At 40.5% G+C, this 60,948-nt stretch overlaps 1 protein-coding gene and 1 non-coding gene across 2 annotated transcripts; both read left to right on the forward strand.

The window, feature by feature from the left end:
* Positions 1 to 16,432: 16,432 nt before the first annotated feature.
* Positions 16,433 to 25,547, forward strand: CCL20 (C-C motif chemokine ligand 20). Its single transcript, XM_056121391.1, has 4 exons — positions 16,433 to 16,556; positions 17,762 to 17,876; positions 18,208 to 18,285; positions 25,541 to 25,547. The coding sequence occupies exons 1-4, from the start codon at positions 16,481 to 16,483 to the stop codon at positions 25,545 to 25,547; spliced, it is 276 nt and encodes a 91-aa protein (XP_055977366.1). The 5' UTR covers positions 16,433 to 16,480.
* Positions 25,548 to 55,007: 29,460 nt separating this feature from the next.
* LOC130030964 (U8 small nucleolar RNA) lies at positions 55,008 to 55,140 on the forward strand. The gene has a single exon (XR_008793596.1). It is a non-coding gene; the product is annotated as a U8 small nucleolar RNA (small nucleolar RNA).
* The last annotated feature ends 5,808 nt before the right edge of the window (positions 55,141 to 60,948 follow it).

Raw genomic sequence — 60,948 nt, forward strand, 5'->3', positions numbered from 1 at the left:
CAAAAGGGAATGCCCTGGTGGGATGGGGGAGATGGGGGGTGGGAGGGATACTGGGACCCGTGGTGGTGGAAAATGGGAAAATGGGCACTGGTGAAGGGATGGGTACTTGATCATTGTATAATTGAAACCCAAGCACAAAAATTTGTAAGTCTACAACTGTACCTCATGGTGTTTCACTAATCAAAAATTTAATAAAACATTTTACAACAACAAAAAATTTAACAACAACAAAATAAAAATTAAAAAAAAAACAACTGGAGCTGGAGCTATGGTGCAAGGGGTAGGGTGTTTGTCTTGTGCTTGGCTGACTGGGGTTTGATCCCGGGTCTACTTCGTATGGTTCCTGAGCCCTGCCAGGAGTGATTCCTGATCACAGAGCCAGGAGTAGGCACTGAGCACTGCCAAATACCACCCTAAATCCCTTTTCACATGCACAAAAATCATATATTTTTTTCTTTCCAATTTTTATTTAGGCATCATGATTTACAGTACTATTCATACCAAAGCTTTAGGTATACAGTATTCCAAGTCTACACCTACTTACCATCAGTACCAGTATCCCTCCCCAATGTCTCTAGCTTAAGTTAGTATTTAACTACTTAATAGTTTCTTTTTCATTTGGTTGTTGTGTCATACCTGGTGATGTTCAGGGCTTACTGCTGACTCTGTGCTCAGGGATCACTCCTGGGAGCTTCCAAGGAACATGGAATGCCAGGGATCAAATCTGATTCAGCCAGTGATCTACCTGTTATACTATCTCTCTGACCCCAGGAGTATCTTTCTCTGTTCTACTTTTTAACAAAAGTTTTCCATTTCTGAGTCTGAACACATCTGTTACTCAATGGACGCTAATCAGTCCTACATAAATCAGCTGAGGGCACTTTTAAAAATCTTTTAAATGACAAATATGAAAAGACAGTATTTACAAAACTAAGCACAGAGAAACAAAATTTTGACTACTATTAAAAGGTATGAAGGTACCGGCAGAGGAACAAAGTCATGCGGGTCCCAGGGCTGAGATCTCCAAGCCTGCTTGGATCGGGGCTGAGCATCCTTCACCCAGATCCTCCTCATTCCAGTAGGCAGGGGTCATACCCACCAACTGGCCGCCCAGGCCGTGTAATCCCATCAACAGCCAAGACCCAGAAACTATAAAACCCAGATCCCGGACATTCTTATTATCTCTTCCTTACTTTGGACAAACTGGCAGGCTACTGAATGTAACCTGCCCACACGGCAGAGTCTGGCAAACTCCCCGTGGCAAACCCAATATGCCAAATACCAGTAACAATGATGGGTCTCATTCTCCTAACCCTGAAAGAGCCTTGAATATGGCACTTTAAAAAAAAAAATCTCAGGACTAGGACGAAAGAGACATTACTGGGGCCTGCTCGAGGCAATCGACGAACAACAGGATGGTCGTGATTATTGTGATTAAAAGGTATCAAAAACCTGTTATCTTTTAAGGTTATTAAATGGACTACAAAGAAAGATACGATAAAAAGATAAAGGAGAGGAAGGCGAAGAGACAATAAAAAGGAAGAAAAAGGGTAAAGAAAACAAGGGTAGTCATAGAAGAAGAAAGAATTTTCTGGGCTGGGTTAAATGGTAAATGCAGGTAAGTTTTTTAGATGAAATTTATTGTGGTATTATTCACATAATATATAATCTTAAAAATTACCCTTTTAAAGTGTACATTCCAATGTGCTTTGTATCCATAAACAGCTTTATTTTCAGATTAAAACAATAAAAACAAGCCACAAACCCAATAACATTCTCCATTACTCGCCCTGACATCTGACACCCCAGTCTAGATTGAAACAAAAATGATAATCAATTACTATTGATTATCATAGTAATTAATAGATAATCAATTTCTATTTTACTTCAAGTTTCTACAGTTTTCCTTCAAGTATAGGGTCAGAATTTTCCAATTTTCAACATTTTGTATTAATGTAATATTAAAACATCTGTGATTTTTGTTGTGATTTTTTCTTTTTCACTTAGTTTGTTTTAAAGTTTCATCTAACAATACTTCATTTTTATTGCTGAGTTATAATCTATCATGTGAATATCACATTTTATTTATCTGTTAATCTATTAATGATATTTGCATTGTTTTTACTTTGAGATTATTATAAAAATACTGTCATGAATTCTTAAATACACATTTTTTGGTAAATATGTGTTTTCGTTTCTCTTGACAAATACATTGGGAATGAAGTTTCTGGGTCATGTGCTAATTATGTAATTGATATTTGAGAACCTTTTCCAGAGTGACCGCACCATTTTTCATTTTCAACAACAAAGTGGCATTCCAATTTCTCTACATCATCAACAACACTTATCAGTTATCTCTTTGATTATAGCTTCCTACTGGGTAAGAAGTGAATTATGATTGTGGTGCTGATTTACATTACCAAATGCCATGATGAATGCTCTTGAAGATCTTTCAGTTGCTTTTTGACTATTTCTATATCTTTGATGAATTTGGAATTTTAATCTATTTTTAAATCATTTGCAATAATTCTTCATATATTCTAACAAAAATATGTACTCCCTCTTAGTTATTTGGCTTGTATAAGTCAACTACATTTTTATTCATGTAATGATAAAGTAAGGTAAAGGCCCTCCCGTTGATTGTCGATTTGCTCGAGCGGGCCCAGTAACGTCTCCATTGGAGACTTTGTTGTTACTGTGTCTGGCATATCGAATACTCTCGGTAGCTTGCCGGGCTCTCCGAGAGGGGCGGAGGAATCGAACTCGGGTTGGCCATGTTGGCCGCTTGTAAGGCCAACGCCCTACCCGTTGTGCTATCGCTCCAGCCTTGCACGTGGCCAACATGGCCGACCCGAGTTCGATTCCTCCGCCCCTCTCGGAGAGCCCGGCAAGCTACCGAGAGTATTTGATATGCCAGACACAGTAACAACAAAGTCTCCAATGGAGACGTTACTGGGCCCGCTCGAGCAAATCGACGATCAACGGGAGGGCCTTATTTATTTATTTATAATGATAAAGTATTCTTTGAAACATAAAGGTAGTTTTGGTACAGTGCAGTTTTATATTTTTAATTTTGTTGCTGAACTTGTGATGTGCTCATGCTTAATCTAAGGTCCTGAAGGTTTACTCTTACTTTTTATCTAAGAGTTTTATACTTTAAGAATATACACTTATGTATATTGATATGTAAGCTATGACTCAAATTTTAAGCTAATGATTCATTTTTGTTTCAATTATTGGATATCCAAATGTCCCAGAACTACTTATTGAAAAGACTATTCTTTACCTATTAAGGGATCTTGACACTATAATAAAATAAAATCAGTCTGTTATTGACATGGGGTTATCTCTGGACTTTCAGTTTTATTACATGTCTAAAACTTACTCCCGTAATTATTGGTGTAATTTTGCTTTGGAACCAGGAAGTATAAGTCATCCAACTTTATTCTTCCTTCTTGAGGTTGTCTTGATTATTATTTAAGAGCCTTGTAGACCCACATGAATTTAAGTATTGTCTTTTCAATTTCTGTAAATAAGCCTTTGGCATTTCGAATTGGAGTTGTGTAGAATCTATAGTTTTGTAGAATAATGCAATTTTAGTAGTGTTAAATCTTCTAATTTCTAGATATAGAATGCCTTTCCACTTATTTAAAAGTCATCTTTCATAATACTTATTGTTTTCACTTTTTTATTGTTGTTGTTGTCGTCGTCGTTTAATACCTGTCTTTCATTCTTTGTTCTGCTATTGTTATTGTTCTGTTATTGTTTCTCCCCTGGATGTATGGACAGTTAATCCACAGTCAAAAGGACTAAGTGCATGAAGTGGAGCAAGGAAAGTTTTTCAACTAATGGGGTGGGCATACTTTGTTAGTTTCATAAAAATATGAAAGTAGACCCTTTTTTTCAGACCACACAAAAAAGTTTATTCAAATATATATTAAAGGTCTTGATATTAGACGTGTAACTATTAGTCAGAACATAGAACTTTTTATAGTATTTATCTCAGAGCTGTGTTTAACGAGATGGCCACACTGACAGAGAAAACAAAAGCAGAAAATAAATAAATGAGACCATGTCAGACAAAAATTGTCTGCTGATGAAATAACTAATGCCCCAAATAAATAGATACCTCTTGGATGGGAAAGAATATTCAGACATTATATATTAAGCAAAGGGCTAATTTTCAACACACATAAGGCTTAGACAAGGGTCAGTAACAACAACAACAACAAAAATACTAGAAACTCCATCAAAGGAGTTTGGAAGTGAGTTGAGGAGCTGAACAGACACTTCCTCGAAGACATAAAGATGACCAATAGGAATATAACAAGGTATTCAAGGTATTCACTATCATTATTAGACAAGTGCAGATCAGAATGAAAATAAGGTATCACTTCACACCAGTGAGAATTGCTTATGTCAAAAAAACCCAGAAATAATCAGAAAATTCGTGTTAAAAACGTTTCTCTCATTAATGATTGGTGGGAATGTTGTATTATTCATTCTTTATGGAAAAATATTCAGTTATGAAAAAATATTTTTATCATTCCTAGTTTTAAAGGTTTTTATTATTATAGTATGATATCACAATCACAACCATCCTGTTGTTTGTCGATTGCCTCGAGCAGGCCCCAGTAACGTCTCCTTCGTCCTAGCCCTGAGATTTTTTTTTAAAAAGTGCCATATTCAAGGCTCTTTAAGGGTTAGGAGAATGAGACCCATCATTGTTACTGGTATTTGGCATATTGGGTATGCCACAGGGAGTTTGCCAGACTCTGCTGTGTGGGCAGGTTACATTCAGTAGCCAGCCAGTTTGTCCAAAGTAAGAATGAGAGAATAAGATGTCAGTGCGGCTGCAAATGCAGCCGCACTCTTCCGGGGAGCTGGATTTTATAGTCTCTGGGTCTTGGCCATTGATGGGATTACATGGCGCGCGAGGGGCTGGGCAGGGGCGGGGGAGTGGGGGACAATTGGTGGGTGTGACCCCTGCCTACTGGAATATGGAGGATCTGGGTGGAGGATGCTCAGCCCTGATTCGAGTAGGCTTGGAGATCTCAGCCCTGGGACCCGCATGCCTTTGTTCCTCTGCTGGTACCTTCATGCATGTGGAGAGTTGTCTCAGCATGGTGGTGGCTGGTTCTGGAGGTCTTCGGCTGCACTCCTGGTAGGCTGCACTCCTGGTTGGGGTAGGGAGGGAAACTCAACCCGCTCCCCTCCAAGGGGCCCCGGTGAGGACAGCCAGGCGTGGGGGCAGGACGGTCATGGTCACGGTCCTCCTGTTGTTCACTGATTTGCTCGAGTGGGCCCAATAACGTCTCCATCATGAGACTTGTTGTTACTGTGTTTGGCATATCGTATACGTCACGGGGAGCTTGCCAGGCTCTGCCATGCAGGCGAGATACTCTTGGTAGCTTGCCAGGCTCTCCAAGAGGGGCGGAGGAATCGAACTCGGATGGGCCATGTTGGCCACTTGTAAGGCAAACGCCCTACCGCTGTGCTATCGCTCCAGCCCTAGGGGCAGGACAATTTTGTCAAATTGTTTTTACATGCATTTAAAATATTGCTAATATTGTTTATTATATTTACCAGAATAGATTACACTTGATTATTATAATGTGTTATTCTTTCATATGTAGCCTGATAAAATTTATGAGTATTTTTCCTGAAGATTTTATCTTATTTTGATATGAAACTAATACCATCTTCACAGAACACATTGGGAATTGTAATTTTCTTTTCTACTTTTTGAGGAATGGTTGTGTTTGATTTTTCTTTGACTGTCAACTGTCTGTGTGGTTTTTCCTTTGTGGAAAATATTTGGTCTCCAATTTAGCATTTTTATCACCAAAGAACTAGTTAAACTTCATACGTCTATTTATGTCATTGGTAGAATGTTTATTTTGAGTAATATTTTTCATGTCATCCATACTACAGAATTCATCAATATACTGTTTATATAACCTCTTAGAATTATTTTTCTCTTAAGGTTGGCACCAATATCCTCCTTCTTTGGCTAATTAAACATCTTGTCTCTGAAAGAATCCATATTAGGGCATCAAATTTTTGTGTACTTCAGCTAACTTGCAACATTGCTTTCTGTAAAACTGCTTGGCTGCTTTGCACCTGGGGGAGAGGGGACTTGGAAAGTGAACAGGGCATAACTTCTTTCTAAACCAAGTGTGACAGGATTCAGGTGTATTTACTGTTCCTGAAATGTATTGTCTCAGTAAAGCACCCTGCAGATTTGGGTAAAGGATAACTCAGGATGCCGGTGGTTGGGGGAAATTGCCCTTTCCTGGAATGTATTGTCTCACTAAAGCACCCTGCAGACTTGGGTAACTCAAGAGGATGGTCAAGGGAGATTACCTAAGGCTTAATGATTCCAGCTATAACCTTGCTTGTGCTGACAATCGATCTATGTAAATGCTGATCTTTGAACCTATAGGCTAAGGAGTGAGGTACTTTTAAATGGATTGGTTAAGAAAGTATATGTTGTTACAAATCTATTGGCTATGAAATGCGCGGGCTTTGCTGTAACGGCCAGTGAAGGCCTATATAAGATCCCCTTTGAGGAAGTTCGGGGCTCTCTCAGCCACTGCCCATTTTTGGGGTATGCTGCGGAGCCCCAGCATGCTGGTCTAAATAAACCCCGTTTTTACTCCTGCAGGAATTGTGTCTATCTGGTCTCTCCGCGCCTCCCAGGGCTAGGGAACTCCCGATCCCAACATTTGGAGGTCCCACCGAGATCACCGAGGACCCTGCCCCAGGGACGCCAGATTGAGCCGCGGGGTAAGTTAAGGCGCCTCTTTCTCTCTCTTTGTTTCTCCGGTACCGTTTTACTGTACTAACCGGTGGCACAAGCACAGTGGTGTGCAGCACAGTGGTACAGTGGTGTGCAGCACACTGGTGTGTGTGTGAGCCTTGTGTCTGACAGACGTGTTGGGAATAGACACGGGCCGCAGCCCTGGGGGACGCCCCGGAGGTGGATGAGGGCCAGGGATGCCTGGAGGCCTCTTTTGTGGTAGCCTCGGAGAGGCTACATCTGGTGTGTCAGGAATCATCGGCCGCTCTATTACTTCTCTATTCTTCTTTCCTCTCCAAAAGGCCTTGCGCTTGCATCATTCTTTTTTGTAGGTTGGATCACGCTCATCCTTTTTCTCTACTGAGACACCGTCTTTGGAACCATGGGACAATCTCCGTCCACTCCTCTCACTCACTCTCTCCCACTGGTCAGAGGTCTGCTCTCGTGCTCAGAATCTTTTTCTGATTGTTAAAAAGCCTAAATGGCAGACCTTTTGCTCTGCAGGATGGCCGACGTTCCAGATTGGTTGCCCCTCCCCCCCCCCCCAGGGATCGTTCCACTCGCCGCTTATCTTCCAGGTCAAGGGAGTCATCTACCAGCCTGCTCCCGGGGGGTACCCAGACCAGGAGCCTTAGGCAGGAGTCCCGGGCAGGGGGGAAAAGGGGCCCCCACTTACTCTGCTCCTCCTCTGCCCCTGAACCCCGAACTCTCTATTGCCACTCCCAGGCCAGCACTGGCCTTTCCCTACTTCTGATCTCTTCACTTGGAAGAACTAAACCCTCTGGAGGTGAAAAAATCATGTGCATGCCCTTTGGGCATATTTGGGAGTCCCAGGGTGACTGGTGAGTGTGGTGCACACCCGTGTGAAAGAGTGGACTGGTCTGAGCGAGTGCCTAAGTGTGATCTGTGCGTGTATCCATAGTGTGTGTATATTATCTTTCTCCTAATTCTGTTTATTAAGATTGTTTAATACGGGTCAGAATTGATCACTTCTCTGAGATCCACAGGAAAGCTCAGGATCTGGGCTTGATGATCAAGAAAGGTAAATTTGACACTTATTGTTCATCAGAATGACCTTCCTTCAGTGTGGATTGGCCCCCACGAGGTTCCTTCTCTCCAAACCTTGTGGCTCAGATAAAGGAGGTAATCTGTGGAAGATCTGCTGTGAAGGTATGCTCCCTTGGAAAGCTCTAGGGGGACTGGGGGAGGAATGTGATAACCTCTGTGTGAATCCTTGTGTGTATGAGCACCGTGATAGGTCCTCCTATCGGGCGTCACAATGTAAACCACTAAGGCTAAGTTCTCCGCCAGGAAAATTTGAATGGTCTCTGCAAAGAGGCACCCCTCCTTTGTCTGTCTTGGGTCACCATCCACTATGGGGGGGGGGACGGGAGGAAAGCCCACTAGTGAGAAGATTCTGGGAAACTAAGGCAGATCAATTTACAGGCAGAAAATTCTTTTCCCTACCCAGTCTCAGCTAGAGGTCAATTCAAATGCTAATGAAGGCAGTCCAGATGTAAGGCAGAAAGAAAAAAAAAGGGGGTAAGTCAGGTAAGAAGCCTAAGAAAAGAAGCAAGCCAGCAAAAGCAGGGAAGATGTAGCAAGCTGAGAGAAGGCAGAATTTTTTTTCAAGGAGAGAGTTTTAAGACCACAGCACTAGGTTAGGCTCGGGCACACAGCTGTGGGTCTGCCCGATGCCAGGTCCGCCCAGGGCCCCTGGATAGACCTGAAGAAAAGTTTTGCCAAGGAACCATCTTTTTCATAGATTATTGCTTGCAATTAGGAAAGCATCTGAGGAGCTTCCAACTAGGTAGTTTTAGATAAGGTAAAAGGTAAAGGCCCTCCCGTTGATCGTCGATTTGCTCGAGCGGGCCCAGTAACGTCTCCATTGGAGACTTTGTTGTTACTGTGTCTGGCATATCGAATACTCTCTGTAGCTTGCCGGGCTCTCCGAGAGGGGCGGAGGAATCGAACTCGGGTCGGCCATGTTGGCCGCTTGTAAGGCGAACGCCCTACCCACTGTGATAAGGAGATCTTATTGACCTCTGTAACACCATGTGGCCTGATTATAGTGGGGAAGGATATACAGTGAATGGCAGTTTGCATTACCAGATCATTTTGCAGTCAGATCTTTGCAGGTAACAAAAGAAATAGGATTATCAAAGCAGAAGAGGCAGGAAAAATGCAAGATTATGATACTAGCTCCCTGCCTCAGAACTAGCCTTGGCCAAAATATGGTAACATCTTTGTCATAGTTTATTTTGCCGGCTTATATCAATAAAAGCGCTTTCTTGACCCATTTTTAACAAGTGGGAGACTGGCTGATTAGACTGGGAAATGAGGAGCAGAGTTCCCAATCAGCCGCCCTGGGAGCTGTCCCTTCCTTTCTCAGTCCATCAGTTTCTCCCTGCCATTTTTTTGAAGGGTCAGATTGATGGATCTGACCCTTCAAAAAAATGCACATGTACGTGTGGTGTTTTTGTCAGTTCACTGTCTGTCTGTCTGTGTCCGTCTGTCTGACTGTGTCTGACTGTCTGTGTGTCTGTGTGGAACACTTGAGTGCTGGAACCAGGCTGAAATCAGAAGTAGAAATTTCAGCGAAGTTAGTGACATGCAACCCAGTGATTTAAGAAATGCAGTTGTTTTAGGAACCTGTCAGACAAGGGTTAATCCTTATCAGAAGGTTGAGTCTACAGAGAAAGCAGAATTCTCAATCTAAATTTCTTGTTAGAAGAACATTGATGATTATATTACTAACAGTTGAAATCCTTTTTGAACTTAAGAATCTTGTACTATCTAGAAGAGCTATGGAACTAGAGCCTGAAACTAAAGTGAAATAAGAGTTCAGAGAAAGCAAGAACTTATCTTACAAGCCTCAGCTAACTTTTATGAAAAATTTGTAAGAGGCAGTTCCCCTTTTCTCACAGAACCTAGCAGGTCTTAGATACGGAGATCTCAGGTGCTAGCCAGGCCTGATCTTTGGGTTGTAGATTCCCAGCTCTAGGCAGGCTAGTCTTTGGTACGAGAGTGGAGAGAGGATTGGAATAAACTGCAACTAAGATCAAGCAGCCTGGCCATAAGGTTTCCTTCCTTTTCCTGCCCATCTCCATCTACCTCCCTGGAGTGGGGGAAACTACAGAACGCTGGCGGTGGGAAAGATAGATTGTTGCCATCCTTTTTGTGCTCACACAACAATTCAAATATTTTCTTATGCTGATATCAAAGTTTGGTTAAAAAAAAATCCAAAGGGCTTTTTCTGTGTCTGAAAGCATGTTTGTATTTTTGTGGAATTGTTAAAAAAAGTATCTGGTGTAGAAAGCTCATGATTTTAAATAATTAAGGTACAAGAACTATTGAAATTAAGCCAAAGAAGGTTTTATCATGTTTTATAAAAATTGATTGTTTATAGGTCTTATGCTGTTATGTTAATGTACATATTTATATCTGCATTGGATTAGAATATTTGACCTAAAGGAGTTAAAATAACTATGACACATGAAAACTGGTTCAAAAGTAATGGTTTAGTTTAATCATGAGTTTCTAAAGTTAAAATTTCTAGGGCTACTTAGCAATAAGTTGTATTGAATTAGTCTCAGATGTCAGCCTGACAATTAGAAGCCATAGCATTGCTTGTCTAGTGCTTGAAAGTACATGCTATTATTTTGATAATTTTATTTTATGCCAAGCTTTGTCTCCAGGTATCAACCTAGTCCTGACCTGAGAACCTTGTACCTAAGTGTGAAATGCTTTCTGATAATCTATGAGTGTTTTAATCTTTTTGTATTTGTGTTTTCCTGTAAATCAGAATTTTAAGATGTCTCCTGGTTAGTTTCTAATGTAAAGTGATCTTTTGCCCTGTGGATATACCTTGTAAAAGCTTTAATTGTGAGCATTTTTGAGACTTTTTGGATATCTATGGAACTGATCTAATGCTTTTGAAATAGTACTGCAGAGTACAGTTTTGTCATGTTTAGTGAGATGGTTGGTAATTTGTGTCTAAATTTGGGAGATCACATTGTACATTGTACTACTATAGATGTATGTCATAAGTCAGAAAGATAATGGATGGAGATATCATCAGTGGGAAGAAAGGAAAGGAATTCTGTTAAAGTGAAGTTGATTTTTAAATGAATGAAAGTTACAGAATGTATGTAAAGGAATGTGTAGAAGGTTTGAGGTTCTAAAGAAAAGGAATTGGTCAAACTGTTATAAGAAACGCTTTAAATCACATGCAGCATTCTTCTAGCACCTTTGTGGTAAGATTTATGGAAAAGATGATTGATGGATTATCTGGACTCCTGTTACAGTGCTCTTAAGATCATTGAATTTTTCAAAAGTTGCAGGAAATCAAGGGTTTTGACATGGGATTAAAAACATGTTAAACGGTATGCTTTATCTCTACAGATTTTTGCTTCTCTGACTAGGACCCACAGCAAACAGGTGTATTACATCTCTGTGAGTAAAGTGAAATGCTTGCTTTTCTCTTCTTTTTTACCTTCAGATGTTTTTGATGCATCATGGCATTACGTTGGTTTGCGTAAATACAGATAAGTCTTTCCTCTCTGTAGTAGGGTCTACCCCTCATGCAGACAGGAAGAACCAGCCATGGGATCCCAAAGTCCTCTTCCAGGGAAACAGTCAGGGGATCTGTCTAAATGACAGGAGCAGGGATTTAACAGGTACTGTTTCAAGTACCCTACAAACCTCAGGGCGACCCTAGAGGCAGGCTGGCTCGAGAAAAGACTGGAAACCATCACTGCTATGGAGAATGAGGAATCTAGGACTCTGCAATGACTAACTCAGTCTGGGCCTACTCTCAGCATCAAGGAAAAACCTGGAAACCAGGATTTCTTCCAGCCCTGAAGAAGGGATGGGATGGATTCCGTTCTGCCAGGACATCTCTGTGGAAAACGAGGACCAAAGCCACAACCCGAAGGCTCGAGGCCATCCATACAGTTCATCTCGGGACATCTTCTGGCCAGGCCTGGGTAGCTCTGACGTGCCAGATAAGATTAATGCCACTATTGTTGTGTCTCCTGTCTTTAGCTGATCCCCAGGACTTCTCAGTAAATAATTGGGTATCCCAAATGGAGAGTTCTCTAATCTTACTGTGTTTATGCAAAAGAACAAGCCAGGTTTGTTAAACTATCTTGCAACATTTTAAAATGAAGGTGGAGAGAAAACCATGTTTCTGTAACTTGCTTTTTGTAAGAATCAGATTCTAATTCTACAGAGGTGATTGAATAAATGTATCCTAATCTTGATCTAAAAGGTACCCCCTTTGGGGAAATTTAGATAAAACTTAGTTTACTGTCTGTAGGTAAAACAGCCTAATCTGTGAAGGAACTCAATGTTATACATGCTGTCACTAGTCTGATCTGAGCATTGAAAGCCAGAGCTTTACTAGGGTGAAGCTCATCTCAAAGTGCAGAATTCCTTTCCCCCAGTCTGAATTGGCCAAAGTGTCGAGAAAGGCATCTAAACTGGTTAAATTAGAGTAGATTAATATCTAGTTCTAAAATACTGTGAATTTTCTTTCTATACTTTATTGCATCTCATTTTCTGTGAACAGTCATTTGGAGAGAACAAGAATATTATCAGCTCTTAATTTCTGTTGCATCATGGGATTAACAACTCCTGGACCAATGCAATGGAATATTATTAAAGGGTTATGTTTTAACACTAGTGAGAACCATCTTCCATGGGGAGGAACTGAACAGCAAGTAAGGTAGAAGTAATTCAGAACTGTGCTTTCTGTGCCATTAATGAACCTAGTGGAAATTCTGAGCCTCCTTTCCTAACACCTGTTCAGCATCAAGGAACTTAGAGGTGAATCGGCAGCTTGACCTTATACAAATGATCAAACGTTCATATATTCAAGGTATAAATATCTGTTGGTTCTCATTGATAGCTTCAGTGTATGGGCAGAAGCTTTTCCAATCTGCACTGAGAAAGCCAGAGAATGGCTTGGTGTTTCTGTGTCCATTAGAAAAATCTGAACACAGGAAGTCATATTATCAACCAAACCTGTTTGTAGAGTTAATCCTTTTCATTGTTTTAATGATAGAGATGGGTATGGCATTATGTTGCTTTGGTTTCTGTTGTTTTAACTCTTTTTAAGACCTCATCGAGAAATCTCTCACATCCCTGTCCGAGATAGTCTCCCAAAACCTGAGAGGACTTGGCCTTCGACCTGTTGTTCCTCAAGAACAGAGGGCTCTGCTCTGATCTGGTGGAGGGATGCTGTTTCTACGCAGACCACACTGAGGTTGTCAGAGACTCTATAGCCAAGCTACGGGAAGGCCTTGAACGACGTTGGAGAAGCCTGGGAGAATTGGTTTGAGTCTTGAAGATCCTCCTAATTCTGGGCAACAATACCGGACTCTACCCACTGAGGAAAGCTACTCTTAACCACGGGTCCTTGAATTCTGCCCCGACCCCCCCACGATCTCTAGGATTAGAGATGCTCATGAAAAGAAGTGGGGAATGAAAGAATCCATATTAGGGCATCAAATTTTTGTGTACTTCAGCTAACTTGCAACATTGCTTTCTGTAAAACTGCTTGGCTGCTTTGCACCTGGGGGAGAGGGGACTTGGAAAGTGAACAGGGCATAACTTCTTTCTAAACCAAGTGTGACAGGATTCAGGTGTATTTACTGTTCCTGAAATGTATTGTCTCAGTAAAGTACCCTGCAGATTTGGGTAAAGGATAACTCAGGATGCAGGTGGTTGGGGGAAATTGCCCTTTCCTGGAATGTATTGTCTCACTAAAGCACCCTGCAGACTTGGGTAACTCAAGAGGATGGTCAAGGGAGATTACCTAAGGCTTAATGATTCCAGCTATAACTTTGCTTGTGCTGACAATCGATGTACGTAAATGCTGATCTTTGAATCTATAGGCTAAGGAGTGAGGTACTTTTAAATGGATTGGTTAAGAAAGCATATGTTGTTACAAATCTATTGGCTATGAAATGCGCGGGCTTTGCTGTAACGGCCAGTGAAGGCCTATATAAGATCCCCTTTGAGGAAGTTCGGGGCTCTCTCAGCCACTGCCCATTTTTGGGGTATGCTGCGGAGCCCCAGCATGCTGGTCTAAATAAACCCCGTTTTTACTCCTGCAGGAATTGTGTCTATCTGGTCTCTCCGTGCCTCCCAGGGCTAGGGAACTCCTGATCGCAACAGTCTCCTGTCCACACTTTCCCCTCTCCTTTCTTGATACATCTGACTAAAGCTTGTTAATTTTATTGATCTTTTCAAAGAAACAGATTCTAGTTTCATTTATTTCATATACTACCTTGTTATTCCTATTTCATTGATCCATGCCATTAATTTTATTGTAAATATAGTTTCTGTTGCATTATCTAAGTCTTGATATATTGTATTTCAATCTTCCTTTATTTCAAAATATTTTCTACTGTCTGCTTTATTGACACTTTGGTTATTTAAGAATATACTGTTTAATACTCACACAATTGTGAATTCCTGGAATTTCCTTCAGTTATTAGTTTTTTTTTTGCTTGTTTGTTTGGGGCTACACCCTGTGATTCTCAGGATTAACTCCAGTCTCTGCATTCAGTAGTCACTCTTGGCAGGGATGGGGGACTATTTGGGTGTGGGACTGTAGGATAACACTGTTCTGTCCTTCCTGCATAGCCTCAGGAATAGATGATAGTTTATTGGACAGAGGAAAAGAGAAAAACACCTTAAGGAGATATTTTGCCTGGAGCAGTCAGGAAGGGCTTTAGAATACCTTTTAGGTGGGCCCTCAGGAAGGGCTTTCTTATGTTGATTTGGCTACCTGACTGGGTGGAGTGTCAGCCTAGACTAGAGTTGAGTGGGAGACAAGAGAGGAGAGAGACAAGGGAGCTGGAGAAAGAGAGAGCAGGGCTGCAAGATGGACCACAGAGAGACTAGCAAGGAGAACATGTGCTTGAGAGAACCTAGGCCCTCCATAACATAAATTTCTTCTATGCGATAAACTTCCTTGTAATAAACTGCTACAAAGATCAATTGGCCTGGCTCTCGTCTCTTCCTTCATCTGCCCTTGGCCAATAGCTGTCCGATCCAGGCCACACACAGCAGCTCTAGGGCACCGAACGCAGGCAGTAAGATAGAGCCGTCCAGAGAGCCGGTGAACACACAACCTTCAGCATCCATAGTTTTTTACATGGGACCACACTGGGTAGGTGGAATACAAGGCAAGTACCCTGCCACTGGTCTATCTCTAGTACCCACTTGTTGATTTTTAACACAATCCCATTGTGATCACAATGGGATTGTGTATATATATATTCCAAGCTTGCATAATTTTTGTTGGTTTGAACTTACTGTGTTTCTTTTCTATGATGAGCATATAATATCTCCTGATAAACATTTCATTTACATTTGAGAAGAATGTCTATTGTGTTTTAATAGACGGTTGTTATATCTAGCTATTTTATAGTGTTGTTCAAATCTAACTTTATATGGATTTTTAAATTTGCTTTGTTTTGTTTGTTGTAGGTTTGCTTTTCAGTGCAATTCTGTGGCTTGTTTTTTTGCTTTTGGGGTCGGGGGCACTTGAAAACTGCATGCTCTGGAGAAGTGGGAACCTCTCCCAGTAATACTACGCTAACTGGTGGTTCCACGATGGTGTGCTGAGGTCCTACAGTGCCTGAGACTGCCAAGGTCGCTTTGGTAGTGCTCTGGGGTCTCTCTGGTACCCGGGATGGAGTCTGGTCAGATGGTTGCCAGCTGTGCCCCCAAATCTCTGTGATCTTTCTTGCCCCTTGTCTAATTTTTATACTCATTCTAAAAGCTGTGGTGTTGAAGTATCCAATTTTTATTGTTGAGTTGTCTGTTTCTCCCTTCAATTCTATTAATTCAATTTCTGAGCTTCCTTGTTATTTTTCTTTAACACACCCAAAAGTTTTAATGGAATTATGTTCCTACATAAACATGATGAGAGAAGGGCAGGTGGGACTATTTTTTTCTGGACTCAAATATTGATTTGAGTCATGTGAATAGTAGAAGTTTCTTTGAAGAATTGGGGCTGAGGCTTAAATCTCATGCAAGGACTAGTATCTTTTACTGAAATTGGACACACTGCTGCAGCATTGTTATATTACTTGCTGGAATAGATACCATGCTAGAAATTCAAGGTCTCGTCTCGGTGACAGCTAAGCACCAATTATGCTGAGGCAAATGCCTACGTCCTACCCCTCCCTCCTTTTCTTCCACGCGAATTGCCTCTGGGAAGCAAGTCATGAGAAACAATAGGAGTGCAGGAATGCTCTGATGTTGACCTTTGTGTCTGTTAATCTTTGTCTTCTCTTTGTCAGAGACAAATTCATAATTAAACTAGATAGAAGAAGCCTTTCCTGGGCCTCAGGATTAGGCTCCCTTTCCCTTTTCCAAATCTAGAATTTCTATCTCAACTCCCGTTCCACCTACCTTCCCTCAACTCTGATCCTCCCACCTCTCTAACAGTAGGAAAAAGCAGGAAGTGTTTTCCATGACATTTCTTTGTGACATGATGGGACACGTAGATCAATGGGGGGAAAACCCCAGGGGAGGACACGCCTTTTGTGTACATTCCCAATATTTGCTATAAGTAGTAGGTCCAGGCTGCTATCAAGCATCACTCCGAGGGCACTGAGTACGCAGCACTGAGCAGATCTGTTCTTTGAACTGAGCAGGATGTGCAGTACCAAGAATTTGCTCCTGACTGCTTTGTTCTCAGTGCTGCTACTGCAGTTCGGCAGCCTGTCAGCAGGTAAGTGTTACTCTGTGTTAATACTGGAGGTAGAACTCTTCATTTTCCTTGTAGTCTTGTGGTCTTCTTGGGTTCTTTAAGAGATGGCAGCCAGTTGAAAAGTAATGGGAGTTGTCTGCTCTCTGATTAGCCGGAGAGGGCTAAATTACTGCTGTTTTTCAGGATTTCCTCTCTGCTACCAGTATTATGAGATAACAGGGCTGGGGAACTTTTAAGAACCCTACGTCTCAAAACAAGACCAGAGGTCTCATACTGACATGATGCATACTGTTCCACATTATAAGAGATTTACATCTTTCTGAAATATAGGCAATACTTCTTCCAACTTTCTCACCTCCTAACTGTTAAAATTCAAAAACTCCTTCTTTAGTGGATGGTAATGGCACCTGACTTCATTATCTTTGCAAGACTTTGGGGACATTGCCAACTTTGAGATAACATCAGAAGGGAATGTTCCGGTATTGCTTTATTGGACTGTACATAATTTCAGCGGCGGCTACATTTCTTAAAATGCATATGTTGAAGTTCATGTTTGTGTTTGTGTTTTTTTTAGCAGTGGTGGTGGAGGGAGTGGTTGCGAACACCTAGTGATGTTCAAGGGATTATTCCTTAGCTTTATGCTGGGCAGTGACTCATGGTTGCTCTCAGAGCATCCTATGTGGAGCTGGGTACCAAACTGGGGTTCACTGAATGCTAAGTAAGCTCCTTATGCCCTGCCCTATATCTCCAGCCCACACATGCTAAAATTTTATGAACAAAATAAAAAAATTGTCATTCACTAATTTATAATTTCAAAGTGCTTCAGTTGTGGCTACTGTAAGCAAATATTATAATTCACTTTTTTTGTTGTTGTTATTGTTGACAACTTTAGAAGGCTATACAATTTTCTTCAAAATCTCATATTCTTAAGATACAGAGTGCACTGGAACAAAATACTGTTACTTTGTGTTTCTCGTAGAAAATGTGATTGGAAGCCATGTGCTTCTAATACATTGACTGAGCAGAATATCTCAATTTGGACTATTTTTCAAGAGAACTGGACACGAAATTGGATTTTAAAGATTTTGGAACTGTTTCTCTAAACATTTCATCACATAAACGAGATTCACCAGGTTTTTTCTCATTGTTTAGTAATTCCCAATATCCATCACAGAGTAAGTTCATGTATTCATGTATTCATTCTCAATATTTTTATTTCCTTTTAGCAGTCAGCATCTATGACTGTTGCCTCCAATACACAGCACGTATATGGCACCCTAAGAATCTGGTGGGGTTTGTACTACAGCAGTCCAAAGAGGTTTGTGACATCGATGCCGTCATGTAAGTCTTTCATTCATTTCAATTAAATAGCATCAAGATTGCTTGGGAATTTCAGATAATATATAGATGCTATATAACCACCAGCAGCAAAATAAAATTATAAAATTGAAACCTTATCCTTGCAAAAGCATTGAACTTGCAGAGAAAGAAGCAAATAATCATTTTATTTCTTTGTATCAAGCTTTGTCAGAAGCATTTATTTGCACATTATTTTACTGTTGAGGCTAAAATGTCTACTTTGAAAAGAAATGAAAGATTTCAATTGCACAATTAACTTTTTTTTTGGTAAAAATTCTACTAAAGTTCTTTTTAACCTAAATTCAATTTTTAGTTTTTTCACAAAGAAAAAAAGAGCTATATGCGCAGACCCGAAGAAGGCTTGGGTAAAAGAAGCAATGCGTGTCCTCAGGTATGGAATTTTCACAATTGTCTAACTTTACTGATATTTGAACCAAAAGCAGTGTGCAGACTGGTGTAACACAGGCTTGCTGCAATTCTTTAACTTAAGTGTCATAATATTTGAAGAGAAAAAATTTAGGTCAGAAAATGGGAACTAAGATTATTTTTTCACTTATAGATATTTTATTATAATTATTATTATTATTAATTTTCACTGTAGAGGCTTTTCCATGATATATTAGATTCATCTATGCAATTGATAGCTATTGGCTACTTGATTCTCTTTGCAACGATGCCTCCTGACTAAATAGTTTGCAGACAACAGAACATTTGGCTATTTGTGAAAAATTGGAAAATAGGGCCAGAGACATAATGCAGGAGGTAAGGTCCTTGCCAAGCACAGGGCTGATTCCTGTTCAATCTTCAGCACTGAGGGAAGCATAAAAGACTCTGCCTATGTGGTCTACCTCAGAATCCATTAAAATGAAAAATGGGAAATTGTCAGTTAAGGAAAACACCAGGTTGTGATTTGAATGGATAGCGGAGAGTAATAGAAGTTACATGGCGCCATTAGCCAGTTGTATTAGTTGAGCACTGTCTATTTTCTCTGAACACTGATGTCCTCATGTGAACTGCTTATAATTTTGGGCTGAGATTAGGGAATGAGACGTATTCTATGTATCAAAACAGTTTCTGTCACCCATTAATTCTTCCTTGCTTCTTCTCTTTCTTTCTTTTTCTCCTTATAGTGAAGAAAGTAAAAATACATAAATATGGATGCCGTCCAGAGAGGAATTGGACACAGCTCAGTAAAGGAGAGAAAGCTGTTGGAATTTGTCCTCCACTAGCACATCACTGAAAATTTAGCTTGTCTCTGATTTGTGTCTCATTGGGCTTGTCCAGTTAATGATGTTGATTCATATTGCATCATAGTTTACTTTGTTAAGCACTTTGAGAGTCAAACTTTATTCTATGTTGTTATTTATATCTGTGGGTTTATTTGTGTTTTTCTATTTAATACTAGTTTTTCATAAACTATTTGGTTTATTATAAAGACATGCTAATGTCTGGAGGAAGGAGATTATATAAACTTTCTTATAAATAGAAACTTCTTTCAATATTATTTGGCTTTCTTGTGCTTTCATATGTTTATTTCCAAAATTATTGTAATCACTTTGTTGTACTAGTGGAAAAGAATAACAAAAATAATAAATACTAAATATTAAAGAACCAAAATTGTTTGTTGGTTGAATTATGTACCAATTATTAAGGTATACATTATGCATAAGGAATAAAATACAATTTTATTAAAAATTTAATTTTAATTAATTTTTGTCTAGATTCCCCTAGAGTCCCCTTTTATCTCTACTTGTTATGATCTTACACTTGATTTTTATGAATTATAATGAAATGATTTTATTCTTTTATTAATTGTCAAACTCAAGTCAGAAATATACTGTATCTGAGACCCATAACTCAGTGTTTATTAAAAGGTATATGTGTATATATTTAAATTTACATTCATACACTTAATGACTATGGGAACACAAACCCTGTTTAGAAATATATTTTGAGGAATCTCTTAGTCTATCATTCTTGAGCCAGGATTCAGGAAAGGGCATCTCCACAAAGGAGCATTTTCTTACCTCAAAAGTATCTTGCTAATTCATCTTTAAGCTGTTTTTAGAAGGAAAACAACTCCAGAAAGTTCCTAGAGACTAATAATCACACTAGCCTTAGATGAAATTTCAAGCAATGAAACCTAGAAGGAACCAGAAATAAAACAAAAGAATTCTAGTAGTTTTATTATTGTCACAATGTCCATGACCAAAGTCATGGAGGTCTTCAAAACACTACTCTGGAAGTCTACCGCATATTCTAAAGGCCTCAGAGGGTAACTGGAGTCAGGTACATTGATGATACAAAGTGAAAACCAAACATGTAAATACAAAAAGCAGGGCAAAGGTGGATCATTTGAGGTGGGGCCACTGTTCATGGTTTAACAAGTCCCAAAGGCATCTCTGTGCCCAAGAATAAATGTACTGAATCATTAGGGAAAGTATGCTCAATATCCTTTCTGAGTGTTCATCAAACATGGGTTGTACTAGGCAGGAGGCCAAGTAAAGTTTGAAATGCCAGGAGATAAAGCTATGACTTAGTTCCTTGCTCTCAGGGATCCAGGGTAGAGTAGTGCTGGTGAGAGGAAGGCGTGGGAACAAGGCGTGGGAATAAATAGCATCATAGGGTTCTACAGGGCTTCAGTAGGATGACTTCCGGAGGGGGGATATATTCAGATGAAACCTATTAAATATATAAAATAAAAAATAAAGGCCCTCCCGTTGTTCATCGATTTGCTCGAGCGGGCCCAGTAACATCTCCATTGGACACTTTGTTGTTACTGTGTTTGGCATATCGAATACGTCGCGGGGAGCTTGCCAGGCTCTGCTGTGCGGGCAAGATACTCTCGGTAGCTTGCTGGGCTCTGCGAGGGGGCGGAGGAATCGAACTCGGGTCAGCCATGTTGGCTGCAAAATAGCACAGAAAACAATATTTGATGATAAAGGGATAGTAGGTGTTATCCAGGAGAAAAGGAAGAAAGGGGAGTGTTTGAAAATATCTGGAGGCATATTTTAGTTGCACAAAATCTGAAGGTGGTGTACTACATTGGCATTTAGTGGGTTGGAGATGGGGATGCTAAACCCATCAGGAATGCAGAGGTTAGTCCTCTGCAATGAATAATAATTGTCCTACCTAAGACATCTATGACACCACTAGTTAAGCCATCCTATAAAAAAGAGGATATGTGTTGGGTGGAAGTGGGGACAGAAATGATGCAGTTGCAGATAAAGTGAAAATGTCAACTAATTACAGTGATTTTTAACTTGGACATGAAAATATTGGGGATCCAATAAATTTTTCAAAACAGCAAGAAAGGGAGATGACCCCCAGATGGAAGCTATGGTACCAGAGACCCCTGCAACAAGGTGAGAGATGGTGACACTCCAGCTAAAGTCAAAGCAAAATGAAAGATGAAGAAAGGTGGGTTTGAGATTGCAGAGAATCATTCTAGAAGCCCTTTTCTTTTTTGTTTTTTACATTTAAAAATTTTATTTTCGTAAAGGTGTTCACAATGATTGGTTACATTCAATATTTCAACACCAATCCCGCCACCATTACACCTTCCCACCATCATTACTTCACATTTTCCAACCACCACTCAAGGCTTCCGCACGGGCAGATGCTAATAATTTATTTTGTATTGCTTTCTTATGCATAGTATGAGATGTCTGTAAGGGTCTATCTCATAGTGATTCAACAAAAAGGCAAAAAAAAAAATAGTATGAGATATCACGCAGTCCCGAAATCAATTTTAAATAATTGGGGTTAGGAGACATCTCTGCAGTGAGCTGCTTGGTTTTGAGATTCATTTGTGAGTCTCTGGATCATGGCCATTAATGTGCTTTAATGGTACCCGGAGGCAGTTCATGGGCGTGACAGCCAGGACCCTGGAAGTTCAGGAAGATGGGGAGGGACCACCTAGTCCCGGCCCCTTGAGGCCTAGAAGTCCTTTTCCCAAGTGTCACTGATCACTCTTTCTGGAAACAGCACACTCTAAGAATGTTTCTATCAGATGGACTTTTTTTTTTTAAAAAAAAGACATTGCTTTCTTGCTTTCTTTCTTTCTTTCTTTCTTTCTTTCTTTCTTTCTTTCTTTCTTTCTGCATTGCTTCTTGGGTCACACCTGGAGATGCACAGGGGTTACTCCTGGCTCTGCACTCAGGAGTTACTCCTGGCGGTGTTCAGGGGACCATATGGGATGCTGGGAATCGAACCCGGGCCGACCGCATGCAAGGCAAACGTCCTACCCATTGTGTTATTTCTCCAGCCCTCTATGAGATGGACTTTGGAAGTCTCACCAGGGAAGCCTCACAGAGAAATAGATGTAGCACATTTCATCAACACTCTGTTGATGACCTGAATATTTAAGGACCAGGAGTACTTGTTGGCTGAGTTTCTGGAGACCTGAAATTTCCAGACTAGAATAACAATATATTAGTCAACATTTTAATTTTTTAACTCCAGTGTCAATAGCATGGGCATAAGCACTTGAGTAAATTAATATGCTTCCCCCCTCCCCTCCCACACTATTTAATATTTAAGTCATTGATCTAAATATGTTCTTGGATTGGAAAGCTTTCTCCCAACTCAGTTCTGTTTCTTTTATAAGTCATTTTGTAAAATGTAAATATTTCAGTTTAATTTTAAATAGAAATATTCTTTGTATATAATAATAATAAACTCTTAAAAATACAGCTTGATAAACTTTTGCATATGCAAATATCTGGAGCAGCTCTGGTATAGTCAATGTATTAAATCTTTTAAGTCCTCTATGGCTCCTTTCTTCCCCTGATGTTTATAAACCCCAGGGTAAGAATTCTTCTGATCTATTTTATTGCAAATTAATTTTTCATTGTATTGATTTTATTTAAATTGATCTAAACATAATATATTTATTGCCATAAGACTCCTTTAAATTTATGTTAAATCTCACATGCAATTCAAGAGTTTCCATTCTATCAGGGGACTCCCAAGTTATTGTCAGGAGACCTATTCTCAGGGTTATTTCCAGTCATATTCAGCCACCAGGGATGAACAATTCATTGCTAGGAGAAAATGCTTCTTATTTCCTGCTATTCAGGGGACAACCAAGATCATCCCCAAGTAATTTCAGGGACAGTGCAATGATAAGGATCAGTTGAGGTCCCTGACCCCTTTACTATGCCTTGCATAGGGGCTTTCATTCTCCTATGAGGGGGGTGGAGGTGGTTCAAACCCTTCAGTGCTTAGGGCTTAATCTTCACTCTGTATTCTAAGATAATTCATGGAAGTGCTCAGGGGACCATATGTGATGCTAGAGATCAAATATGGGTCGACTGCATACAAAATTAGTGCAAGAGTCCCTGTCCTTTTATCTCTCTAATCTAAGAGTTTCTATTCTTAAATTCAAACAAAAGTAAAGAATCAAAGGTCTCTTTATATTGGTCATTTCAGAAGTAAGTATACAGAACAACTTTTACTTTCTCTTTGTTTTATAGTCATTTGTACAGACTACATAAGAACATAGTTTACCAGCACTAACTTGTAAATTTATGACTTGCAGTGGAGGAAATGGAAAGACTTTTCCTGCATGGTTCTGCTTTCTTAGTAAAAAAACCCATTGTTTTTTGGGAGTGATTAAAAAATGCAGACTTGTGACATTGAAATATAAGAGGACGTGTCAGAATAGACAGTAAAGAACTCAGACACACTAAAGAATTGTTCTAAAATATTGGGGATTCACTGAGATTGGAGATAATCAATGGACTCGTCTCCAGTTTGCATAAGCCACATGTCCCAATGCAGACTGGGTATAAAAGCAGAGAATGGTGACCACTTCAACTTGGGCTTTGCTCTGACAGCAGGACAAGAACAATAGGACAATAAGAAGACTATGAACATATAGAGAGAGAGATTGAAATGCTGATTGATTGGATCTAAACCAGAGAAGAGGAGATGACATATGAAAGGAAGAGACAAGGAGAAAATGGGGAAAACCTACAGAATAAAGACTTCAGTGTGGTCAAAGAATAGGAGAGTCATTGGTCAGAGGAGCTGGAAAAGCTTCAGAAGTTAAGGAATAGGTATTTGATGGTGAGGGTAAGGCTTAAATGAAACATAGGACTAGAAGGCCACTATATTGAGTGAGTATCTCTCCCTTATTTACATTAGGTAAAACACAGAAGCAGAATGGCATCTAAATCAGACAGTCTCAGCTAAGGGTCATCTTTTTTATCTATACTACCCAACTCACTCACTTTTCTCCACTTACTATCCCTGAATTATTTGAAAATAATTTCATATATTAAACCAGTTTCTTTTATAAATAAACCAATGTATTAATAGAATTAGAAAAACAGGAACAAGGGATTTCAAGACCAAAACTTATTCTCAATATCACCAAACATCCAATGTTCAAAGTTTCCTGTCAATTTCAAAGAAAGATTGTTTTATGCTATTGACTTGTTTGAATGAGAATCTAAATAAAGCTTTCACCACTTCATTTAAACATTTTTGTCTTTAACCTATGTTTTTTTTCAACTTTACACCAACCCTCTATCTCTTTTTTATTTGAAATCTTTGTTTTGGAAAAACATCATTTGTTATATAGCTTCTTACTGAGTTTTATTGATATTGCAATCCATTTGCTGATTGTAGTGGCATTTAACTTTGCCTGACTCCAATTTAGATATACAAACTGAATTCAAGTTTGATTGAAGGAAAAGGAAAAGACCACTTAACTAGCATTGTGTCAGTTGGGTATAAAGTTTTGCAGAAGAGACCATGGCAAAGATTTGAGAAATATAAAGAACTGATCAGGACTTTCAACTTACATCTAGGGCAGGGAAAATCTATGTGCTGACGACAAACATACGTCCAAGAAGTGAGGAAAAATCATACGGAAATGAAGAAGTATCACGGTAAAAGAACTGGTGTGCTGATTTTATTCCTCTGGTCCCCACGGTCTTGAGAAGAATCTAGTGAAGTGATACTCTTGTCCTAGACAAGAACTCTTGTAAGGTTCCAGCTGAAAAACAGAGGTTGTAAAAGATGTAAAAATTGGGTGTAAAAGATGGAAAGATTTGGGAAGAATAATCAGGGATAGTTAGAGAGCAGAACTGAGGAGTTCAGTTTAAGGTACACAAGAGTATTAGCAAGGAAGCATGAGAATTATGACACATGAATGTAAAGACTGGAATTGTCTTGCTGAAAGTGTTGAAGTTTTATGTCTTTATGATGCTGGGGATCAAACTCAGGCCTCACACATGCAAAACAAGTGTTCTACTGCTGAGCTATGTTTCTGTATTTCTGTCTTTTTTTTTTTTTTTGAATTTCACCCGGCAATGCACAGGGGTTACTCTTGGATTTTCACTCAGAAATTGCTTCTGGCGGTGCTTAGGGGACCATATGTGATGCTGGGGATCGAACCCGGGTCAGCCGTGTGCAAGGGAAATGCCCTACCCACTGCACTATTGCTCAGGCTCCTATGTTTCTGTACTATATCATCTAATTTAAATACAACGTAGGCACCTTTAAACATCCATTCTGTGTTTAGAGACCTATGCGATGGGATCTAATAGAATCACCCAAGATGATAGTGTTTAGAGATATATAAGAAACATTTGGTCTTGATTGACATAAAGCGTTTTTTCCTTTTCTCTTTTTAGTTCTTAGAAATTTTTTTTACTGTACCACCCTCAACGCGCCGGATCTCCGCTGATCTCGGAAGCTAAGCAGGGTCGGGCCTGGTTACTGCTTGGATGGGAGATCGCCTGGGAATACCGGGTGCTGAAATAAGCCTTGCCCGGCTGGAGCGATAGCACAGCGGGTAGGGTGTTCGCCTTACAAGCGGCCAACATAGCCGACCCGAGTTCGATTCCTCTGCCCCTCTTGGAGAGCCTGGCAAGCTACCAAGAGTATTCGATATGCCAGACACAGTAACAACAAAGTCTCCGATGGAGACGTTACTGGGCCCGCTCGAGCAAATCGACGATCAACGGGAGGGCCTTTACCTTTTTTTACTGTTAATTTTATTATTTGAAAATTATTTTGATGTTTCAAGTCCATAATAACATTGTAATGTTATACTTGTAGCATTGCTATACAATGCTCATTACCAGTGTGTAGATCTCACTCTTACTTCTAGGGTCACTATCTTCTCCCTAAAGTCATGCTATTATTAAAAAGGTTCATTTTTTATATTGAATCACTGTTAGGTATATCCTTCCAAAACTGTTCATGATTAGGTTTCAGTCATACAGTATTCCAACACCCGTCCCTCCACCAGTGCATATTTCCTGGCACTAGTGTCCCCAGGTTTCCTCCCATCACTCCCCATTCACCCCTGGCCTACCTCTGTGGCAGACTCTTCTCTCTCTCTCTCTCTCTCTCTCTCTGTCTCTCTCTTCTCTCTTTCTTTCTCACCGACCCTCTCTCTCTCTCTCCTTTTGGGCATTGTGGTTTGCAATATTGATACTGAAAAGTTATCAAGAATACCCGTTACCTACTTTTTTTAACCCTCAGATCTTGTCCAGTGTGATCATTCCCAGTTATTATTTTCAAACTGATCTCTTCTCTATCTTACCTACCCTCCACCCCACACACATTCATGGTTGACCCCAACCATTGACTGGTAAAGAAACTTTGGCACATCTACACAATGGAAATACTAAGCAGCTCTTAGGAAAGAGCGATAGCACAGCGGTAGGGCTTTTGCCTTGCACGCAGCCAACATGGCCGACCTGAGTTCGATTCCTCCGCCCCTCTCGGTGAGCCCCTCAAACTACCGAGAATATCTTCCCTGCACGGCAGAGCCTGGCAAGCTCCCCGTGACGTATTCGATATGCCAAACACAGTAACAACAAAGTCTCCAATGAAGACATTACTGGGCCCGCTCAAGCAAATCAATGAACAACAGGAGGACAGTGACAGTAATAGTGAAGTTTGCCTATAAATGGATGGAAATGGAAAGTATCATGCTGCGTGAAATTATTTAGAAGGAGAGGGGCAGATAGATTAAATGCATTATTTATGAGATATAAAAATATATATAGTAGAGGACAGTGACAGTGACATAGTAGAAGACTAATATCCCTGGCCAGGGAAAACAGGGGCTAGAAAATTTTCATTTTTAATGTCAAAAGAAACTTGTATGGCCTGTTGTTTCTTGGTGATGTTTCCATTGTTTTTTGTTCACTCTTTTTTGTAATTTGTATGCTACTCTGTTATAGTAGCTATCAAAGTAATAAAATAGAACATTATAGACTTTTTGGGATTAATAATCTGAAATATTTTTGAAGTTTTCTTTGTCAGAGAGAAAGCTGCAATTATGATGGCAATATCAAGTCTGATAATGCAAAATTCTTTTTATTCTGCTGGGTATTTATCATGAGATTATAAAGTTTTTTTTATACATTCCTTCAGTCAACAGATTATTTTTGGACCATATACTATTTCCAGGATTGTTTTAGTTGCTGGAAATAAACAGAACAAAGTCCTTGCTTTCATCTGATATGTAGAAGAGGCAGACAATGAGTAACAACCTAGTAAATAAATAATTTAAAAAAAATCAGATAACAGAATAGAGAGCTTCTTTGTATAGATTAAAGCCTCCAACAACAGTCCTTTGTTTTCAACAACTTTCTGATGTTTTCTCAGAAATGAGGCCCAAATCTTCCCCTCTTCCTGGAATAAGGCAAAGAATAAAAATGTGATTAAAGCTATTAAAATATTAGTTTACCTTTCTGAGATAAGGTAAATTTTATGGAGGACTATTGCCTTCATTCTGGGTTTATTCAATCTAAGAGATTGGTCGTGAGTTAAAATCCCAGACTAAAATATTCTATATTCAATTGGCTTTTTTGCCAAATACAGGACTCTAAGTAGGAGTAATGCATTAGGAAAGAAAGTGTCTTAAAGTTGTGACTTGTTGAGTTTTATTATAACCAGATAATCCAGAGAACCTAACTAGTAATTAATTTATTAAGATTAATTGACATAGAATTTGGTGATTTTGCAAGTTAGTATTCTTTCTGTGACTGTGGTGAATGGATGCAGACCAACAATTAGATGCATATGAATAAAGCTTATGCAGTAGTGAAAAACATATAAAAATATTATAGAAAAATGCTCTTGTGCTCCAAGAGGGAACAGCATATTCTCCTCTCCTTGCCAGAATTGAGGACTTAAGGCCTCTTAGGTGAGTCTTCTGAGTGGTGTTGAGGATTTCCTGTGATACTTGGGAAAGGCCCAATGATATGGAGTGGAGTCTATAGTGCTCACTAATGCTGAGTCAACCACATGCAACCCCTGAACTATCTCTCCTGCCTGGAGGTGGTCTTTCAGGAGATAATTAAATGGGACCATAAACTGGACCTTAAACCAAAATGACTGATGACCTCATAGAAGGGGACATTTTGACACAAATATGTGCATGGGGACCCAGGAGTCTTGGAAGAAACCATCCCTGTTCACACCAGATCTTAGATGTTCCATGTCCAGGACAGAGAGAAAAATCATTCATTTTGTTTAAATCTCTCCCTCTTAGATGATTCTAGATCTTCTGATATTTGTCACAGGTAACAAGAAATCCACTCTTAACATGGCACTTGTTTTTATTCAAGATATTCTGTTTCTTCTTTTTTGTCTTTCTTTTTTGCCTTTTTTCCTTCCTTTTTTTCTTGCCTTTCTCCTCCCTCAGTCCCTTCCTCCCCCTCTTTCCATTCACTTCTCTCTCTCTTTCTTTCTCTCTTTCTTTCTTTCTCTCTTTCTTTCTTTCTTTCTTTCTTTCTTTCTTTCTTTCTTTCTTTCTTTCTCTTCCTTCCTTCCTTCCTTCCTTCCTTCCTTCCTTCCTTCCTTCATTCCTTCTCTCTCTCTTTCTTTCTTTCTCTCTTTCTTTCTTTCTTTCTTTCTCTCTCTCTCCCTCCCTCCCTCCCTCCCTCCCTCCCTCCCTTCCCTCCCTCCCTCCCTCCCTCCCTCTTTCTTTCTTTCTTTCTTTCTTTCTTTCTTTCTTTCTTTCTTTCTTTCTTTCTTTCTCTCTTTCTCTCTGTCTCTCTCTCTTTCTTTCTTTACCACAGCTCATTGTGCTTAGGACTTTTTCCTGTTTCTGCGTCTAAGAATCACTCCTGGTGGTGCTTTGGGGAACTTTTTTGGTACTGGAGATCAAATTGAGGTCAGTTACATGCAAGATAAGTGCCCTATTTCTATCCTATCTCACTAGACATGGACAGCCAATTTCTTATGCTAATTCTATGCATCATTTTCTTATCTCTCTTAGCCTTTTTATTGGAGCGGGATATTCTTCATTGAGCAGAACTGCATTGGCAAAACTTCATCACGTTTGTTTTTGCTTTTCTTTTGGGGGGGCACACCCAGCTGTGCTCAGAGCTTACTTCTGGCTCTGCTCTCAGGGATCACTCCTGGAAGGCTCAAGAGACCATATGTGGTGCCAGGTATCAAACCCAGATAGGATGCCTGCAAGGCAAATGCCCAACCTGCTGTACTCTGGCCCCAAGATTTCGTTAAGAATGATCCATCTCACCATAATGAAATCAATTTAATCACACCTCAAGGCATAAACTAATATATATGTTTCTTCCAGGACAAAAAGAAATCATAGGGTATCACTGTGTCCCCATTTTGAGGCTCTGTGGTGGGAGAAGCAGAGTTTTATTTTTCCTTTCTGGTTTAGTGGGCTAGAGCGATAGCACAGTGGGTAGGGCATTTACCTTGCATGTGGTCGACACGGTTTCAATTTCTCCACCCCCGCTGGGAGAGCTGGGCAAGCTACCGAGAGTATCCCGCTTGCACAGGAAAGCCTGGAAAGCTCCTCATGATGTATTTGACATGCCAAAAACAGTAACAAGTCTCACAATGGAGATGTTATTGGTGTCTGCTCCAGCAAATCGATGAACAATGGGAAGACAGTGCTAAAGTGCTACCGTTTTACAGTAGTACCAATCTCATTTTCTTGATGTGTCATTTAACACATGTAGGGTAGAGATTCCAGATGGAATTATCAAGTATCTTCTGTACCCTTAATAAAATCAAGTTCTCAAGCAATTGCAGCAACGACCTCTGACCTGCTCTTATAGGAGAAGCCTTCCTAGATTTGTCAAGCAGGGTGTTGTTGTCTCTGGACCGGATGTTGCATTTCACTCCTGGCAGGTATTTCACTTCCTGTGTTTCCTCCCTAAATACTCCCAGGCTTGAGCTTGCTCTCACGGCAGCCTTTCTCTGCTGTCTCCACCCCACCCAACTCAGGGCTCACCTTGTCCTGACCTGACCAGACCTGCCCCTCCTGGCTCTACAGCCAAGACTGTCTTCTCGACTTGAACAAGTGAAACTTGCCTGCAAATAAGGCGGCTGGAGTGGAAATGTCAGCAAAAGAGAGTTTTCCTTTGCTGAAAAACTCCTTGGAAAACCAAGTGATAAAAAAGTATTTTTCACCTGCAAAGAAAGCTAAAACCAATAGCAACAAAATTTTTACCAGAAAAAAAAAAAACCCTAAATCTCACATTTTAATCTACACTTGAGTGAAGGGAAGAGGCTTGTTTTGAAAACATCTTAAAAGCAAGAAATTGATAAAAGTAAAGGGAAGGGTCAATTTTTTTTGTGGGACTCACAAGCAGCATCAATGGACAGGAAATAAGTGAGTTGAGCATTGGAGTGTGAACTTGGAGTATTTCATGTGGGGAAAGACATCCTGTACACAAGCATGTATGAGCTAACGTGTGTTTGCATGTGCACACCATGGTAAATGCTGGAGATGAGGGTGAAGGAACAGTTGCCACAATGAGAAAATGTCACCATCCCTGAGTCAGGGAGGAATGAGCAAAGGGACTTCAAGCTGGTTCAATCTGGAGTTGATTCTTAACCTGGTTCACCCGAACCATCCTCTCTCAGGGTGATTTTTACTACTTAATCCCATTATTTATAATTACATCTTTTTTGCTTTGTTTTTGTTCTATCTCACACATTAGAGAAATGAGAGAAGTTAGAGAAATTATCTGATTTATCTCTTCTTTCCATTTGTCAACAGTCTTTGATTCTTTCCTCCGCCAGTAGAAGTCCCAGATTGAATCAATAGTGAAGTTCTCCTGTCAATACTCTTGTTCCTTTGCTCTGCATGTCGCGAGTCTCATGCTCCACTTTCTCCATTTGTAGTTGGTTGAGCACAAGTGGAGAGGCCCACAGCTGTCTGCTTGCTCTGGCAGGTTCATTGTCTTCCAACTCAGGTAGTTTTTCACTCTTGATGGTCAACAAAGTGTTCCACTAAAATTGGCAGAAGTCATTTTGCTTAAGATTACTGTACTAGCAGAATCAAAGTTTGAATTCTGTTTCACAGCAAAGAGGCAGGAGAGTTTATTTTTGTGGGGAGGAGAGGGGATCCCCAAGTGGTTATGAGTAGACAGGGAGGGGAGGATTGAGGGGAAAGGGGAACCCAAAGTTGATCTCGCCAACTTGGTTGGGGTGGTTCAATGGAAGGATTTGAGAAGCTGAATATATTCAGGTCTCCTGAATGGTGTTGGGGATTTCCATGGATGAGATCCATCCCATGATACTCCATGGACCACATGATACCCAGCATCAAACACACATGCTATAACAACTGTGCTGCCTCCTGTCTGTAGGAAAGATTTTAAGAACCAGGGCAGGGTTCCGCACTTTATCTTTTTGCTAATTATTTTTAACCAAAGAAAAGATAAACCTTCAGGACAGAGTAGTTTTTTTGTCAGGAGGAGGGTGTGAGTGATTTGGGGGCCATACTTGGCAGTGCTCAGGGGGTACTCATGTTTCTGCAGTCAGGGATCATTTCTGGTACTCTCACTCCACAGTCTTCTCACAAAGCCTCACTCTACACTCCAGGATTATGAAGCTGTCCAAAGAAGAGCCTTTTTATTTATTTATTTTTGTGGTTTTTTGAGCTACTCCTTGCTATTCCTAGGATATTCTTCTGGCTCTCTGCTCAGGAGTGACTCCTGGTTGTCCTCAGGGAAGCAAATGAGATACCGAGGATCGAACCTGGGTCGGCTCCATGCAAGGCAAGAGTCCTCCCCACTGTACTTTGTACACTAGTCAAAGAGCAGCAATCTGTGACCCTTTTTAGCACCTTGATCCAAGAAGGATCCCTTCTTTATTTGTTTACTCAACATTTTACTTATTTGTTTTCTTTTGTTTTGCTTTTGGACCACAAAGGAGGTGTATGGGATGTTTGGGGTTTACTCCTGACTCTGTGCTTAGAGATTACTCCTGGTGGGATCAGGAGAGCTCACAGTGGGCCAGTGACCAAACATGAGTTTACTATGTGCACCCTAACTGCTGTACTATCTCTCCAGCCCCTTTTCTTTCTACTGAATATATATATATATATATATATATATATATATATATATATATATTATGTTCTTGAAACACACCAAGAAGAGCCCAGGGTATATTTTGGGCTCGATGCTCAGGATCTTTCCTGGCAGAGTTCAGAGAATCATGGCATCAGGGATTCAGCAAGGCAACTTCTCTATCCACTGTCTTATCTCTTGCAGCTTTGCTGCTGCTAATATTAAATACACTATTATGACCCTCTTCCAAACTTTATCTTGTGGCTGAGATTCCTACCTGTCAGACCACATTTCTGCTTCTATATTTTAATCCTTCAAATCTCAATTCCACAAAGGCATCTGATCTCTTCTTGCATGATACCTTCCTCCACCAACACCAGTGCTAATCAGGTGCTAAACCCATTGAGAGTCGGTTTGTTTTATTTCTTCCTGCTCCTTCCTTCCTTTCTTTCTTTCTTTCTTTCTTTCTTTCTTTCTTTCTTTCTTTCTTTCTTTCTTTCTTTCTCTATTTCTTTCTTTCTCTCTTTCTTTCTTTCTCTCTCTTTCTTTCTTTCTTTCTTTCTTTCTTTCTTTCTTTCTTTCTTTCTTTCTTTCTTTCTTTCGTCAACCACTGTGATGTACAGTGTAACATACTTACAAACTTTTGTGCTTGTGTTTCAGTCATACAATGATCGAGTACCCATCCCTCCACCAGTGCCCATTCTTCACCACCAATGATCCCAGTATCCCAGCACCCACACTCCATCCCCCCACTCCACCCTGCCTCTATGGCAGGGCATTCCCTTTTGTTCTCTCTTTCCTTTTGGATGTTATAGTTTGCAATAGGGGCATTGAGTGGCCATTATGTTCGGTCTATAGTCTACATTTTGCACATATCTCCCAACCAGAGCAGGTTCTCCAAATACCCTTTACTTGGTGTTCCCTTCTCTATCTGAGCTGCCTTTGCCACCAGCATTTGAGGCCAGCTTCCAAACCATGGAGTAGACCTCCTGGTCCTTATCTCTACTACTCTTGGGTGTTAGTCTCCCATTCTGTTACTTTATATTCCACTTGATCACTTGATCACTTGACTTCCTGTTAATCGTCAATTTGCTCGAGCAGGTGCCAGTAACGTCTCCATTTGTCCCTGTCATGTGCTAGTGTAGCCAATGGTGTCTGTTCATTCCAGGAACACTATGGGCCTCAAACCGATCATTCATGGTCTTGATGAAGAAGTCTGACCATCTGGTAGATGGGCGGCCACACGGTCTTTTGACATCCCGTGGAATTCAGTCGGTAACAGCTCTAGTCCAGTGGTCATCTCTAAATCTCATTACGTGACCAGCCCATCTGATTTTTGGTGCCTTGGCAAACGAGGCAGCGTCCCTGATTCTTGATCATCGACGGAGGTCGGAACTCCCGATTCTTTCTCTCTTTTGAGTGAAACGTGATATTCCAAGCATAGCTCTTTCAATTCCTCTTTAGGAGACCCAAATAGCATTCTCATCCTTTTTGTGTAGGGCCCAGGTCTCTGAGGCATATGTTAATGCAGGAAGAACAGTGAAATCAAAGAGATGTGCCCAGAGCCAGAGGTTTTTCCACAGATGAATGCAATCTTTTTATGTCTTTCTGACTTATTTTACTTAACCTGATACTGATACTTTCCATGTTGCTCCACTTATATGCAAACTTCATGACTTTACCTTTTCTAATAGCTACATAGTATTCCATTGTGTAGATGTACCAAAATTTCTTAAATCAGTCATCTGTTCTTGGGCACTAGAGAGTTTTTTAAAAATTTTTATTAGTGAAACACCATGAGGTACAGTTGTAGACTTACAAGTTTTTGTGCTTGGGTTTCAGTTATACAATGACCGAGTACCCATCCTTCCACCAGTGCCCATTCTCCATCACCAATGATCCCAGTATCCCTCCCACCACCCAACGCCCCATTCTATCTCTCCTCTGTGGCAGGGCATTCCCCTTTGTTCTCTCTCTACTTTTGGTTGCTGAGGTTTGCTAAAGAGGCATTGAGTGGCAATCATGTTCGGTCTATAATCTACTTTCAGCATGCATCTCCCATCCTGGGAGGATCCTCCCAACACCCTTTACTTGGTATTCCCTTCTCTATCTTAGCTGCCTTTTCCCCTAGCATGTGCAGCTGGCCTTCAAGCCATGGAGTGAAACTCCTGGTACTGATCTCAACTATACTTGGATGTTAGTCTCCTATTTTGTTACTTTATATTCCCCAGATGAATGCAATCTTTCTATGTCTGTCCCTCTCTTTCTGACTCATTTCACTTAGCATGGTACTTTCCTTGTAGTACCACTTGTATGTAAATTTCATGACTTCATCTTTTCTAACAACTACATAGTACTCCATTGTGTAGATGTAGAAAAGTTTCTTTAACCAGTCATCTGTTCTTGGGCACTCGGGTTTTTTCCAAATTTTGGCTATTGTGAACAGTGCAGCAATGAACATATAAGTACAAATGTCTTTTTGACTGTACTTTTCTGCCTCTCTTGGATATATTCCCAGGAGTGGTATTGCTGGGTCAAATGGGAGCTCAGTTTCTAATTTTTTGAGAATCGTCCATGCTGTTTTCTAAAAGGACTGGACCAGTTGGCATTCCCACCAATAGTGAAGGAGGGTCCCTTTCTTGTCACATCCGCGCCAACACCCTTGCTTTTGTTCTTTTGGATGTGGGCCAGTCTCTGTGGTATAAGATGGTATCTCATTGCTGTTTTGATCTGCATCTCCCTGATGATGAGTGATGTAGAGCATTTTCTCATGTGCATTTTTGCCATTTGGATTTCTTCTTTGAGAAAGGTTCTGTTCATTTCATTACCCCAGTTTTTGATGGGGTTGGATGTTTTCCTCTTGTGGTTTTCAACAAGTGTTTTGTATATCCTTGATATCAACCCCTTGTCAGATGTGTATTGGGGCGAATATCCTTTCCCATTCTGTAGACTGTCTTTGTATTTTGGTCACTGTTTCTTTGGAGGTACAGAAGCTTGTTAGTTTAACATAGGCCCATTTGTCTATCTCTGTTTTCACCTGCTTGGCCAGTGGCGGGGCACTTGAGTTTTTTCCAGGTTTTGGCTACTGAAAAAAATGCAGCAATGAACATACAAGAGCAGATGTTATTTCTTTTTTTTTTTTTTTAATTTTTTTTATTAGTGAAACACCATGAGGTACAGTTGTAGATTTACAATTTTTTGTGCTTGGGTTTGATTATACAATGATCAGATACCCATCCCTCCACCAGTGCCCATTTTCCACCACCATGGATAATATTCCCCCCACCCCCATCCCCCCATACCTCCCTGCCTCTGTGGCAGGGCAATCCCCTGTGTTCTCTCTCTCCTTTTGGGTGTTGTGGTCTGCAAAAGAGGCATTGAGTGGCAAACATGTTCAGTCCATAGTCCACTTTCGACATGCATCGCCCCTCCTGGGAGGATCCTCCAAACACCCTTTATTTGGTGTTCCCTTCTCTATCTGAGCTGCCCTTTCCTCTAGAATGCCCGACTGGCCACTAAGCTATGGAGTAATCCTCCTGGTTCTGATCTCAGCTATTCTTGGGTATTAATCTCATATTTTGTTACTTTATATCCCCCAGATGAATGCAATCTTTCTATGTCTATCCCTCTCTTTCTGACTCATTTCGCTTAGCATGATACTTTCTATGTTGTACCACTTGTATGTAAATTTCATGACTTCATCTTTTCTAACAGCTACATAGTACTCCATTGTGTAGATGTACCAAAGTTTCTTTAACCAGTCACAGCAGATGTAATTTCTACTATAATCTTTTGCCTCTCCAGGATATATTCCCAGAAGTGGTATTGCTGGGTCAAATGGGAGCTCAATTTATAATTTTTTGAGAATTATCCATACTGTTTTCCAAGAGGGCTGAACCAGTCAGCATTCCCACAAGCAGTAAAGGAGAGTCCCTTTCTCCCCATATCCGAGCCTACACCAGTTGTTTTTGTTCTAATACTCCCCAAAGCATTGTACAGTTTCAGTGTGATCCCTATAAGGATACCCATGACATTCTTCAAAGAAATGGATCAAACACTCCTGAAATTCATATGGAACAATAAGCCCCCACGAATAGCGAAAGCAATCCTTGGGAAAAAGAAGATGGGAGGCAGGCATTACTTTCCCCATCCCCTGCTCTTTTCCTTGCTTCCCTTTCTTCTGCTATCATCATCTTTCTGTGTCTTCACTTCCTAAGAGGTTTCCAACTTTAACCTCTTCCCATTTGAACATGCTCAGCATAATAGTGTAAGATTTCTCCTCAATATTATATATATATGTATTTTATCATTCTTTCAATTATAAGTTGCCCCAGGGGAGGGAGTAGAGAGAGAGTGCAGGGGGTAGATCACTTGCCTGGCATGCACCTGGCCCAGGTTTGATCCCTGGCTTTCCATAGGTCCCTGAGTATGACCAGGAGTGATCACTGAGTCCAGAGAGTTAGGACTAAGGCTTGAGCCCCCAACCAAAAGTTAATGAATTAGTCAATTAATTAGTTAAATTGCCCCATGGGGAACTGTAATAAATCTTTGGGGGGCAGCCAGGGGGTGTCTAACGGCTCTCCCCTTGGCCACCCACATTTGGGGTGGGCCCGGGTCACTCACCAAGCCGGGTATCCAGAGGCCTGGGGCAGACAATGGATGAAACAAGGGTCAAGCCAGTTGATTGATCAGTTGTCATTTATCCCATTCTCCCCATGTGTCTGCCCCAGTCTCTCTGAGTCCCCCATTCTAGTCTCACACTGCCCCTCATTCCCGTCTCTTTCTGTCTCTCCCACTCATCTCTCTGCACTCCATCTCACAGCCTGGGCGCTCTCTCTCTCTCTCTCTCTCTCTCTCTCTCTCTCTCTCTCCACATGCTTGGTCCTGTATTATTCTACATTCTTCTCCCTCTGTCCCCCTTGCTAGTCTCTCTGTCCCCATTGCTAGTCTCTCCACGGAGGTCCATCTTGTCGCCCTGCTTTCTCTCCGCCCCCCCCCTTCCACTCCAACTCCACTCCACCTCCCCAGAACTCTTCAGGCTGACACTACACCCAGTCAGGTAGCCAAATCAACATAAGAAAGCCCTTCCTGAGGATCCACCTAAAAGGTATTCTAAAGCCCTTCCTGACTGTCCCAGGCAAAATATCTCCTAAGGTGTTTTTCTCCTTTCCTCAGACCAATAACTATCAACATCTTAACACTAGTTATTTTTGTATTAGATACAGTAAGAAATAACATTGAGGCTTGTAGGGCAGCTCTCCTGGGAACATCTTGCCACAGATTCAGACTACAGCTCTCAGGCCAGATTAATCATTCTTAACCCTAGCAGGGTCCAGATCTAGTTATTACTTTTGGGATCATGACAGAATTTGTCCATGACTATGCTCTTAACTTATAATTAAGCATTATGGCACTTTGGCCAGGCCCATCTTGATGCCAGAGTAGCACATAGCTTATCGCTTGCCCTTGTTCCATCCAGTCCCTTGTCAGGACTCTAAGAAGTAAAGGCAGCTGAAGGTTAGGTGAGAGAACAGATGCCCAGGAGGGAAATATCACTGAGAGTCACATTACAAAAGCATGTCTTCTTGTGTCCATACAAAAGGTCATTGCTCTGAATAAACTATGCAAAGGACTTAGGAAGAAGAGAAAAACAATATTTACAAGTCAACAGAGCACAAAGAAAGAAGTTAAAAATAAACAAAGAGGAATGGGAGCACCATGACGGGAGCAACCCAATATTCCTAAACTACCTGAGGCTATGCAGGAAGGACAAAACAATGTTATCCTACAAGGAACTATTGCCTATCAGCCTCCAGCCTGCTACCCACGATCCTCCATGATTCCATTAAATTCTTGAAGCCATTCACTTGTTCTGTGTATTCCAGTCACACTGACCCCCTTTGAACAGATTGGACAAGACTTGTGACTTTCTATTTAGCATCACTGAGATGGGGCTCTTAGTCTTAACTACACAACGAACAAGTTCACCTGCTTCCTCCTCAGGGTCTATCTCCAGACAGCTAAACCCCTGTGTCCCTATGAGCTCCTATAGCACAATGTGTTTCTTCCCAAGATGGAGCACATACTTCATTCTCCTATGCTCCATGCCTACTAAGTATGTTCCTATCAGTATGACCCAGAAGTTTTTTTTTCAGGTAAAGGCCAACAATCCTTTTTCTCCCTTTGCATTTTTGGTTGTTTTGTTTGTTTGTTTGTTTGTTTGGGGGGGGGGTCATACCCAGCTGTGCCTAGGACTTACTTCTGATTCCATGCTCAAGAGTCACTCCTGGTGGTGTGCAGGTGACCATATGGGATTCTGGGGATTGAACCTAGGTCGGCTACATGAGAAGCAAACACCTTATCCACTCTACTATCTTTCTGCCTCCCAACCACTTTGCATTTCTTGTAGCTTTGAGCACAGAGACTTGTGCCTTGATAGGGTCTTGATCTAGAAGATAAACGTGAGCTATGAAAACTATTTGATAATTCACAGTGAAGCAGACAGGTAGAGAGTGTAGATCAGGTGTGGGGGGAGGCGTGATAGTGAGTTCTTGCAAGGTCATAAAACCAAGCTTGAATATAAAGAAGTTGTTCTGTCACTAGTCCTAAATTAGTAGGATGCATTATGGCTGTACATACTTTGTGGACACAGAAACTGAGGTCTGATAAGATGCTGACTGGTGCACACACAGGAACAAAGAAGTTTGAACCCCTTTTAGAAAAAAGCTCCAGCAGGAACATGGGTTTTGATGAGGACATTATGGTGGATACCAAAAGTTCTAAGCTCTTCCCCTTGAGTTTATAATACCGATGAGTTTGATGACTGACTCCTGGGGCTGGAGAGACAAGGTGTGAACCGTGCAGGTGCTCAGTTTTGGTTTTTTTTTTTTTTTGGTGCTCATTGTTGCGCTTTTATCAGACCTAGGTTTCCTCAGACACTTCCCAGAGGTGTGTAGAGTGGCAAATGATAGATTCCTGTCTCAAAGTCACCTCTCATCTCCCCACTCACATATGTCATGCACAACAACAGGAAAGGGTAGCATTTAGACACAATTTGTATGATAGAATTTAAAGATAATTTTTCTGGGTACATTAAATACCTTAAAAATATGCATATATATATTTCATGGTATATCTATTTCCTGGGAATTTGTTATGATTATGTATGTTTGGTATTTCCACGTATAGTTTTTAGCTGGTGTCAAACATGGTTGTTTTAGATTGTCTGAACCCTTCTCTACTGAGTAGAAGTCCTACTGCCTTGGAACTGCAATCCCAACCCCTACCCAGAACTCCTGGAACTCCCTACAAGAAAGAATGCAATGGTAGAACTTAGCAATAGGACCAGTGAATTTCCCTCTTTCGCTCCTGCTCTTCTTCCTCATTTTTCACATACCTCCTCGCTGTCCTAAATATTGCAGCAGTAGGATTGCTTCCATTAACGCTCCCTTCCTGACCTACTCTATTCAGTACATATTTAGTTACCTTGGTAAACAATCGTGGCCTCTATTTGCACATTTGTAAAATAAAAGCAATCCCTTCACCACCCCATTACCTAAGTACTAATTTGGTTTATACTTGGAACCATTCTTGACATCCTATGGTACCCAAATGCTATTATGCCAGAATACTTGCATTGACTGTAGTTCTTTTATTTATCTACCCATTAACTGATTTCTTGACCACTTCCCGTTATAATGCAACTTTTTAAGACAGAGATCTCTTCCTACTTGCTTATTGCTGTATCCCAAAGTTTTAAATCAGTGTCTGTGCTTGAGAAAATAGTCAAATGGAATATTTTTTTGTAAAATACTAATCAAACATGTTCTAAAGATATGTGCAAGTATACAGAAAATTCTTTGAATATAGTGTATTCTTAAGGGTTATTTTTCAGGAAAATATCTGCATATGGAAATATAAAAAGGGAAGCACCACGTTGACCATTTTTTTATTCTAGCCTTTAATTCTGGGTACATTTTGGTTTTTTTTCTTACTTAATTTTCTAATATGTTTTAGTTTTATAATCAGAATGTTTTAAAAGAAAAACACTAAAGTTTTGCTGAAATATTTAGACTTACAAAAATGGAAATAGTTATGTTTTTATCTCTTGCCTATTAAAAGTGAAAAATCTCCACAAGTTCTGATTGAGTAGGTCTGGAATGGGATCCGTCCAAGATTTCCATTTTCTCCAAGTGCTGACTGATTTTCATACTTCAGTGGATTCAAATTCCTGGAGTCTGTGGGTGAAGGAACAGGTTTGCTTATCTCGATGGAGGTCAGGATTAGCCTATAGGAGTTTTATCTGGGTGAGGTATCTACACTGGGAGACTTACTGATGGAAAAGAGTAAGAAAACTTACCCTCCCCCAAGAGTTGTCCTTCAGAGAGGGGTGAGATTCCTCTCCCTACACAGTGGAATCAGCTCATTCCCTCCTCAATATGCCAGATATATTTTCCACGAGGTTGAGGTGACCTCTCTAGAGAGGACATGTAAACCCCAAAATTACATGTTCAAAATGGGGTGAGGCAGGGAATCAAACTCAGGCCAGCTTGCTCTCAAAATCCATGCCCTTTGGATTTCTAAACACAGTGAGATCATCAGACCTCAGTAGCCATCCACAAAGGTAACACAGGCAGAATATAGACTCCAGGAAAACAAGGACTCTATTTATATCTATTTCTTAGTGCTCAGCAGAGTCATATTTGAGGTTCTCAGGAAATTCCTGCTATGTTAACGTGAGTTGTCTGCTCAACTATAAAGCAATAGATAGATGATTTTCATTATGCTTTCTTTGAATCAAGTTTCTGCATTTTTTATGAGCACTCTGATACTTGGAAATCATTACTCTAGGTATCAGGACTCATTTCTACCCCAATAGAGTTGTTAACTGGGAACTTACTTCTGAACCAACCATGTTGATCCCCATGTTTATGTATTTGCTAATGCATTTTCCTATGAGCTTTACTTGTGATATTTCAGTGACAGGTAGTCTTCAATCATCTTTTTCAAAAAACTCAGGGTAATTGATGCCTCCAAGAAGGATGAACTATTAAAAGGAGTTTGGGCACAGTTGTGACCTACCTTCATTAGCAAGAGAAAGCAATGATTGATCCCAAAGCATCATTGTCAAAGCTGGGATGTGGCAAGGGGATGGGATGGGATTTGTTTTCTGATATTTCCCTCTTTTAAAAGTGGTGTTGGGACCAAAATACAAAGACAGTCTACAGAATGGGAAAGGATATTCGCTAAATACACAGCTGATAAGGGGTTGATATCAAGGATATACAAAGTACTGGTTGAACTCCACAAAAAGTAAACATCCAACCCCATCAAGAAATGGGGAGATGAAATGAATAGAAACTTTCACAAAAAAGAAATCCGAATGGCTAAAAGGCACATGAGAAAATGCTCCACATCATTAATCATCAGGGAGATGCAGATCAAAACCACAATGAGATATCATTTCACACCACAGAGACTGGCCCATATCCACAAGAACAAAAGCAACCAGTGTTGGCTCAGATGTGGCGAGAAAGGGACACTCCTTCACTGTTGGTGGGAATGCCGACTCGTTCAGCCCTTTTGGAAAACAGTATGGACGATTCTCAAAAAATTAGAAATTGAGCTCCCATTTGACCCAGCAATACCACTCCTGGGAATATATCCCAGAGAGGCAAAAAAGTATAGTCGAAGTGACATTTGCACTTCTATGTTCGTTGCTGCACTGTTCACAATAGCCAGAATCTGGAAAAAACTTGAATGCCCAAGAACAGATGACTGGTTAAAGAAACTTTGGTACATTTATACAATGAAATACTACGCAGATGTTAGGAAAGATGAAGTCATGAAATTTACATATAAGTGGTACTAACATGGAAAGTATCATGTTAAGCGAAATGACTCAGAAAGAAAGGGATAGACATTGCATTCATCTGGGGAACATAAAGTAACAAAATAGGAGACTAACACCCAAGAATGGCCAAGATTAGTACCAGGAATTTTACTCCATGGTTTGGAGGCCAACCACACATGCTAGGGGGAAAGGGAGCTCAGATAGAGAAGGGAACACCAAATAAAGGTGTTGGGAGGATCCTCCCAGGATGAGAGAAGCATGCTGAAAGTAGACTATAGACCAAACATAATTGTCACCCATTGCCTCTTTTGCAAACCACAACACCCAATAAGAGAGAGAGAGAACAAAAAAGGGAATGCCCTGTCACAGAGGCAGGGTGGGTTTGGGGGGTGGGGGGGGAGGGATACTGGGATCGGTGGTGGTGGGAAATGGGCACTGGTGGAGGGATGGGTAATTGATCATTGTATAATTGAAACCCAAGCACAAAAATTTGTAAGTCTGCAACTGTACCTTATGATGTCTCACTAACAAAAATAAATAAATAAATAAAAATAAAAGTGGTGTTGGGTGAAGCATTCCTTTTCCTCCTTTGATCTCTGACTTCGCTGTTCATTGTATACATCCCCATTGTTACTTGTCTCTCCGTAGTACATAGGTTTTTGTTTTTTGTTTGTTTATTTCAACTATGATTACAGTTGAATCCACAGAGAGGGGGAAGTCAATGAGCATCTTAAGGTAGCGAAAAATTAATGAAGAATTAAGTAAGAAATGTGAACATATGTTGTCATTTATTTCAAAAGAGCCCTGAAGATCACATTTAATATATTGCTCTTTGTTCAGGCAGTAATTGAATAGAAGATAAAGGTAAGTGTTTCTGTAATCTATTTTGTTTTTGAGTGTATCGATTTTTATTTAGTTGCTTATTTTTTGGTTTGGGACCACACCAAGAGGTCCTCAGAGTTTACTACTGGTTCTGCACTCAGGGACTTGGGGACTGTATGGGGTTCTGGGAATCAAACCCAGGTCATCTGAGGGCAAGGCAAGTGTGCTGCTGACTTTATGGTCTTCAGTGTATTTATTTTTAAATGTGCCATCTGCTCGTGGTGCCTGTTTAAAATAGTTTTCTAGAAAATGGCTTTTTATACTGTACTTCCATAACTCTATGATATCAGTTTTCTGATCCTATTGGAATGTATTAATATTATCATTAAGAATGTGTACTAAGGCCCTCCACAAGCGGCTCTCCAGCACGGCCATGGCTCAAGAAGCACAAGGACTTAATGCAGAGTCCAGCAGCTTGCAGCAGAAAAGTGAATGGACTATGTGTTAATCCGATGTATCATGCCTGCCCGGGAGGGAAAGAGTGTTGTTCCCTTCTGCCTTTTTCCCCCTGGACAGCAAGATGGTGGCCTCCTCGGGGCTTTTTGGAAAGCCAGGTATGAGCCAGCGGTGACAGGACAACTAAAACCTCATGGGAAGGGAGGCATTCCCAGCTTGTTCTTCACGCTACCGAGGTCACGAGTTGCCCCTCATGGGTGGCTCTCCAGCATGGCCAGGGCTCCAGAGACACAGATACCAATCTCGTAACTATCTGGCTCATGGCAGAAATACCTCCAGGCTTAATAAGTAAAATATCAGAAATCCAAATCAGAAAACCATCATATGGTTCTCATAACTAAATGTAGAAAACAAATTATTTCACAATGCCTTTTCAGCAGTTCTGATTGTTGGGTGTAAACTGTAAACAATAATGGTGCATCTTTTGTCAAAATAATGAGTGTAATCAAAGTAGATAGAGTGTTAGGTAGAATTCATCTGCCTCACAGGCATTGGGAGGGGTGCGGGGGGGTATATTGGGGTTCTTGGTGGTGAAAAATAAGTACTGTTGAAGGGAAATATATTTGATCATTGCATAACTGAGACTTAAATCTGAAAGCTTTGTAACTTTTCCCACAGTGATTCAATAATAATAAAAAAAAGAATGTGTACTAAGAAGGCAAAGTGACTAGTGTGTAGGGTTTTGGTGTTGCACCTGGCTGACCTGCATTCTTTTCATGGCATTCCAAAAGGTCTCCCAAGCATCACCAGGAGTAATTCCTCAATGCAAAGCTAGAAGTAATCCCTAAGCATCTCTGGGTGTGTGCTCCCCCGCAAGTGATATTAAGCTAATAAGATATCTGTATGAAGGTATCACGATCACAATCACGACCATCCTATTTTTCATCGATTGCCTCAAGCGGGTCCCAGTAACGTCTCCTTCGTCCTAGCCCTGAGGTTTTTTAAAAAGTGCCATATTCAAGGCTCTTTCAAGGTTAGGAGAATGAGACCCATAACTATTACTGGTATTTGGCATATTGGGTACGCCACGGGGAGTTTGCCAGACTCTGCCGTGTGTACAGGTTACATTCGGTAGCCTGCCAGTTTGTCTAAAGTAGGAATGAGATAATAAGATGTCTAGCTTCCGGGAGCTGGGTTTTATAGTCTCTGAGTCTTGGCCATTGATGAGATTACACGGCGCCAGGGGGCCAGTTGGTGGGTGTGACTCCTGCCTACTGGAATTCGGAGGATCTGGGTGGAGGATGCTCAGCCCCGATCCAAGCAGGCTTGGAGATCTCAGCCCCAGGACCCGCATCTTGAAGGTATCAAGATTTCTAATAGTATCATTCATATTAATGTTTTAGGCATGCAATATTTCTATGCAGTATCTACCACCTGAAATCAATATCTCTCCATCATTGCTCCCTCGGTCCTATCTCATTCACCTGGCAGCTCCCATTCCACCATTTGGTAGACTTGATTCTGTAGGCAGAATTTCATGGTTCTTTCTCATTGGCCATTGCCAATTTCTTTACTTTGTTTCTTATGCTTCATGTATAAGTGAAATCACCTATTGTTTATTATTCACCTTCTGACTCACATTGCTTAGCACTACCACTTTCCATTCGATGAAGTTTGCAATGAAATGATTTCATCATTTCTTATGAGGTACCATTTTTTCTCTTAGTTGTGTTGTATTCCATTGTGTATTTATATTCCACAACTTCTTTATTCACTCATTTGTTGTCTGACACTTGGAAGGAAGTAGACTCTAGTGGTGGGTATGGTGTTGGAAGACTGTGTGCATAAAATTACCATTCAAAGTATTATAAATCATGGTGTCTCCATAAAATTAGGGGAAAAAAGTAAAATATTTGTCACGACTAACAGGCAGAGAAAGCAGTATGGAGATATTTTTTGAGGGGGGAAGGGGAGTTGGGCACCATACCTGATGGTGCTCAGAGCTTACTCCTGGCCCTGCACTAAGGAATCACTCCTGGGGGCTTGGGAGACCAGATAGTTCTGGGGATTAAACCAGGGTCTGTTGTAAGCAAGGCAAGTGCCCTACCCACTGTATTATCTCTCCAAACCCAATTTTTCATACTTTCTGTGAAAGCAGCTTTACTGAAAAGAGAATTTCCTCTAAGCTGTTAAGTGACTGATGTTGAGTGACTGCTTACATCAATATAATCTGTAGGAGACGATTGAGAAATATCAAAATGTCAGCATTGCTATTCTTGCATCAGATGGTATATTGGGTTTCGTGACGTCTCTGAATCTTCCCATCTTAAAACACTTAAGATGAATCTGTGGACTTGTGAGTCAGGCATCTTTCATCATAATCACCTGGAGAGATGCCACCTAGGAAGTTTCTGATCTTACAGAGGATTCCTAGATGTTTTCTGTAGAGGTAGGATGGCATCAGAGAATCTATTTCTCTCCTCCTATACCTTTCCTTTGAATTTTAATGTTTAAAAACTTTTCTGGTCACACACAGCAATGGTCCAAGTTTGCTACTGGCTCTGTGCTCAGTCCCCTAGTGGGGCTGGGGGTACCATGTGGGGTACTGAGAATCAAGAATGGCTTGGCCACATGCAAAGAAAGTGCCTCACCCACCAGACTATCTCTCTAACCCCTTTTCTTTATATAGCAAACATGGTTTGATACATCAATTTTGGAATTCTGCCCAACTGTAAATTCTAGTTATTTCAAAATAGATTACATTTTGTTTGGTTTTTGGCCACACCCACTGTGCTCAGGGATTATTCCTGGCAGGCTCAAAGGACCATATGAGATGCCAGGGATAAAACCTGGGTCAGTTGCACGAAAACAAGAGCGTTCCCTGCTGCCCTGTATCTCAGGCCTTAAAATAGGTCACATTTAAAATGTGCTTATTTTTCATAGTCAACAAATTTTACCAGGATTTAGTGTGTACAATAAAAACCGCTAGAAATATTTTATTTATTTTCATCAAGATCATGAACTATTGGTTTGAGGCTATTCGTGTTCCTAGAACGAACAGATGCCATTGGGCTACACTAGCATGCGGCAGGGACAAATGGAGACGTTACTGGCGCCTGCTCGAGCAAATCGACGATTAACGGGAAGTCAAGTGATCAAGTGATCAAGAAATATTTTAATCAAGAAAGGTTGTGCTTTAGGAAATTAGGGCTTAGGCAATTGTTGCACTAGCTGACAGATTGGTTCAAAATGGGGCTTCTAGGAATAATCATTGAACCATAATAAAGTGGTATCACCAAAAGTAAGTGATGTATAGAATAACATAGTATACAGAGTAAGTAATATGTACATAATATATAGAGTAAGTGAAGTCCATAACAAAACTCAAAAAGAAGAAGCCTGCTTATCTATCTTACTCATAAAGAAGAACTAGAAATCATTACTCCTGAAATTGATAACTTTGGGAGGAGGAACTATAAATCCAACATAGTGCTAAGAAAAAGCTTTTCTGTATAGAATTACAGCTAACAATATTGAAAGAATAAAAGATTAGCAGCCATTACAGAAATAAGTGATTTGTGAAAGGAGCATCAGTTAAAGTAAAAATAAATGGAAAATTAAATTGAGAACATTGGTCTGATGTTGATTTTTTCACTCTCTCATATTTGCTTACTAATTTTGAAGGAGGATACCTCCCTTACCCCGGTGAGATATCTGTCACTATCTTCATCAAGTGACCAAATTATCTTAGGACAAATGAACATCACATGCTTTGGGAAGGGAAGCATATATGGAAAGTTTTCCGATGAATTTATGTCACAAAGATCTACTTGAATTAGACCACTTGCTAAAACACTTGCTAATGTTTTACTGTAGGCTGAAACTTAGGAAGACGTGACAGGGGACAATGAATAAGATGAAACAATCCAAGCTGCTTTCTTTTTCCAGGGATAGAAACCCAAGGAAATCCCAGAACAGCTCAGTCTCTTGTGTCCAGATTTGTTTTGTTGATCAGGATGGGAAGGCAACTTCCAAGCTCAAAATAAGTGGAGACTCAATGACCTCCATTGATGCACTACAGTAATTCCTTGCTGTGGATAAAGGCTTGGTCAAACTTTATTCTCCATCCCAGGATCATTAATGAAGCAAGTCTTTTTACATGTTAAATAATGTAACATTTCATATTTGGTGTAGCCCTTATGCACTAGATTCAAAGCTTCCCACGAGGTGAATATTGAAAAATATTCAGACAGAGAATCAATGTGTGGTGATTCAGAATGGGAGTTTTGTGAATTAACAGATGCACAAGAGAACCTCGGACGTATCGGTTATCTGCTAGCCCCAGGCACACAGACAGGAATATGCCCATCCACCCTCATCAGATGGGCAAAGAAAGAAGAGGAGATGGTGCCAAAGGAATTCCCATAGACTGCTGTGGAAATTCAAATTCCACAGACTGCTGTGAACACAAGATCTTTGGCATTTCTACTTCCATTAGGCATGTGCAAACCCTGACTCAGAATTCTTTTTCATGCATCCCCTCAACAAATGGGTGCACACACATGTGGCCACATTCTTGAACAAGAATGTTTCCTGAAGCAGCGCTTGAGAAAACTGGTCCATCAACTTTAAAAGGGCACGATAAATTGTGCAATATCCAATGCAATGGGAATCTGAACAGAAAGGAAAATAAACAAATTACTTCGAACCACAATAGCCTGGAATCTTCAACATATATCATTGAACGGAAATAAAGGAGATAGGAGGAAGTGTGTGCAGGATGACATCACTTCTAAAAAGTTCTATAAGTTCCATAAAGGATATATTTTAAATAGTCTTTTTAATGGTCACATGTGAAGAAAAGTGAGGACTGTGATTAGCAGATATGTGATTTTCAGTTGTATTTCAGGAGTGCATAAACAGATTGTGATTAAACCAGAATATGTAAGGTTTTCAGAGAGTCCTGATTTGGGATAGGAGGTTCTTATAGAGATCTTAAAGTAATCATTTAATATATTATGACATTTATCTCATATACTCTTAAAATATTTATCTTATACACTCAAAATATTTGTGACATTTCTCTCATATACTCTTAAGTTGTCCTATTTGATTTTGGTAAAGGTTACATTTCATATTGGCCTTGAGTTTTGATTAAGAAGGAGGTCAAACCTATGGGCTGAGAGAAGCCCACTGACATTTGACTCACCGACTTGGAAAGGTCAGAGGGAAGTCTGGAATTTGACTTGGAGTACATATCATTGAAGATAAGCAACGAATGGGGAGAATGTTTGAGGCAGAAGTGGGATTCCTCAGGAGTAACATTTGTCCCAGGTTGGGAACATTTGGACTCTAGAGAAGGTCCAAAGCCAAAAATTGCCTGTTTATGTTTGGGGAATTTATTAGAGTTTAAAAAAATTCTTTTTTTAAAAAAAGAAAAGACATTTTTATTATTGTTATTCAACAAGAACAGAAAAAAAAAACAACGGAAAAAAGGAGGAAATGGTCACATTTTGAAGGGAACATTGAAGCACAAATTTAAAGAAGAGAAAGTTAGGAATGAGTAAGGGGGGTCTGAGAGAAAAGTTATTAAGATGTAAAAGCTAGAAATACAGGAAAGGGTTACTGGGGGATGTGTGTGGGATGGGAGGAGAAGTTAGCAAAAACAATATTGGAAAATGTGTTTTGGACATCACCTTCTTCTCCATGAAGGAAGGGGAAAGGCAAATGAAAAAGAAGAAAAAACAGGAACTATGTTTTGACAGGAAGCAAAACAGAGAAAGTTGAAAATTAAATGATTATGGCACAGGATAAAGTGAGTTTTATTTATAAAATAACAAACATTTAAAGGAATTCAAGAGCTGTTAAATTTCAAAGATTAGTGAAACCAAGTAACGAAAAACTTTTAGAAAAGAAACAAAAATGACATAAAGGTGACATAAGGGAACTGCATTCAAAAGTTACTTATTTAAAGATGATAAAGGAGATAGCCAGGTTAAAGGGCAAAGAATAGATATTTGTTTAAACATAAAGTTATCAAGCATGAAGAAAAGCACTTGATCACTTGACTTCCCGTTAATCGTCGACGTGCTTGAGTGGGCTCCAGTAACGTCTCCATTTGTCCCTGTTGTGTGCTAGTGTAGTGCAATGGTATCTGTTTGCTCTAGGAACACGAAGAGCCTCAAACTGATCGTTCATGATCTTGATGAAGAAGTCTGACCATCTGGTAGGTGGGCGGCCACGCGGTCTTTTGACATCCCGTGGAATCCAGTCGGTAACAGCTCTAGTCCAGCGGTCGTCTTTAAATCTCATTATGTGACCAGCCCATCTGATTTTTGACACCTTGGCAAACGAGACAGCGTCCCTGATTCTTGATCATCGACAGATGTCGGAACTCCAGATTCTTTCTCTCATTTGAGTGAAACGTGATATTCCAAGCATAGCTCTTTCAATTCCTCTTTGGGAGACCCAAATAGCGTTCTCATCCTCTTTGCATAGGGCCCAGGTCTCTGAGGTGTATTTTAATGCAGGAAGAACAGTGGAATCAAAGAGATGTGCCCGGAACCGGAGGTTCTTCGTCCTCTTAGCTATTTCTTCAACGCTCTTGAAGGTGTTCCAAGCCGCTCTCTTCCTCCTGTGCAGTTCGGGTGCCTGGTCATTTGTCATGTTGACTTCTTGACCTAGGTACATATAGCTGTTGCATTTGGAGATGGTCGTTCCGTTGAGAGCGAATGGGGCATCAGGAACGAGGCTGTTTCTCATAAACATTGTCTTTGTAAGATTCAGCTGTAGTCCGACCTTTCCACACTCACGGTCAAAGTCGGCCAGCATTTGTGCCGCTTGGCTGATGTTTGGTGTTATTAAAACAATGTCATCAGCAAAGCGGAGGTGGTGTAGTTGCCGACCATCTATCTTCACTCCCATTCCTTCCCATTCCAGTCGTCGCATGATGTTCTCGAGGGTGGCACTGAAGAGTTTCGGTGAAATGGTATCATCCTACTGAACCCCTCTCTTGACATCAATGATTACTTCTTTGTAGAATGGTGAGATCCTGGTAGTGAATCCACAATACAGCTCACGGAGGATCTTGATGTATTGAGCTTGAATGCCCTGATTGGCTAGGGCTTCAATGACCACATCCATCTCAACAGAATCAAAGGCCTTCTTTAAATCAATAAACGTTAGACAGAGCGGCATCTTGAACTCCCAAGAAACCTCAATGAGCTTGATTATTATGTGGATGTGGTCGATGGTGCTGAATCCTTTGCAGAAGCTGGCTTGCTCACATGGTTGTTCTTCATCTAGTGTTCTGCCAATCCTATTTAGGATGACTCGAGTGAACAACTTGTAGATGACAGACAATCGGCAGATGGGGGCGATAGTTTCCAATGTCATGGATGTCTCCCTTCTTGTACAGTAGTACAGTCCTGCTGGTTTTCCATTGGGATGGAACGTTGCATTCAGACAGTTAGTATGTGAAGAGCCAAGCCAGCATATTGGTGAGTAAAGCAGGTTCTTCAGGTGTTCAGGTCTGACCTTGTCTGGGCCGGTGCTGTTCATTTCTTTACTGATGAAATGGCGTGTTGGATTTCGGAAGGGAGAACATTGGGAATGACATATCCATCCTGTGGAATTTGGTATGTTGGCAAGTGGACATGGCTATCGAAGAGATTTGAGTAGAAGTCATGGATAATCTTCTCCATTGCCGTTCTGGAAGATGTAATAGATCCATCAGGATGTCGGAGGGCAGTCATCTTGGTCTTGTAGTTGGCGAAGGACAGGCGGGCATTACGAATGCTTTTCCCGGTTTCTGCCGCATCTACCAGCACTTCTGCTCTTCTCTCTTTGAGGTCTTCCTTGATCGCATCTCTGCACTGCTTTGCGAGCTCGGACGTTAGCTTGCGGTTGCGCCAAACCACGCTGGTGAATAAGCTCAAGAATTTTCGAAGACAGGCATTTTTTTTTTGTGGCTGTCTCTCTCTTGGTGTTCCTCACACAATCGTGGAGGTGCTGAACCAGTCGATCCTATTCCTCGTCAATGTTGTCAACAATGGCATCTTCCTATGTTGCTGCAATAGTGCCAACGAGCTCCCAGTTGGTGGTTGTTCTGGGAGTTCTCTTTTTCAACTTTGCAGCCCTTTCTCCCCGCTCTGTGAAGTAGAATTTTGCACAAGGAGACGATGGTCTGATCTCGTTCGGAATTTTGGGACAACAGCGACATCGGTCAGGCAAAACCGTCGATTGAATATGATGTGGTCTATTTTGTTGTGGAATCATCCACCTGGAGACTCCCATGTCCAATGTTTAGATTCAGCCTTCTGGAACTGTGAGTTACCGTGGATGGTCTTGTTTGACATGATGAACTCAGACAGTCTCTCACCCTGTTTGTTCCATTATAGACCATGGGTCCCGATGTGAAGTTCTTCAGCTGATCTTCTCAGTCCTGTCTTGGCATTAAAATCACCCACAATGATCTTGTAGAAGGTGTGGTCTTCTTGATAGAACTTCTCTAGCTCCATGTAGAACTTCTCGATTTCTCTTTCATAATAATGAGATGTTGGTGCGTAGACAACAAAGAAAGAAACTGCGGGCAGTGAGCCACATCTATTCAAATGTAAACGTCCGATTTGGGTTGTTAGACATTTGAATGAATCAATGTTCATGGCCAAGTTTGTGTTGACAAGGACACCGACGCCTCCGACACCTCTTTTATCTCATGTTCCAAGGAACAACTCTTCTCCAGTGTCGAAAACGGCATGATGAGATTGGTGCCTTCTTGTCTCGGTCAGACTAATGATGTCGTACTTGATCTTTCGTGCTTGTACCATCAGGTCCTCAATGGATGCATCTGATGCTAGCATACGTGCATTGAAAGTACAGATGATCATTTTTGTATTCCTTTGTTGTGGCAGCCTAGTTCGGCCTTGAGATTTTATCGGCCTCTCCTTTCTCATCCTTTTCAATGCTGCCATATTGGTGAAGCCTTCAGGGTCAGGGGAATGAGACCCATTGTAATTACTGGTTTTGGCATATCAAATACACAACGGATAGCTTGCGAGGCTCTGCCGTGCGGGCGGAATACTCTTGCTAGCTTGCCATGCTTTCCGAGAGGGAAAGAAAATAGAAACCAAAAAATGAACATTATTTTAAGAAATGGTTAGGTTTTTGAAATTGCTGGTGTCTTAGTGTCTAAGCATCTTGTTTTGCTAAGAATAATAGAATAAAAAAATGGAGGACCAGAGAGAACAGGGACTTAGGTGCAGTTTTACATGTAATCAACTCTGGCTTGATTCCTGGTACTACATGTGTCTTCACACACTCCCAGGAGTGATCCTAAGCAGAAGCGTGAGTGTGGTCTTAAAATCCTTTTAGGGACAAAGTAATGAAAGAGTTTTAGAAAAGAAACAAGAATGACATAAAGGTGACATAAGGGAACTGCCTTCAAAAGTTACTTATTTACACTTCAGATGAGAGCAGGTGTCTCTCTTCTCCTGCACCAGACGAACCGGGAAGGCCACAAAACTCCAGAAACCAATCACAACAATCCTCACTGTGAATTCTCACAGGCTTATCCTGGGACCCCCATGCAAGAGAATAAATCCACTGAAAAATCCCAGGTATGCTGGACCAGCGACTGAAAACGCCAGGTCTCAAGGGGTCAGGACTGAGCCATTCCTTCCCACCTCCCTCCCCTTCTGGGGTCCTGGCTGTCATGGCCACAAACTGCCACCTGGTGCCATTTTAGTGCATTAATGGGTCATGATCCAGAGACTCATGAATGAGTCTCAGAACAGTGCAGTTCACTGATTAGATGGATCTGGACCCCAATTATTTAAATTTTAAATTTTGTTTAAATTTTTAGAATTCCAGCAGTGTGTGACTGGGAAAGTGGTCTCACATTATCTCATACTATTTTTTTTCTTTTTTCTTAAATCACTGTGAGATAGACCCTCACAAACATCTTATATTATTCATAACAAGCAATACAAGATAAATTATTTAGCATCTGCCTATGGGGCAGGCTTGAGTGGTGGTGTGAAACTTCTAAATAACGGTGGTGGGAAGATGTAATGGTGGTGGGGTTGGTGTTGAAATATTGAATGTAATAATTGTATTGTGAACAACTTTATGAAAATAAAATTAAAAAATTTTAAAAAACCAAAGTTACTTAATTAAAGATGATAAAGAAAATAGCCAGGTTAAGGGACAAAAAATAGATACTTGTTTAAACATAAAGGTATCATTTCCCTCCCCTCCCCATTTTTGGCCAGATCATCTCATTTCTTCCTCTTTGAAAATTAATCTCTCTTGACTTCCCTATAAATGTTTGTTCTTTTACAAATAAAATTCACTTTATCCTGTTCCATAAACGTTTAATTTTCAAGTCTCTCCACTTTGTTTCCTGTCAAAACACAGTTGCTGTTGTTCCTTCTCTTTCCTTGGCTTTTTCCCTTCCTCCATGGAGAAGATGACATCCAAATCATCTTTATTTAAATATAAGCATAAAGGATAAGTCAAAGAAATGGAACAGAAAGTATGAAAAACACAATGCATCATTAAATATGGGGACTCTAGGTTAATTAAAAAGAAAGAAGTCAAATAATAGAGGCAGGAATGGGATGATCTGGCAAAAGGTGTGGGAAGGCAGGGAAATGCAAGGAAAGGAGTGTCTGAATCTCGGGTTCACTTTTTCTCCTGGACACAACAATCATCAATTGGGAAGCCCAGTTGCACGGCCAAAGATATAGGTAGGAAATGATGTTCTGACAACTTGCCTCTGCTCACGGTCATTTGTGTTCTTCACAATTTAGCTCAGTCTGCCTCATTTTGACCTGTGTCAAATCTTCAAAAACAAAAAAATATCAAAAATCCAAATACCGCAAACCTGAAAACTACTGTCCTTTAAATAAGTGTACTTTTTTATTCATAAGATAATTTATACGCAATTTATTTTATATCTCTTGCAGATGCTAATCAAGCCATGGAAAACTAGAAACCCTGCAATTGAATCCTAAAAGATCTGGATTTCACAGGAAAGCAAGAGAAGTTCTAGAAGTTCCTCTGTGCATGGCCTACTACTACTGACAAATGGCCTTCAGCTCCCATGAGGGGGTGTTTCTCCTCCTCTGAGCAATTGCTGAGGTTCTGATGAACCATATTTTGTTTCAATAATTCTTCTGAACCAAATAAACTGAATAAAATCAATATGTCAGGAGTTGGGAGAATAATAAATGAGTGAATAGTGGAGGAGGCGCAATAATAGATTGAACCTTTGAAAGGATCAGTGACGCCCAGGGAGACAACAGAAACTGAGAGGGTGAGTAAGAGTGATAATATGTTCAATTAGCATTTTGAAGGCAATCGGAGGGACTCCAGTGACGGATGGAGTGATGAAAATAAAATTGGCCTGAATACAGATCTCCACAGGAAGCTGCTCCTTGGTGAGTGAAGTTTCATCCTAGCCTACACCATAAGTGCACCTCGGAGTGTGATTGATCATTCCATTCCTCCCGATTCCTTCTGCATGTTGTCATAAGTATGATCCCCCAAAGAAGGTTGCCAGATAAAACAGAAAATGCCCAGTTTATTTTTATTTTCAGAACGTCAACATATATTTTAGTATTATTATGTCCAGAAAACATTTGCAACGTAATCTATATGTTTGCATCATGAGGTAGGATAATACTTACCTGCTTGTCTATTCAGAGGGCAGATAGTATTGGATGATGACTCGAGTTTGCATGATTTGTGACTATATCTCTGTGTTATCAGTGCTCACAACACCTTAATCACTACTGATTCTTTAAGATATATATGTAAATATACATATATATGCACACACACATATATATAAGGATTGCTTGTCAAATTTCCATATGAAGAAACATCTGGAAACGTGTTAATATGCTAGCTCTTGGAGAACTGATTTAGAAGGTATGAGGCAGGGTGGATATGCTATTTCTGTCTTGTTTAAGTGTTTCATATACTTTGCATATTTGTCTACTTTTAAATACTTTGAAAAATACTTTGCAGAATCTGCCTACTTCCCAGACTCTGGGAATTCACAAGTTGTTTCTTAATAAACAATGTCCAGGATTCACAGTGACTGTGGGCTGACTAATGTAAAATAACCAATTATTTATTTTTTCAAATAAAATAAATTTAAAACAAGAAAGCAAAATGGAACTAGTTAAAGATTTTTTTTTTATTAGTGAAACACCATGAGGTACAGTTGTAGATTTACAATTTTTTTGTGCTTGGGTTTCCATTATACAATGATCAAATACCCATCCCTCCACCAGTGCCCATTTTCCACCACCATGGATAATATCCCTCCCACCCCCATCCCCCCCATCCCACCCTGCCTCTGTGGCAGGGCAATTCCTTTTATTTATTTTTATTTTTTAAAATAAAGATATTTTATAGTGCAATTCTGGGGGAATATTCAATAGTTCATGTTAGGAAAGTTAAGGAAATAAACTTATATTGCTAATTTAAAAAACTTTTAAAAGAGAATATATTATGGGTAGTGGAGATGGATGAATTTGTAAAGCACATATCTAGAATGTGCCAGCTCTGAATTTGATAGCTGGCACCACATGATGCTCCAAGCACCCTGCATTTGGCTAGGTGACTGGTAAAATCTCTGCCAGATGGGTCTTCTAAAGAAAGAGGATATGCCAAATAATTCTTACAGATGCATATACATGAAGAGAAATTTATTTTATTAGAGTGTGGTTTCTTTTTTATACAGATTCAGCCAGTTGCACCTCTATATTTGGGGTGGTATGAAATAAAGTAACTCTATCTTACTTCCCTCCGGACTCCATCTGTATCAGTTATTGGTGACATTCTGTTCTCACATGTGTATGCTGGTAGAAATAGACACAACTTTATTAATTAAGTTTATCTTACGCCATCTAAAATATTCTGCATAAAGGGACAGGGGATATGGACCGTGTGGCTAAACAACTTCTCCCAGTTATTCTATACCCAAGGCTGCTCTGGCCAGTGATTTGCTGATTGGGAATGAAAGAGGTAGAAGACCACCAGGGTTTCTTCCTCCTTCCCAGAATGCACTGCCACCTGGAGTGAGCATGTCCAGATGAGAGAAGTCTGGACTCAGAAAAAGGTCATCCCAATGAATTCCTAGTGCATCTCAAGTGTCTTTGGGGAAGCTAACCATTTTAACCTTACGTTTGAAAATATGATAACAATTTTCTGGTCAGTGGGTCTGCAGAGCTTATCAGAATTACCTGCACAGCTTTAGAAACGGACTTTCACTTCATGCCTATGGGAATATATATATATATATATATATATATATATGCTTCTCAAATACATTCAAATATATATGCATAGCGCCACATGCAAATGAGTGATGAAGAAGTTTTCTATACACCAGTGAATGATTGTTTTTATTTATTTGGGGAGTGGTGTCTCCCTGGGTCCACCTAGAACTTCTTACATCAGAATATCTGATCTTGGCAGGAAGGGGTCATTAGTAATTTTCAAAACTTCTCCGCTGATTCCAGTAGGCAGTGAAGGGTGAGAATATCAGGGGAGGTGTTTGCATCTCCATTTTTCTTTCAATTTCAGGGGCCCTTCATTAATGAACGCTGCACATGACACATAGTCAATAGCGAGATACCCTAAGAATCATTTTATAAGTGACAGGGTATCATTTAAAAATCAGTACCAGGATATTCTTGGTAATCACAGCCAATGCTTTTTAAGCAGTTTCAGAGGGCACACATAGCAGGGAGAGTCTGGGAAACCCTTGCTACTCTCAGAGGCCAAAGAAGGAGAGCTATCTAGGCCAAGACAAACAACCTTATCCCTTTTCAGTGTTTCCCCAGAGCTTTGCACCCACGGAAGGGGAAGGAGGTTGTGAAATATGTGAGACATGCAATCTACAAACCGTTCCTCAGGGGTGAGCTCATCCTGTCACCATGTAGCTGCCCGAAGAAAGTCACTTGAACCGAAGCTGCTATATGAGATCCTCTGAATGAAGGGGATGACAGCTTCTTTCCTTGTGCTCTTCAGAACATATCAAAAGAACATGTCACACAAAAGGCAGATAGGATAGAGAAGGGCCCAGTATGACAATAATAGAAATGATCACTCTGGACAAGAACTGAGTGTTGAAAGGAGGTAAAGAGATATACGCGATAACCTTCCAGCATCTTTCTTGCAAACAAATGCCCAAAATAAGAGAGAGACAGAGACAGAGACAGAGACAGAGACAGAGACAGAGGGACAGAGAGAGACAGAAAGAGACAGAGAGAGAGAAGTACCTGGTACACAGGCAGGAGGGGTTGGTTGTAGTAGGGAAACTTACAGAAGAGCACATTGGTGGTGTGGAAAGAACACTAGTTAAGGCACACGGGTGTTGGAACGCTCTATAACTGATGCCTGATCATGAACAAATCTGTAACTGAGTATCTCACTATGAGTCAATAAAAATAAATTTTAAAAATTAAAAAAAAAGGAACTGGACCTGGGCGGCCATTTCCCCCATGCCTGCGCCCCCGTCGTCACCTAGGACCCCAAGCCACCCACCCTCCCCAAGCCTTCTGGCAGGTCAGTGAACCAAGCCCGTGGTGCCACTCCCTCCCTCCAACGCCCTGCCCCGTGCCCCCCTACCCCCCACCCCTGCCTGTACCCCACCCACATTGTGGTAGTGGGCGTGGTCTTTGCAGAAGTGGACATTTCCTGTTTTGGGGTCAGTGGCTGCTCCTGTGGCCACAGTTATTTTCCCCTTACCCAGCATCAGGACTCACATCTTCATCACCATCACCTAATTCTGTGGAGATTATCCTGGCCATCTCAAACACATTAGGCTAATAGTCCAATAGCCTATTCGAATTGCATCATAATACTGGTGGACACAAGAAGCTCTGTAAGCCCAATATAAAAGAACACATCCTCCAAAGCTGTGTTGAGAGGATGATGAAAAGGGTCCAGGCACCTCCAAAGGCATTACTCACAAATACGGTCTCTCAGATAAAGAATTCAGGAATGAAATGTTGAAGATGATCAATGAACTCAAAGAAACAGTGGAACAGACATCCAGTAAATTAAAGGAGGACATGCAAGAAACAGTGGAATGGACAGCTGAGAAAGTACAGGAAGAATTGAGAGCAGAAATTAAAAAGCTACAAAAAAAGTGTCACGTATAAAGGATTCAGTAGATGAAATTAAATACTCAGTGGGTGCCCTCAATAGTAGAATGGCTACAGCCAAAGACAGAATCAGCGAGCTTGAAGATGAGCTGCAGGAAGCTTACAGGTAAGAACAAACTATGAGAAAACACCTCAAAATAGCTCTTAGGAGAATCAGAGACCTAGGGGATGATTTCAAGAGAAACAACATTAGAATCATCAGAATACCAGAAGGAGAGGGAGAAAACCCCAATGAAAAAGCCACAATTAAAAATATCATTGCTGAAAAGTTCCCAGAGCTGGAGAATACAGGCATCCAGATCCAAGGAACCCTAAGAGTGCCAGCTAAAAGAGACCCTATCATAGTCATAGTCAGAATGATGGGTGCCATGGATAGAGATACAATACATGCAAGCAGCAAGGTCAAAGAAGGAAATCACATACAAAGGAGCACCTCTCAGATTTACAGCAGTATCAGAGGAAACCCTCCAAGCCCAAACACAATGGTGGGATATAGTGAAAAACTCAATGAAATGAATGCCTCACCAAGATTACTTTATCTGGCTAAACTCTCACTCAAAGTAGAAGTATAAGGAATGATACACTATTTCACAGATAAACAACAGCTCTGGAACTTCATAGACTCAAAACCAAACCTAAAAGAAGGATTAAAGGGGCTACTGTAAGACAAGAGAAATCCCTACAAGTGCAACAATTCCCTACAGAAAGATGGCACAAAACCCCATGACAATAACCTCCCTCAATGTCAATCTTCTAAATGCACCAATTAAGAGACACAGAGTAGCAATACTCCCCAAAGCATTGTACAAATTCAATGTGATCCCTATAAGGATACCCATGACATTCTTCAAAGAAATGAATCAAACACTTCTAAATTTCATATGGACAATAAGCCCTCACGAATAGCTAAAGCAATTCTTCAGAAAAAGATGAGAGGCATCACCTTCCCCAACCTCAACCTCTACTAAAAGCGGTAATAATTAAAACAGCATGGTACTGGAACAAAGACAGCGCCACAGACCAATGGAACATGGTTGAATATTCTGACATACACCCTCAAATATATGATCATCTGATCTTTGATAAGGGAGAAAGAAATGTGAAGTGGAGCAAGGAAAGCCTCTTTAACAAATGGTGCTGGCAAAACTGGACAGTCGCATGCAAAAAAATGGGTTGAGATCTCTACCTAACACCATGCACAAAAGTCACATCAAAATGGATTAAAGCCCTCAATATCAGACCAGAATCCATTAGGCACATTGAAGACAAAGATTGCATGACATTGAAGCTAAAGATATCTTTATTTATTTATTTATTTATTTAATTTTTATTAGTGAAACACCATGAGGTATAGTTGTAGACTTACAAATTTTTGTGCTTGGGTTTCAGTTATACATCCCTCCACCAGTGCCCATTCTCTACCACCAATGAGCCCAGTATCCCTCCCACCCCATCTTAAAAGGTGACTCACCATTGGACAAGCAAATGGAAACAGAGATAAACAAATGGGAGTACCATAAACTGAGAAGCTTCTGCATCTCAAAAGATACAGTGACCAGAATACAAAGATAGTCTACAGAATGGGAAAGGATATTCACCCAACATCCATCTGATAAGGGGTTGATATCAAGGATTTACAAGGCACTGGTTGAGCTCTACAAGAAGAAAACATCCAACCCCATCAGAAAATGGGGCGATGAAATAAACAAAAACTTTCTCAAAGAAGAAATCTGAATGGCAAAAAGGCACATGAAAAAATGCTCTTCATTACTAATCATCAGGGAGATTCAGATCAAAACAACAACGAGATGCCATCTCACACCACAGAGATCAGTCCACATACAAAAAAACAAAAGCAAACGGTGTTTGTGCAGATGTGGGAAGAAAGGGACTCTCCTTCACTGCTGGTGGGAACACTGACTGGTTCAGCCCTTTTGAAAAAAGTATGAACGCTTCTCAAAAAATTAAAAATTGATCTACCATTTGATCCAGCAATACCACTTCTGGAAATATATCCCAAAGATGCATAAAAGTATAGCAGAAATGACATCTGCACTTATATGTTCATTGTAGCACGGTTCACAATACCCAAAATCTGGAAAAAAACCTAGTGCCCAAGAACAGATGACTGGTTAAAGAAACTTTGGTACATCTACACAGTGGAAAACTATGCAGCTGTTATAAAAAATGAAGTCATGAAATTTTCATATAGGTGGGTCAACATGGAGAGTAATCATGTTAAGTAAAATGAGCAGAAAGAGAGGTACAGACTTAGAGTGATTGCACTCATTTGTGAAACATAAAGTAACAGAATGGGAGAGTAACACCCAAGAATAGTAGAGATAAATGTCAGAAGGATCACTCCACAGCTTAGAATCTGGCCTCACATGCTGGGGGAAAATGCAGCTCAGATAGAGAAGGGA

This window comes from Sorex fumeus, unplaced genomic scaffold (assembly GCF_029834395.1).
Source record: "Sorex fumeus unplaced genomic scaffold, SorFum_2.1 ptg000005l, whole genome shotgun sequence".
Taxonomy (NCBI): Eukaryota; Metazoa; Chordata; class Mammalia; order Eulipotyphla; family Soricidae; genus Sorex; species Sorex fumeus.

Bases quoted from the DNA above. Each gene is read 5' to 3' on its own strand.
- CCL20 (XM_056121391.1), top strand. From the start codon at position 16,481: ATGTGCAGTACCAAGAATTTGCTCCTGACTGCTTTGTTCTCAGTGCTG. The intron at 16,557-17,761 runs GTAAGTGTTACT...ATTTCCTTTTAG, and splicing joins GTTCGGCAGCCTGTCAGCAG to CAGTCAGCATCTATGACTGT. The intron at 17,877-18,207 runs GTAAGTCTTTCA...TTCAATTTTTAG, and splicing joins TGTGACATCGATGCCGTCAT to TTTTTTCACAAAGAAAAAAA.